This window comes from Lytechinus pictus, chromosome 2 (genome assembly GCF_037042905.1).
Source record: "Lytechinus pictus isolate F3 Inbred chromosome 2, Lp3.0, whole genome shotgun sequence".
In the NCBI taxonomy this organism is placed as follows: domain Eukaryota; kingdom Metazoa; phylum Echinodermata; class Echinoidea; order Temnopleuroida; family Toxopneustidae; genus Lytechinus; species Lytechinus pictus.
Genome location: NC_087246.1, coordinates 13413502 through 13483433, shown reverse-complemented (window position 1 = coordinate 13483433; position 69932 = coordinate 13413502). Strand labels below are relative to the sequence as shown.

The 69932-nt window shown below is 36.4% G+C and overlaps 7 protein-coding genes across 13 annotated transcripts; 1 reads left to right on the top strand and 6 right to left on the bottom strand.

Annotated features, from left to right (window-relative positions):
* Window positions 1-7060: 7060 nt before the first annotated feature.
* LOC129275232 (transcription factor Sp5-like) lies at window positions 7061-8280 on the bottom strand. The gene is made up of 2 exons (XM_054912030.2): window positions 8055-8280; window positions 7061-7837 (listed from the first exon to the last, which is right to left on the bottom strand). Exons 1-2 carry the CDS (start codon window positions 8082-8084, stop codon window positions 7190-7192), a joined length of 678 nt encoding a protein of 225 aa, XP_054768005.2. The 5' UTR covers window positions 8085-8280; the 3' UTR covers window positions 7061-7189.
* A 3387-nt stretch (window positions 8281-11667) lies between these two features.
* Window positions 11668-13020, bottom strand: LOC129275243 (uncharacterized). The gene is made up of 2 exons (XM_064095764.1): window positions 12620-13020; window positions 11668-12432 (listed from the first exon to the last, which is right to left on the bottom strand). Exons 1-2 carry the CDS (start codon window positions 12647-12649, stop codon window positions 11785-11787), a joined length of 678 nt encoding a protein of 225 aa, XP_063951834.1. The 5' UTR covers window positions 12650-13020; the 3' UTR covers window positions 11668-11784.
* Window positions 13021-24876: 11856 nt separating this feature from the next.
* On the bottom strand, window positions 24877-32622 carry LOC129284289 (transcription factor Sp5-like). 4 transcript variants are annotated; one of them, XM_064110152.1, is made up of 4 exons: window positions 30860-31872; window positions 29663-30166; window positions 25855-28477; window positions 25538-25627 (listed from the first exon to the last, which is right to left on the bottom strand). In XM_064110152.1, exons 1-3 carry the CDS (start codon window positions 31064-31066, stop codon window positions 28442-28444), a joined length of 747 nt encoding a protein of 248 aa, XP_063966222.1. In that variant the 5' UTR covers window positions 31067-31872; the 3' UTR covers window positions 25538-25627; window positions 25855-28441. The 4 variants fall into 4 exon arrangements, with proteins under 4 accessions (XP_063966233.1, XP_054775687.2, XP_063966222.1 ...); XM_064110146.1 differs by having other exon boundaries at window positions 25855-30166; XM_064110163.1 differs by lacking the exons at window positions 25855-28477; window positions 29663-30166; window positions 30860-31872 and adding an exon at window positions 32188-32622 and having other exon boundaries at window positions 24877-25627.
* Window positions 32623-37612: 4990 nt separating this feature from the next.
* On the bottom strand, window positions 37613-39031 carry LOC129254773 (uncharacterized). The gene is made up of 2 exons (XM_054893294.2): window positions 38591-39031; window positions 37613-38373 (listed from the first exon to the last, which is right to left on the bottom strand). The coding sequence occupies exons 1-2, from the start codon at window positions 38618-38620 to the stop codon at window positions 37726-37728; spliced, it is 678 nt and encodes a 225-aa protein (XP_054749269.2). The 5' UTR covers window positions 38621-39031; the 3' UTR covers window positions 37613-37725.
* Window positions 39032-42431: 3400 nt separating this feature from the next.
* Window positions 42432-44924, bottom strand: LOC129254774 (uncharacterized). The gene is made up of 2 exons (XM_054893295.2): window positions 43683-44924; window positions 42432-43191 (listed from the first exon to the last, which is right to left on the bottom strand). Exons 1-2 carry the CDS (start codon window positions 43710-43712, stop codon window positions 42544-42546), a joined length of 678 nt encoding a protein of 225 aa, XP_054749270.2. The 5' UTR covers window positions 43713-44924; the 3' UTR covers window positions 42432-42543.
* Window positions 44924-53003, top strand: LOC129254775 (uncharacterized). 4 transcript variants are annotated; one of them, XM_064110129.1, is made up of 6 exons: window positions 44924-47074; window positions 47716-47790; window positions 48368-49010; window positions 49260-49301; window positions 50768-51108; window positions 51423-53003. In XM_064110129.1, exons 3-6 carry the CDS (start codon window positions 48924-48926, stop codon window positions 51502-51504), a joined length of 552 nt encoding a protein of 183 aa, XP_063966199.1. In that variant the 5' UTR covers window positions 44924-47074; window positions 47716-47790; window positions 48368-48923; the 3' UTR covers window positions 51505-53003. The 4 variants fall into 4 exon arrangements, with proteins under 4 accessions (XP_063966199.1, XP_063966181.1, XP_063966186.1 ...); XM_064110111.1 differs by having other exon boundaries at window positions 50768-51512; XM_064110116.1 differs by lacking the exon at window positions 49260-49301 and having other exon boundaries at window positions 50768-51512.
* A 5057-nt stretch (window positions 53004-58060) lies between these two features.
* On the bottom strand, window positions 58061-69248 carry LOC129254778 (uncharacterized). Its single transcript, XM_054893299.2, has 7 exons — window positions 69074-69248; window positions 63901-63999; window positions 63420-63475; window positions 63015-63071; window positions 62105-62225; window positions 61455-61627; window positions 58061-60922 (listed from the first exon to the last, which is right to left on the bottom strand). Exons 1-7 carry the CDS (start codon window positions 69108-69110, stop codon window positions 60869-60871), a joined length of 597 nt encoding a protein of 198 aa, XP_054749274.2. The 5' UTR covers window positions 69111-69248; the 3' UTR covers window positions 58061-60868.
* Between the last annotated feature and the right edge of the window lie 684 nt (window positions 69249-69932).

Sequence of the window (69932 nt, the reverse complement as noted above, 5' to 3'; positions counted from 1 at the left end):
GCTTGGAATATTTAATTTTCATTTCTTATTGAAATGTCCAAACGTTTGAGCTTGCGATTAGCGCTCGCAACATCTCGCAGGGATAGATTAATAGTAGGGCCTAATTAGCCCCATAATTTGCAAAAAGCGAGTTTAGAACTTCAGATTTGACATTTTTTCCAAACCGCGTAAAAAAACCTAAATATAATCTTAAAATAATCATCAGAAATCACTTCAAAAAGGCTTTGCTCAACTGAAATTACTTTAAATAACACAACGACTTCATGCACATGATAATCTTATAGTGAGAATATCACCAAAATGACCTTTTTAATATATAAGTGCCCTTTTTGGGCTTCCCCCCAAACGAAAATACGTTCCGCCGCGCCTGCCTGCACATCCTCATAGCAATAATACAGCAAGGGTGTTTCTACCCCCCGCCACCACGCTTGCCCCTTCCGGTTTCCCCGACATTGCCACAGATTATTTCATTTTTCGGATTAACGAACCTTCGGAATAACGAACCTTATTTCGTTTTCAGACTAACACACCTTCGAAATAACGAGCCCTATTTTAACGACCTTCGGAAAAACGCCGCTAATGTTCGGATTAACGAATCCTTTTCAATTTCGGATCAACGAACGTCTATATAGGTATAGGCAATTTACGTGTTTCGGAATTACAAACATTCGGAATAACGAATCTTCAGAATTACGAACCTTCCGAATTACGGAGTGTAACCGTTGTCTTTGGGAAAAGGAGGGGACAGATTTATCAGTCCATTTTAAGGGGATGAATAGGGGACCCCCCCCCCCCTTGCCCACTGCTGTCTACGTCAGTGAATATATGCAATATAGTTAACAAGGCTATAATAGAAAATACTATGTTGCTGGTATCCTTCTGAATTATCCAAGGCCTTTCACAAGATCAACCTTAATATGCTTTTACATAAATTCTCTTGATATATGAATTTGTGGAAAGGCCTCGAAGTGGTTCAGATATTACCCTATTATGAGAAAAAAAACCATTGTGGCCATTGATGGCTCCAATTCTGAAATCCAACGTATTATTGTTATCTCAAGGTTACTGTTTGGCCCGTTACTATCTATTTTATACATCACAAATTCTCCAGACGCATCCTCTACTTTCATTTCTTTTTGTTTTTGCAGATGATCCGAGTTCATTTTAACACAACAATCATCAGGTCCTAAATGCTGAATTATGCTTTTGTTTGCAGCTTATTGGTTCAAGCAAATTAATAAATGAGTTTAAATAAAATAGTAATTCGCCAGGTCAAATTTTAATGATTTGTAATGTTTCAGAACTAACTCAGTGTAAACAAAAAATCTGGAAATCTTTATTGGTTGTAAATTATCCAGGAAAGTTCCTATTGACCGCTAATAATGTTGATTGCTCTTGAAGAATATTGCGCTCATTGATAAAACGTATACCTCATTTTCTCAACATATTTAAAAATCATTGTATTCTACTAATTTATTGTCACCATATATAAATAGTGGAATTTTAACTCTAGTGTTAAAAAGAGAAATTCTAATCCATGATTAAAATTCACAAGAGAACTGTGAGGACGATGTCGTTTTCAAATCCGTCATTTCATTCAACAAACCATTGAAAGTGACAGGTTTATATCATTGCTTTGCTGTTATTTTCATACATCAACTTAAAAACTCAAGAAATAAATTCTTATGCGACCATCGAGGATTATAAAATTTTCAAATTTTCCTACTTCATACCATTTTTGCCTTCCAAAGTTACATATAGATCGGTTTTGGGGGCCGGTTTAGACACCAATGGTGCAGTTCAATATCCCTCATTATGTTCTTTCAAATCATGCAAATTGGACTGAAAGTTTTTTTTTACGTTCGCTTGTTTGTACGTTAAATGCATCGTTCAAGTGGCTATCATTATAGATCTCTTTTTATGCATATTATTCTTCCTTTGCCTCATCTCTCTTTATTGATTGCGTTACTGTTTTTATGTTTTCTGGGAACCTTCGTTTTACAGACTGCTATTAATAGGTTCCTCTTTTGGGGGGATTCCCATTTTCTTTGTTTAATAAAATTTTTTATTTTGTATTTTTGTTTTTATGTTTATATTCAAGATGGGTGAATGTATATACATTACACGTATATTTTGTGGAATGTGATACAACGAAATAAAAGTATCAAAAATGAATAACTGTATGCTAATAAGATTCATTTGGGTGTTCTCAGATAACAAAGGCAGTGCTGGGCAGCTTAAGTGCAAGGATCACAGGAGCAAATTCATTTCAGGAGAGCTTTCTGCATAGAAATGGCAAATAAACCTCCAGCTCTAGAAGCAGGCAGGAGTGTGTTGAGATCGGTCGGATTTCATCAAACATGGATTTAAGTCTTACAATGGCATAAATTCCATTTTTATTGGCCCGTGAAGCTATATAGAATAATCGTGTCAATTTTTGCCGTTGATCTTTGTTTAGTTTACTGAACAATCCATTCACCGGGATATGATGACGGAACTGTGTATTAACCTACCTTTTACTCTTTATAGTATGAAATGATGTATGCATGGCATGGGTCTAATCATGGTGATACGTCTTTTGTCCTCGCTTCAGATTGCAGAGTTGTTGCCGTTTTTTTTTTAGCTGCGACCTTTAACAGGCAAAATATCATTTAGTATTTGAAGGTTTCTTCAACGATAATTATGTATCATTATTATGTCGTAACTGTCTAATTCAATAGTAAAGGATTGTACTTATTCAGAATCACTGTTGATCTGCAGTCACACAGATGAAACCGACTCCGAATCGACCGATGGATAGTAATTGGTAATAACGTAACGTAGCTTATGTCGGTCTGGAGTCGGTTTCACAAACGTGCTGTAGTATCAGACACTGCACTTAGACCACTCATACACTGTAAAAAATGAAGTGCTAATTTAGCACTTATAGTGCTTGTAGAGTGACTGCACTACGAGTGCTGATTTTCTAGTTTAAATTTGAACTAGAAAATCAGCACTCGTCGTGCAGTCACTAAACAAGCACTGTATGTGTTAAATTAGCACTTCATTTTTTACAGTGTATCATTACGTTACAAATACACTTTTAAAAAATGCTGATTCCGCTTAAATAGTAAAAATGTCTACATATTTTTGGCAATATCATGTGTTGTTATAGGTAGGATATTAGTTGTTGAAAATGGTGCGCATCCAGACGTTTTCGGTCATTTGGTCCGTAAGCTTTGCAGAGTAGTTGGTATTAATTTCATCATCATTATTGAAGTAGTCTTTTGTAACTTCGTTATAACATTTTTAATGATTCCCCATGTTTTTATAACTCTTTAAGAATAAATTATACTGTTAAGTATGTATAAGTCCCCGAAACAACGTGTGAATAACTCTTAGTCTCACCTGGGTAAGCATCACAAGACATTTCTTTGCTCTCTGCTCTCCTGAAATAGCAGATCATAGCAACCAATACCAGGTTGATTATTGTCGTCATCATTTCACGAAGTTAAGCCGCTATCATTGATCTTTTTCTTCTTCTGTGTTCAATCTTCTTTTCTTTGCAAGCCTCTGGTAGCAGCAAGAACGGACAAGACAAGTGTAGATCAGTTGCTCGTGATAGAATAATGCTTAGATAAAAGTGGGCACTTCCACCTGTTGATAAATGCACCTTGAAAATATCAGTGCGCACCGTATACCTGAATACGTGCTGTTCCGAATATGGGAAATATAATAATGATCGGCTACGGAAGATAATATATACAGTATAAATAGTCTCAATCCCAAGGAAATTGTCTAAGATGGTGGGATAAATTAGGAGTAATTAGGAGTGATATGAATAAATATATATATATATGTATATAGTAAAATGAATGAGGGCATATATAAAACAATAAAAATGATACACAGGGGGTCTTAGAAAAGGCTCATGAAGTGAATTGCTATTTAAAAGTGCTAATTTTTTTTCGTATACCCCCCACCCCTCAAGTCTTTTTGCTTTGCCCCTACTTTTTGATAATAATGATAATAATAACAATAATTATGATGATTGTAATAATAATAATAATACTAAAAACAACAATGGTAATAATGACAACAACAATAATAATAATAACAGTAATAATAATGTGACTTATAAAGCGCCAAATCTATTCTTGACAGTGCTCAGTGCGCATAGAGCTAAGAATTAAATTTCTCTATTTTGCTCTCCCTCTCTCTTTATCTCTTCTCCTTCCACTTTCTTTCTTTTTCTCTATCTCTTTCCCTCTTTCTCTTGATTTCACTCACGCTTTATCTTCTTATCCCTCCCCCCCCCCCCCCTCTCTCTCTCTCTCTCATTTCTTTTATCATCATTATGATACTGTCTCACTAAACCGACCCATGATCGATCAAAGTTAACACATTACGGCCTATTTCAAATGACACAACATTTGTCTGTCTGCAGTCGGTATCACTGTTTTAAGTGAACCATCACCCGTTTAATTATCAACTTTACGCACTCTGTCCCTCGAATGACCCTCCCTCACATACAAACACACTTGCTCTTTCATCCAAAGCACCTATATGTAGCTGGTACAAAAAATGTTAAAACGGCTGTTTTCGACTCGCCGTACGGCCGCCGTAGAACAAATGTGACCAAGGTATTACTTATAGCTCTTTATTTTTTCAATGTTTTACGGATACGATTTTCAAAAACATAATATGCAACCAATCAAATGGATCTGAAGCAATCAAACTTTTTCAAAGAATGTTGAATTCTCTTTACATATCCATGAAAAACTAAACTGTCAATCTTTTAGAATGGCGAAAACAATCGCATATTATAAATAAATGGAAGAGGTACGGGGAATAAAAACTACTTTTCTATATGCCTCATCACAACTGTCAATTCTACTTCCAAATCGAGTAACGATAGCCAATTTGCCCTTAATTAAGATGTTAAAGGCTTGAAAAGGATACGAAATGTATACGAAAAGAATACTAAATAAATTTCAAGACGTCAATGAATCAAAGAGTTTTCTGATCTTTTCCGATTTCCCGTTAGCTTAAAACCACGTTTATCAATCAAATGATTGACCAGTCAAAAGACCCTTGACCATTGTCCAGACTGGTCTACAGTGACAGGACACTGACCAATGACCTGATAGGGAATCCATTCTATAGGAAGGGTGGACCAGCTTGATGTCCGGACAACAGACCTTATGATATTGGGAAGAGTGAGCATTATTCAGATACATCAGGATATACGGGGCGATTATTTTAAGGGGCAACCTCATAGATTTTTGGGGGGAGGGGGCTTCAATAGATAAAATGTCGAAGTTTGTACAGAGGGGGAAAATATATAGAGTTTGGGGCTGTATTTTGATGCCTGTATTGAATTGATGAGGGAGGGCTTTACCGTAATTTCAAAATCTCCCCCCCCCCCTTAATAAAAGGAGTATGTACTGGGAGAGGGGAGAGAGAAAATGAGAAGAAAAAATAAAGTGGAGGGGAAGTAAAGGAAGGGGGAAGAGATGCAAATGAAGGGAAAGGAGATTATAAGAGGATATATCATTCTAAAAAGACACAAATCTTTAAGTTCACCCTAAATAAAAAAATTGTAAAATTATTGACGAAGGTTTGACGAAAAATCCATCAACGATAAAGAAATGTTCAATGTGACGTCATATACGAGGAGCTACCCTATATCTTATATAATATGAAACGCATGAATTTTAATTCAATTGTTCATGATAATTTTTTTAGGTCCTTAGAAGCGGGGTGGAAAAAATGTCAGATTTTATGTTTAACGTGCAATAAAAAAACATTTTCATCTTTTTTTATCATTTTCCTGCTAATTTTACAATTAAAAATATTGTCAGGGTGACCTTCCAACTTATGTCTTCGATTTTCCACCCGGGGAAAAGGTGGAGAAAAAAATCAAGATGAAATTACGTGCAACTTGTCTTAACCCTATATAGCCCAGGTTATTGTGAAATCGCATAGCCCGAGGGTGGGGATATTTTTTGCCAAGCCCCCTTAGATCTCAAAGTTTGAAGGAAAAAGTCATAAAACGTCGTTGTGCGATCTTTTCGTGTTTTATATTTGTTTCGAAAAACGTCGAGGGGGCGAAAGCCCCCCCCCCCCCCCTCCTCAATCGGGCTAGATATGGTTAACATTGGAATAAGTGATTACCATTCTTAACTTCATTTCAATGAAAATATCTTTTCTAATATACTTTGATTCTGTAACGTGAATCAAAGAAATTCCCTTCCTATTTTACACCCCTCACCTCTCGTATCTTGCTTTATGTTTCATCTCTAAATGTTTCTTCTTATCCTTCTCATCCTCTCATATTATACGCGCTCTCTTTCTCTCTACCTCTTTTTTAGCATCATGCTACTGTCATACAAAATAACGAAACCCTCTACATCTCTTCTCATTGGCCCTCTCCTCACACACACAAACACACTATAGGTGGTTTCAAACCGCCTCGATCACAAGAATCCCCGTTAAATTACGAGAACTTTTTTAGGCTGAAAAATACCCATTAATTATTCCTGCATTCACACCGCCCTGAAACATACCCTTCGGGATAAGTTCCTGAAGTTACGAGCATGCGCAGTATGGTCTGATAAGCAGCAAGGCGCGAAATTCAAAATCACTAGCCCAGCAGCAACCCATGCACGGCGCCGCACCCAACGACACGCTGGGCTAAAAGTTCCCGTAATTTGCTTTCAGACCGCCAAAATACCCACGACCTTGGAAAAATCCCCGCGAAAGTTCTCGTAATTTCGCCAAGTACCTACTATTTATCGGGTATTTTCTTTCGGGGATATTACGCGTAGTTTGCTTTCACACCGCCAAAATACCTGGTATTTTCTGATCGGGGTAAATTTCCCGATCAGAGAATACCTGGGACTGGCGAACTTCGAGGCGGTCTGAAACCACCTTATGTCCACCCCCTCCACTCGCCCAATATCACTCTAGCAACTATAAACACAAACAAGTAATAGCAAACCACCCATCTTAATTATTTATACAACCACAATTGCGCTCTTCTTCTAAATAGATTGAAAACAAAATCAAAGTCATTTTAAGACAAATTATGTGCACTTTCAAACATATTTATTTCACAATTGATGCAACAGGAACGCCACAAGCGACTTCAAATCTCAAATATATAATTCATGTATACAAAATCATAATAAAGTCCACACTCTTCACTTCAAAGCGATACGACGTCGATGATCTCCTCTTCCTCATCATTGATTACCACTCGGCGTGATCGTCGATTCCTTGTAGAACGAACCTTCATTGACGACATCGTAGCATGGATGGGTTGATCGTGATGAGGGTAGACCCCGAACATGGGTGGTGACGATGATGAATGAAGCGTGTGGTTGAATGTTTGTACTGGTACAACCACAGGAGTACACGATGAGTATGGAGTGGTAGCTAGATGGTAGCTCATGGATGATGGTTTTACTCTTGGTCTTGATAGAGGTGTAGAAGAGTAAGGAGAGTACCGCATAACAGGTTTATATAGAGGATAGTAGCATGGCTGATGACCAGGGATGATCGGGCTAACTGATCGGAGAGGTGACAACTCGGTAGGCTGAGGTGATACCGACAACGCTGGAGATGACGAGGTCATGTGTGGTGACGGTGGTGGAGTAGGTGGAAGATACGAACAGGATGATGGTGTAGAAACAGGCGAGGTCGTCAACAAGGGAGTGAGCTGGGGTTGTGGTGAAGGTATCCTCGGCACTCGACGAGAAGACACGCCTGGTGATGTGCCAATCTTTCGACAGGTTGCAGCTAACATGGCCAGTGGACTTGGTTTGCCAATATCACACGAGCTAGCTTCAGTGAGCTGAGAAATGAAAGAAAAGAGGGAGAAATCAAAATTAGTTCAATGAGACCGAAATATCCATACACTTCATGTCATGACTCATTATCAAACACACTACGCTTTTAATATTTATTATACAACTGTACAGTTTCATTTAGTTGAGCTTGATTGAGAAACCAAAGAAGTAAGATTTGATATTGTAAGAGAGAAACGACAATTAATGTCAATGTGTACATACCTGTAAGTACTTTGAAGTCAGGAAAGCCATGCTGCCAATATAATATTCCACTTAAATCAAGTCCAAGACAGATGCCAAGGCGTATAGTTGTAATGATATACTCTTATAACCTGAAGTACTGATGACCAATAATGATAGTGTCCAGGGTTAGTTGTAGTAGTTGTGCACTGGTGAAAGCTCAAAGCATAAATGATGTTATGTCGAGAATTTGATAGCTACTTATCCTCACTGACCAAACTCGTTCATGAATCCTTTCATCTACCACTGGATATCAATAGTCATGATGACTTAATGAACCGGTAAGATCAGAGATCCGTCTGATCTTGATCTTATGCCGCTAATCCCGGGCTTCTATCTGTCAAGTTCAACCATCACAAAGTCTGACCAATAGGAGGATCTTTGGCCATTGTCCGATGCTTATCAATGACAGGTCGTTTACCAATCACAACGGACGGGTCATCTCTCGGGTTTGAATAGTGACATGGAGACAAGAACACAATAGAAAGAATGACAATACTCGTCCAGCTGGGTGACACTTATTAATGAACAGATCTACACTGTTAACGGGTAGGACAGGAAATAAGAATCGAAATAGCTCTATGGTTTTACGCTTTTAGGGTTCTCAACCCAGGTACTACGCATTGAATTCAACTTAGTGAGATTTTCTTAGTATATATAAATTCGTACACTTCGATTAATTATTAACAAAATACCTTTTTTTTATTCGTTTATCAGAGACTAATTAGATCAAACACTCAGTGACATCTTAAAACATATTTAATCACGATGATTTTGGATTGCCTATCAAAAACACCGTATCATGGGGTATCTGTCCTCTAAAACATTATTTTTAAATCTTTCAGATTCAGATTCATTTATTGTTGATCCATGATAAAATACATATAAATTTGGCCTCCACTGGCTGTACATACAAATGATATAAAGTATATATACAAACACAAACGACATATACATTGGGCGAATATATTGACAGAAAATATACATAAACAATTCAAACATATATTCAATACAACATAGAAGGGAGATGTCAAATAATTTACCAATTAAAGACAAGGAGTGAGAAACGGCTGAGAGTTAACTAAGAGATAGGTGGAAGAGACCTTGCAAGCAAGAAGAGAAAGAATTAGTTGGATAGAAACAAAAGTGGACAAAGTAGAGAAGGAAAGTGAGTGAAGAAGATAGAGGGAAATCATAGCAGAGAGAGATAGAGAGGGAGAGAAAAAAGCTCTATTTCTATAAAAAATTACCAGATTATTGTAAAAATAAGGGATTATGCCTAATATTCAAATTGCCCCCAAAACTATTTTGTAAGAAACGATTTATTTTGATAAACCTAACGTGATAATATATCTCTTCAAACAAATTTGGTAGGCCTACCCAATTTTTTTTTATTGTTTCTTGGAAGCCCCTAAACACTAAATCATAGGTGGGGTAAGTCTACAGCTGAAAAATGATATCGAAGGATAATCTGTAATTACACATTTAAAGACTATGCAAAACTTCGTTACAGAGTTATTAATAGTCAAATATCATCAAATGATCAGAAACGAATTATTACTGTATGAACTTTTTGTCTTCGATAGTTGTTGCTAGTAACTTGATAGCTCTTTATTATTTCAATGATTTATGGATTCGATTTTCAAAAACATAATATGCAACCAATCAAATAGATCTGAAGCAATCAAACTTTTTCAAAGAATGTTGAATTCTCTTTACATATCCATGAAAAACTAAAACTGTCAATCTTTTAGAATGGCGAAAACAATCGCATATTATGAATAGATGGAAGCGGGGAATAAAAACTACTTTTCTATATGCCTCATCACAATATGTACTAACTGTCAATTCTACTTCCAAATCGAGTAACGATAGCTAATTTGCCCTTAATTAAGATATTAAAGGCTTGAAAAGGGTACTAAAGGTATATGAAAAGAATACTAAATGAATTTCAAGACGTCAATGAATCAAAGAGTTTTCTGATCTTTTCCGACTTCCCGTTAGCTTAAAACCAAGTTTATCAATCAAATGATTGACCAATCAAAAGACCCTTGACCATTGTCCAGACTGGTCTACAGTGACAGGACACTGACCAATGACCTGATAGATAATCCATTCTATAGGAAGGATGGACCATCTTGATGACCGGACAATAGACCTAATGATATTGGGAAGAGTGATCATTATTCAGATACATCAGGATATACGAGGCGATTATTTAAAGGGCAACCTCACAGATTTATCGGGGGAGGGGGCTTCAATAGATAAAATGTCGACGTTTGTACAGAGGGAAAAAATATGTAGATTTGGGGGCTGTATTTTGATGCCTGCATTGAATTGACGAGGCTTTACCGTAATTATAAACCCCCCCCCCCCCCTCTAAAAAAAAGAGTATGTACTGGGAGAGGGGAAAGAGAAAAAATGAGAAGAAAAAAAGATATTGGATGGGAAGTAAAGGAAGGGGGAAAGAGATGCAAATGATGGAAAAAGAAATAATAAGTAACATCCTTCTAAAAAAGACACAAATCTTTAAGTTCACCCTTAGTAAAAAAAAAAAAAGTAAAATTATTGACGAAGGTTTGACGAAAAATCCATCAAAGATTAAGAATTTTTCAATGTGACGTCATATATGAGGAGCTACCCTATATCTTATATAATATAAAATGCATACATTTTAATTCAATGGTTCATGTTGATTTTTTAAGTCTTTGGGAGAGGGGTGGAGAAAATGTCAGCTTTTATGTTAACGTGCAATAAAAAACATATTCATCTTTTTTCTTTTATAGAAAATAAAATTTCATTTATTTTCTTGCTGCAAGATATATCGGGAAGCTGTTTGCATGTGACGACACAATTTTTGTTTATGTGTCATTCTAATAACTTTTTAATATTGAAGAGTTTTCCTCAAGCCTTAACAATATTCTTTATCAATTTCCTGCTAATTTTACAATTAAAAATATTGTCAGGGTGAACTTCCAACTTATGTCTTCGATTTTCCAACCGGGGAAAATGTGGATAAAAAAATCAAGAAGAAATTACGTGCAACTTGTCTTAACCCTATACAGCACAGGCTATTGTAAATTCGCATAGACCGTCAATCGGGCTAGATATGGTTAACACTGGAATACGTGATTACCATTCTTAGTTTCATTTGAATGAAAATATATTTTCTAATATACTTTGATTCTGTAACGTGAATCACACAAAATCCCTTCCTATTTTACACCCTCACCTCACGTATCTTGCTTTATGTCTCATCTCTAAATGATTTTTCTTCTCCTTATCCTCTCATATCATACGCGCTCTCTCTCTCTCTCTCTCTCTCTACCTCTTTTTTTAGCATCATGCTACTGTCATACAAAATAACGAAACCCTATGAATCTCTTCTCATTGGCCCTCTCCTCACACACTCAAACATACTATCTCTACCCCCCCCCCCCCTCTCCACTCGCCCAATATCACATTTCACTCCAACAACTATAAACACAAACAAGAAAAAGCAAACCACCCATCATAATTATTTATACAACCGCAATTGCGCCCTTCTTCTAAATAGATTGAAAACAAAATCAAAGTCATTTTAAGACAAATGATGTGCACTTTCAAACAGATTTATTTCACAATTGATGCAACAGGAACGCCACAAGCGACTTCAAATATCAAATATATAATTCATGTTTACAAAATCATAATTAAGTCCACACTCTTCACTTCAAAGTGATACGACGTCGATGATCTCCTCTTCCTCATCCTTGATTACCACTCGGCGTGATCGTCGATTCCTTGTAGAACGGACCTTCATTGACGACGTCGTAGCATGGATGGGTTGATCGTGATGAGGGTAGACCCCGAACATGGGTGGTGACGATGATGAATAAAGCGTGTGGTTGAATGTTGGTACTCGTACAACCACAGGAGTACACGATGAGTATGGAGTGGTAGCTAGATGGTAGCTCATGGATGATGGTGGTACTCTTGGTCTTGATAGAGGTGTAGTAGAGTAAGGAGAGTACCGCATAACAGGTTGATATAGAGAATAGTAGCATGGCTGATGACCAGGGATGATCGGGCTAACTGATCGGAGAGGTGAAAACTCGGTAGGCTCAGGTGATACCGACAACGCTGGAGATGACGATGTCATGTGTGGTGACGGTGGTGGAGTAGGTGGAAGATACGAACAGGACGACGATGTAGAAACAGGCGAGGTCGTCGACAAGGGAGTGAGCTGGGGTTGTGGTGAAGGTATCCTCGGCACTCGACGAGAAGACACGCCTGGTGATGTGCCAATCTTTCGACAGGTAGCAGCTAACATGGCCAGTGGACTTGGTTTGCCAATATCACACGAGCTAGCATCAGGGAGCTGAAAAAATAGAGAAAAGAGGGAGAAATCAAAATTAGTTTAATGAAACCGTAATATCCATAAACTACATATTATGACTTATTATACAATTGTACAGTTTCATTTAGTTGAGCTTGTTTGAGAAACCAAAGAAGTAAGATTTGATATTGTAAGAGAGAAACGACAATTAATGTCTATGTGTACATACCTGTAAGTACTTTGAAGTCAGAGAAGCCATGCTGCCAATATAATATTCCACTTAATCAAGTCCAAGACAGATGCAAAGGTGTATAGTTGTAATGATATACTCTTATAACATGAAGTAATGCTGACCAATAATGATAGTGTTCAGGGCTAGTTGTAGTAGTTGTGCACTGGCGAAAGCTCAAAGCATAAATGATGTTATGTCGAGAATTTGATAGCTATTTATCCTAACTGACCAAACTCGTTCATGAATCCTTTCATCTACCACTGGATGACTTAATGAGCCGGTAAGATCAGAGATCCGTCTGATCTTGATCCTATGCCGCTAATCCCGGGCTTCTATCTGTCAAGTTCAACCATCACAAAGTCTGACCAATAGGAGGATCTTTGGCCATTGTCCGCTGCTTATCAATGGCAGGTCGTTCACCAGTCACAACGGACGGGTCATCTCTCGGCTTTGAATAGTGACATGGAGACAAGAACACAATAGAAAGAATGACAATACTCGTCCAGCTGGGTGACACTTATCAATGAATAGATCTACACTGTTAACAGGTAGGACGGGAAATTATAGTCAAAGTCTATTTTAGGGTACTCAATCCATCTCGATGGGATTTTCTTTAGTCTTTGCCATAAAGGTTACAGAGTGATATGGTTACTTTCGACACAAAAATTGCCATATTTCGATTAAGTAGTCACATAATACTTATTCATTTGGTTAATACATCAAAGAATATGAACGAACACATAGTAACAGCATCTTTAGTAAAGACTTATTAGGATACTTTAAAAAATGCCTGTAAAAAACGTATATGAAGTGGATTCCTCTAAATCATTATACTAGATTTTTTTCAGTGGGTCCTATGGAATTTCTATCACAAATAGATTCCTGTTGAAACAAGAAATGTCTATATTCAAGTGGCAAATATTCATCTATTTAGAAACTTTTTATTTTAGTATAACTTCTGTAACGTCCGTGATAATGTCCCTTCAAACAATTTGAATTGAATTGATTAAATGTGTTGCTTCTTGGAAGCCCCTGAACAATAAAACAGAGATGGGGGTAATTCTGCAGCTGAAAAAAATAATAACGAAGGAAAATCTGTAATTAGAGATTTAAAGCCTATGTTAAACTTTTGTACAAGGTCATTAATAGTTCAGTACAATATAATGTTACGATTTCACGAAGATGTATTGGCCTTTTTTCTTCTTTGATGACTGATACTTTCAGAAAGCTCTCTCTTTATAATGCTTATATTTTTCCTTTGATATCCCCTCCCCTTTTGACCACCTTAAACATCTTAAGGCTACATACAAAAATTATATCCCAAAATTGTCAGCCCATTCCATGCATGAAAATTGTGTTTAAAAATATCAAAATATTCAAAATTGTATTTATATCAAATAACACGCAACCTTTTTATCATATGCCGCCTCATCGTAAGTGTTTTGGGGATCCTTGGGGGCTGAAGGGGCCTGGTTCCACCCCCCCCCCCCCATAAAAGGGAGATGTAAAGGGAGAGGTGAAAGAAAAGGGAGGGGAAAGGGAGAGAAAGGGAAGAAAAAAAAAGAAATGATGAAGTAAAGGAAGAAGGAAAGAGATGCAAATGATGGAAAAGGAAATAAGAAGTCATATCCTTCTAAAATAAGACACAAATCTTAAAGCGGAAGTTCACCCTGAATAAAAAAATAGAAATATTGGGGAAGGTTTGAGGAAAAATCCATAAAAGATTACGTAAGTTTTTAGAGTTTAAATTTGTTAATTTGACTTCATATACGAGCAGCTACTCCATATTGTAATATAAAATCCATAATTTACATTTAATGGTTCATGATGACTAAAATATTTGTTTGAATGGGGGTGAAAAAAAATGTCAGCTATTATGTATAAAGTGCCAACAAAGCATTTTCATTTATTTTTTTAGAAAATGATATTTCATTCATTTTCCTACCAAAAGATATATGACGTCACAATTTGTGTTTAAGTGCCATTCTATTAACTTTGGTGGGTTTTTTCGTTATTTTGATGAATTTTCGTCAAACCTTTAATATTCTTGATCATTTTCCTGCCATTTGTACAATAAAAAAATTGTCAGGGTGAACTTCCAACTTATATCTTCGATCGGCCAACCAGTTGAAAGAAAAGGAAGGGAAAGGAGATGAGAGGAAATAAAAATACAATTCGTTATAAAGAGAGAGAGAGAGACATAAATCGGGGAAGTTCACCCTGAAAAATGTGTTTTCTTTTGTAAAAATACCTTTGAAACATGCAAAGAATATTGCTTAAAGTTTAAGTAAATCTATTAAAGATTAAAAAAATTATTAGAATTCGAATTTTCACTGTGATCTCATATATGGGCAGCTACCCATATGTTATGGAATATGAAACGCATATATTTCAATTTTAATGGTACACGAGCATGATGCCCCAAAATAATATTTCAGAAGCTGGGGAAGAAAATGTCAGCTTATGTTCTTAAGGTACAATAAAAAGCATTTTCTTTCGTTAGAAAATGACATTTAATTATTTTTTTACTACAATATATATGGGGAAGTTGCTCGCATATGGTGTCACAAATTTAAAATAAATTAATCTAATAACCTTTTTTAAAATATCAAACGCCAAGTGGCAACATCTTAAAGTATGTTTAATTACGATGCTTTTAAATTGCCTATAAAAACAACACATCATGGGGTATCTTTCCTCTAAAATATTATTCTTATATCTTTCAAAGTGGGTCTTATTGAATATCTATTAAAAATGATAATGAATTATTGTCCCAATAAGGGATTCCTACATTCAAATGGCAAACCTCTGTTTTATAAGAAACTATTTATTTAAATATAAGTTTTATTACTTACCGTGGTAATGTATCTCTTCAATCAATTTTGGTAGGCCTACCGATTGCTTTTATAGTGTTTCTTGAAAGCCCTTGAACGATGAATCAGAGGTGGGGGTATGTCTGCTGCTCAGTGAAAAATAATATAGAAAGATAATTTAAAGCCTTCGTAAAATTTTGTTACAGGGTAATTAATAGTCGAGTATCATCCAACGATCAGAAACAATTTATATTAATTCCTATCAACTTGTTGTATTATTAAAGTTGTTGTTGTTACATGATAGCTCTGGGTCTTTTTAAAGATTAAGGATTGAGTTTTCAAAACCATAATATATAAACAATCAAATGAATCCCAAGAAAGCTCCCCCCCCCCCCCCCCACAGTAAATGAGAAATTCATTATGAGCAGGTAATGCAAGGGGAGACATTAAATTTAACAAATAAACTTGTGAAATTTTAAAGAAAGCCACAATTTTTCACTTCGATATTCCGTAATTACTCTCATGCAGTATTCTCTCAAATCTACATATATACTTTTAACATTACAATAAAGTATTCTCATTAGCAATCAAACTTTTTCCAAAAAATTTTGATTTTTCTTTACAAATACAAGAAAAACTTAACTGTCAATCTTTTAGAATGACGAAAGAAATCGCATATTATTACAAAATGGAAGAGGTACGGGAAATAAAGATTATTTGTCTATATACCTCATCACAATATGTACGAACTGTCAGTTCTACTTCCAAATCGAATGACGATAGCTAAATTGCTCTTTATTAAGGTTTTTAAGATTTGAAAAGGATACTTACGGGATACTAAAAGAATACTATGACTTTCAAGACGTCAATGAATCAAAGAGTTGTCTGCGCCATGGGTTAATAAGGCACAACTTAATATACAAGAAGTAAATATACTAGACAACTTTGAGGTTACGTGTAACTGTCTTTAATAACCATGGCCAATAGACCAACACAAGGTGGCGCGCTTACACTTTGCGGTTGCAACATCGAATCATCAGTATAATACGATAACAACACACTGGCGTGACTGCCTTTTACTTTTCCCATCTTTTTAAAACAAAAACTGTATGACAAAATCATGATGATTCGTAATTAAATCACTATTACATAAAAAGGGTTAGACCTTCACTGGTGTAAGACATAAATATAGGCACCAATGTATCATAACAAGTTGAATACTAAACAGGCATACCACAACAAAGGTCACAATTTAAAAAAAACATCAAATGGCAGCACCACTTCTCATCTCTCTCCATCATATAAATTGACGAAAAACATAGGTGGGCTTACAAACGGATTGACAGCAAATCATTATCCCCGTCTAGACAGCGGATTGCAAAAATTGGACCCAAAACTACTCCAAAACACAAGGCTCAATTAAGGCTGTGCACTAATAGCCAATTCTCGACACAAATTAAACAAGCATAAACCTGCATTAAAAAAGAAAACATGCATATTGGCAAATAAAACAAAAAGCAATACAATGACCTCAGTGCAAAGTTTCCACATAGCAAAGAGATTAAATGCACAGTTGAACGGTGTCACCCTAAATAGCAAAAACATCTGTGTATGATAAAAAAGGATGGCACAAAAAAACAGGACAAAAATTACTGAATTATGAGCAGTCTCATACCATCTCAATGAGATAAGAAAATACTTGCAAAAACGGAAATGGATCAAATAGAGGAAACAGCCACTTACCCACAACATATGACTGTTTAACTACATAAAATTGACACAAGGAACTGAGTAACATTACTAGGTATAATGCATGATACACACAAGTTATACAATGTCTGAAAACAAGGCATATAAATCATTATTCAGAACAAAAGTATACTAACTAATATCAAAACAACACAAATCATCTTCTCAAATATCACTGTAGACACACATTAAAGAATCAGCAAATGTCAGATAATCATCACCTGTCCAGTATAACGTCATAAAAATACACATCCACAAAATCAACAACACTCATAACTGGCAGAATCACTCACCCAAAGCACATCACAAATTACATCATGAAACTGTTTATTGTGATCAATCAAAATAACATACTATACTGTATACAAAAAATCATTGAACCCCAAAATACCTGCAAATAATTATAATAAAATATCCTGACAGAAAATTACAAGTCATAAAATTTACATGGCACTCCTAACCTTCCTGATTGAACAGAAATATACCTGCAAATAAACATAACACAAAAGTACATATAAGACCAAGTAAGCAGGCTGTCCATATCGGCTAACAACATCAAGTGATGAAATGTATAAAAGTCCTGATAGAATGTTCTTCATAATCACATAATATGGCCAGTCCAATTATAAAAGCACAGTGTCCAAGCTCACGAAAGATGTAGAGTAATCACTGTCCATGGAAAGAAGGTATGTCTACGTAATCATAGGTCTTGAAAGCAAGGCGAGCGAACACTGTATCAAACAATAAATGTCTCTGGAGCGTTGATAGGCGAGAATCATGAAGAAAAGTCCTAGGTAGGGACCAACATCATACGGTCTATGAAACTTTACCACTGGGATAGACAGACCAGCAGGACCATACCCTGGAGTAGCATGGGGCCGGTCTGGCGGACGAGTGTGAAGACATCCTTCAGGGTTGGACAGATCAGCAGGACAATGCCCTGGTATAGCATGGGGCTGATCTGGAGGACGACAATGATGAACACCTTCAAGGACAGACAGATCAGCAGGACCAAGCTCTAGGGTAGCAAGGGGCTGATTTGGAGGGCGAGTACGAGGAGCGACACCAGTCCGGATTGAATGAACATGGCTATTAGAGACTGGGATGCTAGGTGAGTGCTTACATTCGGTAGGATACGATGCTGGCGGGATGAACGACTTACAGCTCTGCGGGATCAACCCGTTCACGAAACATTGTACCCGCGCCGGACGGATAACTTGCGTAGTAGAGCTACTGCTGCTGACGTTAGCCTGGCACGGAGGCATAGCGGTTACCCCGGTGTTTGCTCTGTGGCGGTTACTCGCGTTGAAGGGTAACACCGAATCGGCCGATGGTGTAACGGACACAGTATCAACACTACTAGAAGTGTCAAACATGTGATCAAGAGGCAGTACGGTACCTCCACGGTCAACGACAAGGTTGCTACCTATGCAGCGATCCAGTAGCATATCGAGTGATATGTTAGGCAAAACTGTCTCATCAGGCAAAGTCATGTTAGGGAAAATTGTCACATCCGGCAACGTCAAGGTAGGCGAAACTGTCACATCAGGCAAAGACAAGTTAGGCAAAACTGTTACATCAGGCAAAGTCATGTTAGGTGAAATTGTCACATCTGACAAAAAGCAAGGACCATGGTTCTGACTAGGATCCAAATCAAGGGACTCTGTAAAACTGCAGGTCACATTGGATTGGCAACAATCCCAAATTACCAAAGGCTCAAACTCATCGGCAGAAAGTGGAGAGCAACTCAATCCACTCAGAGTAGTAAAGGCAATATTACCATGCCAACAATCAATGCAATGGAGTGAAGAAGTTCTGAAATCACTCAAACGTAAAACTGGAGGAGAGCATGAACTGCTTTCATAAGTGTCTGTAACTGTACACTCTTGGAACAATGAAGGCACATTGGCATCGGTATCCTGACCAATTACATCACTAACAATAGACCCTACATTATCTTTCCTTGTTTCTTTTACATCTCTCATGTGACCAATAAGCACATCATCTCCATTAGCTTTATCAACCACATCAACATTAGCTTCATATCCAATTTCTTCATTCCATTGTTTCACATCACATTGGTCACTTTCATGAACCAGACTATCACTAGTTGCATAGTCAACCTCTTCATTCCATCCTTTCATGTCAGCACTGTTTGTTAATATTTTCACCTCACCATCACAATTCATGTATCCATCAACTGCATTACATTGTTTCACATGAACTATGTTAGAGTCATTACCTCCACCATCACTACTCTCATAACCATCATCTACATTGCATGGTGTCATTTCACCTTTGTTAGTTTCATGCACCTCACCATCACTAGTCTCATCTCTTCGGTCTTCATTCCGAGATTTACAATCATTACTTTCAGATTCATCTATCTCACTATCACTCGTCTCATATCCATCATCTTCTTTGTGTATGTTAGTGTTTACTGGTATGACTGTGGTCCTTAATGTAACATGATTATGAATTCCATGACTATCATCAATTGGACTCTCATTTTTCTCGCGTTCCTGATCATTTAGAATGAGATTCGTAACCGTATGTATGCCAGCGAGATCAACATCATACAAACACGGCGGAGCTGCTCTAGATGACACACCATAGCAGAAAGTAGCACCGTCTCCAAACATGATCAACTGCTTGGAGGGGCGAACCGAAATATCGTTCTGCTCCATGAATGGAGCCCCAGCAACAATGCTACAAGAACCTCTCAAGTAATCATCTTGGACTACCACACCATCAAACCAAAGTTCACAACCATCGTAAAATAATGTGGCCAAGAGACCAACACAAGGTGGCGCGCTTACACTTTGCGGTTGCAACATCGAATCATCAGTATAATACGATAACAACACACTGGCGCTGATCTTTTCCGATTTCCAGTTAGCTTTAAACCAAGTTTATCAATCAATGATTGACCAATCAAAAATACCCTTGACCATTGTCCAGATTTGTCTACAGTGACAGGGCACTGACCAATGACCTGATAGGGAATCCATTATCATGATTATAGGAAGGTTTGACCAGCTTGATGACCGGACAATAGACAGGGAGACGTTTGGAAGAGAGTATATTGTTGAGATGCATCAGGATATACGGGGGTGATCGTTTTAAGGGGCAAACTCGAAGATTATCGGGGGAGGGGGCTTTCATAGATTAAATTTCGAAATTTGTACAAAGCGAAAAAAATTAGTAGATATTGGCGCTAGATCTTTTTTATGCCTGCATTAATTGGATTGACGGGGATGGGACTTTTACCGTAATTTAAAGATCTGCAAAGATATCAAATTTTGGTTGACTAGATATTATATCATGTGATGCCCTTGGTGTACATAATAATCACAGAAACACGATTTTGATAGTTTTTAAATTAACCTTTAATTTAACAAAACTGGAGGAAAAGTCAGATCGAGAAAAGATCAAGAGAGGGGGTTCCTTCTGGATTTTGAAAGCAACCAATGTATCAAGTTGATCTTTCAGATTAGTGTTATTTCTTGTAAGAATCGGCAAAAAATCTGAAATCCTTTAGATATGTATTTTATTGAAATATTGGTATTGTTATGATTTAATTCAGGCGGGGACCTTTAGGGTCTGAAGGGGCCCCCCTTGAAAGGATTTTGTTCAAATATATATATCACTTAAACTTATTTCACACTGGTAAATATCTATTTTGTGCTTCGTCTTCCTCTTTACATCCCTTCTGCGCTGCCCCCCCTATTCTCTCATTTCTTTATCATTATGCTACTGTTTCACTAACTAAACCGACCCATGAATGATCATAGTTAACACATTACGGCCTACTAGTATTTCAAATGACACAACATGTCACTGTCTGGAGTCGATATCACTGTTTTAACTGAACCATCACCCGTTTAATTCTCAACTTTAATACGCACTCTGTCCTTCTATTTCCTCACATACAAACACACTTTCTCTCGCTTTCTCTCTTTCTCTTCCTCCATCTCCTTGCACTATTTCACTCCATCAACTTCGCACATACAAGCGAAAGAAACCCATCACCCATCTTAACTCTTTCGAATGTTGAACTCTCTTTACAAATCCACAAAAAATAAACGGTCAATCTTTTAGAATGACGAAAACAATCGCATATTATAAATAAATGGAAGAGGTGCGGGGAATAAAGATTACTTTTCTATATGCCTCATCACAACATGTATTAACTGTCAGTTCTACTTACAAGTCTAATAACTATAGCTAAATTGCTCTTTATTAAGGTTTTTAAGGTTTGAAAAGGATACTAAACGTATACTAAAAGAATACTTAATGACTTTCAAGACGTCTGTGAATCAAAGTGTTGTCTGATCTTTTCCGATTTCCCGTTAGCGTTAAACCTAGTTTACCAATCAAATGATTGACCAGTCAAAAGACCCTTGACCATTGTCCAGCTTTGCCTACAGTGACAGGACACTGACCAATGACCTGATAGGGAATCCATTCTATAGGAAGGTTTGACCAGCTTGATGACCGGACAATAGACCGAATGATATTGGGAAGAGCGAGCATTTTTCCAGATACATCAGGATATACGGGGCGATTATTTTAAGGGGCAACCTCACAGATTTTCGGGGGAGGGGGCTTCAATAGATAAAATGTCGAAGTTTGTACAGAGGGGAAAAATATGTAGATTATGGGGCTGTATTTTTTATGCCTGCATTGAATTGACGAGAGGGGATTTACCGTAATTTTAAAATCTCCCTCCCCTCTAAAAAGGAGCATGTACAGGGAAAGGGGAAAGAGAGAAAATGAGAAAAAAAAGTGGAGGAGAAGTAAAGGAAAGGGGAAAGAGATGCAAATGATGGAAAAGGATATAATAAGTCACATCCTTCTGAAAAAAAGACACAAATCTTTAAGTTCACCCTTAATAAAAAAAGTAAAATTATTGACGAAGGTTTGACGAAAAATCCATCAAAGATTAAGAATTTTTCAATGTGACGTCATATACGAGGAGCTACCCTATATCTTATATAATATGAAATGCATAAATTTTAATTCAATGGTTAATGGTGATTTTTTAGGTCCTTAGGAGAGGGTTGGAAAAATGTCAGCTTTTTATGTTAACGGCAATAAAAAACATATTCATCTATTTTTTATAGAAAATAAAATTTCATTTATTTTCTTGGTGCAAGATATATCGGGAAGCTGCTCGCATGTGACGTGTCAATTTTTGTTTATGTGTCATTCTAATAACTTTTTAATATTGAAGAGTTTTCCTCAAACCTTAACAAATGTATTTTACAATTAAAAATATTGTCAGGGTGAACTTCAAACTTATGTCTCCGATTTTCCAATCGGGGAAAATATGGATTAAAAAAATCAAGAAGGAATTACGTGCAACTTGTCTTAACCCTATAAAGCCCATGCTATTGTAAAATCGCATAGCCCGAGGGTGGGGCCTATTTTTTGCCAAACGCCCTCAGATCTCGAAGTTTGAAGGAAAAAGTCATGAAACGTCGTGGCGCGATCTTTTCGTGTTTTAGATTTATTGCGAAAATATGTCGAGTGGGGGAAATCGACCAATGACCTGATTAGATGGGACTCCATTCCATACTAAGGTTGGACCAGCTTGATGACTGGACAATAGACCGAGAGACATTGGTAAGAGAGTATATTGTTCAGATGCATCAGGATATACGGGATTATTATTTTAAAGGGCAAACTCGAAGAATTTTTTTTTTTAGGGGGGGGGGCTTTAATGGATTAAATGATAAACCGTAATTAAAAAATCTTCAAAGATCTCAACTTTTGGTTGACTAGATATTACATTATGTGATGTTTGGGTCCCCTCCCCCCCCCCCGGTAAAAAAAAAGAGGGAGGAAGAGGGGGAAATGAAGAGAACAAAAGGAGAGAGGAAAAGGGGGAAGGAAGAAAATAAAAAGAAAGAGAAAGAGGGGGAAAGGAAGAAAGAAAGAAAGAAAGAAAGAAGGGAAAAAGAGGGAAGGGGAGAAAGGAATGAAAAAGAAGGGGAAAGAGGATGAGAGAAAAAAAGGGGGAAAGAAATAGAGGGGGGAATAAATAATAAATGGGTGGAAGCGCCCATTTGATGTTGACCACGGGGCGCCGATATGATGTTCGAACTAGGGGGCGCCGAATTGATGTTCGAATTTGGGGGCGCCGATTTGATGTTCGAACTAGAAGGGCAAAAAACAGGTTTTGGTGTCCAATCGGGTAAAATGTAAATGAAAATATTTTTCTGCCAACTCCCACCCCCTCCCCCATTGGCGAAAGCGGGATCTGCCCCTGAGTATATGGATTTTTTTTAACTTGCACATAAGCATTGTATTTGCATTTTATCGTATTTATGTATTCTGTTCATGATAACTTAAAATAGTTAGCCCTTGCTTTGAATTCTCATCATTAGTGAGATACGTATTCTCTTAACAATTTTCCTCCATGGTAAAAAGTGCTCAAAAGGTTCCCACTTCTGGTCAGTACAATTAAATTTCACCTTGCGCTTTGGGCTCGCATTAATCATTCATTGAGATAAACAAATTGTTCTTTATCTAAAAACGTGCTTAAAAGTTCAAATTTTCTGATAGGAATAAAAAGAATATTCCAGCTCGTGCTTTGTGCTCGTATTACTTGATTCGCGAGATACACAGCTATTTGTTTATTTTAAAACATGCTAAAAGTTTCCAGTTGTCAGGTTAGAATATCAAACATTTTTAGCTCGTGCTTCGCATTCGGATCAATTGTTTAGTTATATACGCATCCTGTCCTGACAGTTTTTATGCGAATGAGAAGCGCGAGCTGAATTTTTTTTATATTCTAACCTGACAACTAAAAATGTCCTTTTTAATTTCATCATTATTGGGATAACTGATCTAGAATTTATTTGGACAGACTATTGCTAATTCAAAAGCGTATGATAAGAATTATAAGTCACGAAGATAGATTAGTTTCCACAGCTTAACTTTTTTACTTTAATATTATTTTGAAAATAAATGACTTATATCATCTTTGTCTTGGCTGTTTTATATACTAATTAAATCGCGGTGAATTGCCAACCCTTTTAAGTTTATTATTTACAAATAAAAAGATAATTTTCATGGTTATTCCACAAGACAATTACCATCATTTTACCTTCCTTTGTTGAGAATATTATTTAAATAGAAAACCATCATTTACACTGGTCCTCATTTATTCATTTCCCTGGATGAGTCTATATAGAACTCACCAAGCTTATTTACTTTCAAACTCAAACTCGAAAGAGATGCAAATGTTGGAAAAGACACAAATCTTAAAGGGGAAGTGAACACTGAATAAAAGAAAATATTTTTTTCTGCTATTTTTACAATAAAGAAATGATTTTAAAAATATGTTCCATCTGAATTCTAAACACTGAAGGAAGTGACTAGCATTCTTCTATTTATGTGAATGATTTTTTTTTCAAAATATCTTCCGCTCTTTATCAAGGATCAAACAAAATATCTTGCTGAACTACCCCCTCACTCAATGCCTCACTTATTAAACTTTTTTTCACACTAAGTAAATATTTCACAGTGCTTCGTCTTCCTCTTCTCGTCCCCTCATGCACTCTCTCTCTCTCAATATGATACTGTCTCACTAAACATACAAGCAAATGCAACCCATCGCCTATCTTAACTCTTTCGAAGTCAAACAGCTTGACTCCAAAGTTAAAGTCCTTTTAAGACAAGAAATGCATTTTCGAAAAGATTTATTTCAACATGAGTTCGCTACAAGCGACTTCAAATCTCAAATATATTATCCAAGTGTACCATATCAAAACAAAGTCCATATTCTTCAGAGCGATACGACGTCGATGATCTCCTCTTCCTCATCCTTGATTACCACTCGGCGTGATCGTCGATTCCGCGTAGAAAGAACCTTCATTGACGACATCTTAGCATGGATGGGTTGATCATGATGAGGGTAGACCCCGAACTTGGGTGGCGACGATGATGAATGAAGCGTGTGGTTGAATGTTGGTACTGGTACAACCACAGGAGTACACGATGAGTATGGAGTGGTAGCTAGATGGTAGCTCATGGATGAGGGTGGTACTCTTGGTCTTGATAGAGGTGTAGTAGAGTAAGGAGAATACCGCATAACAGGTTGATATAGAGGATAGTAGCATGGCTGATGACCAGGGATGATCGGGCTAACTGATCGGAGAGATGACAACTCGGTAGGCTGAGGTGATACCGACAACGCTGGAGATGACGAGGTCATGTGTGGTGACGGTGGTGGAGTAGGTGGAAGATACGAACAGGACGACGATGTAGAAGCAGACGAGGTCGTCGACAAGGGAGTGAGCTGTGGTTGTAGTGAAAGTATCCTCGGCACTCGACGGGAAGACACGCCTGGTGATGTGCCAATCTTTCGACAGGTTGCAGCTAACATGGCCAGGGGACTTGGTTTGCCAATATCACACGAGCTAGCTTCAGGGAGCTGAGAAATTAAAGAAAAGAGGGAGAAATCAAAATTAATTCAATGAGACCGAAATATCCATACACTTCATGTCATGACTCATTATCAAACACACTACGCTTTAAATATTTATTATACAATTGTACAGTTTCATTTAGTTGAGCTTGTTTGAGAAACCAAAGAAGTAAGATTTGATATTGTAAGAGAGAAACGACAATTAATGTCTATGTGTACATACCTGTAAGTACTTTGAAGTCAGAGAAGCCATGCTGCCAATATAATATTCCACTTAAATCAAGTCCAAGACAGATGCCAAGATGTATAGTTGTAATGATATACTCTTATAAACTGAAGTAATGATGACCAATAATGATAGTGTCCAGGGTTAGTTGTAGTAGTTGTGCACTGGCGAAAGCTCAAAGCATAAATGATGCTATGTCGAGAATTTGATAGCTATTTATCCTAACTGACCAAACTCGTTCATGAATCCTTTCATCTACCACTGGACGACTCAATGAGCCGGTAAGATCAGAGATCCATCTGATCTTGATCCTATGCCGCTAATCCCGGGCTTCTATCTGTCAAGTTCAACCATCACAAAGTCTGACCAATAGGAGGATCTTCGGGCATTGTCCGATGCTTATCAATGACAGGTCGTTCACCAGTCACAACGGACGGGTCATCTCTCGGCTTTGAATAGTGACATGGAGGTAAGAATGCAATAGAAAGAAGAATACTCCAGCTGGGTGACACTTATCAATGAATAGATCTACACTGTTAACAGGTAGGATGGGAAATTATAGTCAAAGTCTATTTTAGGGTACTCAATCCATCTCGATGGGATTTTCTTTAGTCCATAAAGGTTACAGAGTGATATGGTTACTTTCGACACAAAATTGCCATATTTCGATTAAGTAGTCACAGAATACTTATTTATTTTATTAATACATCAAAGAATATGAACGAACACATAGTAACAGCATCTTTAGTAAAGACTTATTACGATACTTTTAAAAAATGCCTGTAAAAAACGTATATGAAGTGGATTGCTCTAAATCATTATACTAGATTTTTTTCAGTGGGTCCTATAGAATTTCTATCACAAATAGATTCCTGTTGAAACAAGAAATTTCTATATTCGAGTGGCAAATATTCATCTATTTAGAAACTTTTTATTTTAGTATAACTTCTGTTACGTCCGTGATAATGTCCCTTTAAACAATTTGAAATGAATTGACTAAATGTGTTGTTTCTTGGAAGCCCCTGAACAATGAATCAGAGGTGGGGGTAATTCTGCAGCTGAAAAAAATAATAACGAAGGAAAATCTGTAATTAGAGATTTAAAGCCTATGTTAAACTTTTGTACAAGGTCATTAATAGTTCAGTACAATATAATGTTACGATTTCACGAAGATGTATTGGCCTTTTTTCTTCTTTGATGACTGATACTTTCAGAAAGCTCTCTCTTTATAATGCTTATATTTTTCCTTTGATATCCCCTCCCCTTTTGACCACCTTAAACATCTTAAGGCTACATACAAAAATTATATCCCAAAATTGTCAGCCCATTCTATGCATGAAAATTGTGTTCAAAAATATCAAAATATTCAAAATTGTATTTATATCAAATAACACGCAACCTTTTTATCATATGCCGCCTCATCGTAAGTGTTTTGGGGATCCTTGGGGGCTGAAGGGGCCTGGTTCCACCCCCCCCCCCCCCACAAAAGGGAGATGTAAAGGGAGAGGTGAAAGAAAAGGGAGGGGAAAGGGAGAGAAAGGGAAGAAAAAAAAGAAATGATGAAGTAAAGGAAGAAGGAAAGAGATGCAAATGATGGAAAAGGAAATAAGAATTCATATCCTTCTAAAATAAGACACAAATCTTAAAGCGGAAGTTCACCCTGAATAAAAAAATAGAAATATTGGGGAAGGTTTGAGGAAAAATCCATAAAAGATTACGTAAGTTTTTAGAGTTTAAATTTGTTAATTTGACTTCATATACGAGCAGCTACTCCATATTGTAATATGAAATCCATAATTTACATTTAATGGTTCATGATGACTAAAATATTTGTTTGAATGGGGGTGAACAAAAATGTCAGCTATTATGTATAAAGTGCCAACAAAGCATTTTCATTTATTTTTTTAGAAAATGATATTTCATTCATTTTCCTACCAAAAGATATATGACGTCACAATTTGTGTTTAAGTGCCATTCTATTAACTTTGGTGGGTTTTTTCGTTATTTTGATGAATTTTCGTCAAACCTTTAATATTCTTGATCATTTTCCTGCCATTTGTACAATAAAAAAATTGTCAGGGTGAACTTCCAACTTATATCTTCGATTGGCCAACCAGTTGAAAGAAAAGGAAGGGAAAGGAGATGAGAGGAAATAAAAATACAATTCGTTATAAAGAGAGAGAGAGAGACATAAATCGGGGAAGTTCACCCTGAAAAATGTGTTTTCTTTTGTAAAAATACCTTTGAAACATATATGACTTCAAATCTCAAATACATTATCCAAGTGTACCACATCAAAACAAAGTCCATATTCTTCAGAGCGATACGACGTCGATGATCTCCTCTTCCTCATCCTTGATTACCACTCGGCGTGATCGTCGATTCCTTGTAGAACGGACCTTCATTGACGACATCGTAACATGGATGGGTTGATCATGATGAGGGTAGACCCCGAACATGGGTGGTGACGATGATGAATGAAGCGCGTGGTTGAATGTTGGTACTGGTACAACCACAGGAGTACACGATGAGTATGGAGTGGTAGCTAGATGGTGGCTCATGGATGATTGTGGTGCTCTTGGTCTTGATAGAGGTTATGTATTAACCAAATTCTCAAAATGAAATGTACACTGATAAACATAAAAAAATGATCAAAACATTTTAAACAACAACAAAAAACATACCCTGTTTTCTTCTTCAGTGTTTTAAGATCAACGTTATTCTGATTAAACATGATATAACAACTTATTAAATTCGGCCTGATTTTCTTTTTCCCCCTTTTTTTTATACAAACTTTAAATAATTTTGCAAAGAAAAGATTATTTCATACTTAATTAAATGTTTTGTCTCGAATAAATTTACTGATAATGCAAGGAAGAAATCAGCGTTTAAAACAAAATATTAACAAAGGAAAATAACCAAATATGTGCATATACAAACGAAATTAAGAAAACATAAATGAAATTCTGTTTAAAGTACAAAGAATTGATTATCATCTTTTACCAGTTGTATACTAACAAAGGATAGGTTGAAAAATAAACCAATCCTAACTGACTGGAAAACATTTTTAACAGGTTATTCATAAAGTTAAACATCAGAAAATCAAAGTAATATATCAAGATAGCTCTTTTGGTTTTAGATTCAAAATTGATATTTGTCTTTTTGGCAGTTGCATACTAACAAAATCATTCTAACAAATAAATGTCTTTACAGGTTATTCAATATCAGTTAAACATCAGAAAATCAACAACAACAAAATCATTCTAACAAATAAATGTCTTTACAGGTTGTTCAATAAAGTTAAACATCAGAAAAATCAAAGTAATATTTCAAGATGGCTCTTTTGGTTTTGAACCAAAAATTAGTTAAATAAGCATCACAATATCCAAGGGGAGGGGGAGAGACAAGTAAAAAAATCAAATTTTGTAGAATTCACATTAAGTTCTCTGGACCATTACATTTCTTTCAGTTTTGCCTTTAAATGGGATTTTATATCGTTTTTTCGAAGGTCAAAATGATAGAAGCTTGACGCTTCTTCGACACACATATCTTGATCTTCTTCAAACATGCATTTTACATTGTATACGTTATCAAATTGGTTGAAAAAAATCTTTAAAATCTAACCTGGCTAACGCTGCTTCAAAATATTTATCAATCTTTTCGTTTCTTGATAACCATAAACATTCAGGGTGGTCTCGCTGCCCACCACATTCATTAATACACCATATACAGTTCTCGTAGACAACTTAGTTTACTTTATTTGTCAACGAGTTTATTGCCATTATAAGAGGGCCAGAGGGTACGTTCATTCTTACCGGAATATTCTCCGCGACATCTGTCATGTCTGAGTCCTCCGGTTCAACTATCTCCCCCTCTTCCATCCCCGAGTCATCATCAACCTCTTTCTCCTCCTCCTCTTCCTTGCCCTCTTCATCCTCCTCCATTTCGTAGTCTAATCTTCGGCGTATTGTCGGAAAAAGATTGTTGATGGTTTCGTCTACGTCACCATTTTCGTCATCCGAAATGACGACTATTTCAGGGGATGGTGGTGGTGGTTGCCTCGATGCGGCTCCTATCCTTGGCTCTTCAGTTACCACTGGCATGACTGGTCTCCCACATGGTGTAGCATGGACCATGACAGCATGTTGCCTTTGAAGACGGTGGCGGCCAGCTACCACAGGGGCTGGTGGGGGTGACGCATCGTCATCATCATTTAGGATGAACAGTTCGGGTGTTTTTGGCGATGTAGGGGCTGGTTCTACCGTTCTTGAGAGAAAGGCTGCACCATTCAGTTCCTCCTCCATCTTGTTGACCACGTTCTGGATACGGAAAAGAGGAAATGGGTTCCAGTCAGTCAGGAGTTTTTTTTTTAATTTCTTTTAATCATTATTTTTTTATATAAATTTGTATTTTCATTTTTAGAACACTTCATTTTGGGTTTTTGTTGTTGTTGTTGTTTATCAATTTTTTCTTCTTTTTTAAACTAATGTTTTAAAACAAAATTTACTGAAAAAATACATTATACATTATAAGAACCAAAGTAAGCTAGGATATTAGTGCAATCTTATTTTTTTACATTGCTCAATTCCCGGACAGATTTACTAATGTCAAATTTGGCCTGCACCAAATGCCACCAATTTTCCGCGGTCAAATTGATGCCCTTCTGCCCGGGAAGCATTCTCCTTGTTCCTTTTAATTTATAATATTCCCTAATATTAATGTAGGGGACACTCCTAAATTTCTTCACCACCGCAAAACGTCTTCCCCCCCAAGTGGAAAGGTTTTGACCCTTCCTCAAATTCGTAAGAATCGAACTCCTGGCTAAAATGGCAACCCGCCTCTTCCCGCACCGTGAACCAATTTCCGCCTTTGCTACCGTCAGATGCCTAATAAAAAAGACAGTAACAATATATAAACTTCGATTAAGCATACAGATTAAATACTTTTCTCTTGTATTTTAAACATAGAAACGTTAAAAAAATCTATAAAAAATAATAATCAGTGACACTTACCATCAATGCTTCGAATCCAGAAGGGGGAGGTATCGTGATCTTTCTCTGCTCAGGCACTCTCTCCTTAGCTACTGCTAATGGTGCTGCTGCGACTGCTTCTTCTGCTTTGGAGGTTGAATGAAGCCATGATGAAGATGAATTACTAGTATCGAAGTAACGAAGTTGATGTGATCTCAGTCTGTAGCTCAGGGCAAAAATGATAACCATCCACTATGAATTTCCCGCTATTTATGTCTTTGCTTTACTATGCGTTTGTATGCACCATACCTTTGACCAATCACAGCATTTCCTACGACGAGTTCACCAATCACGCGCTAGCACACGCCTCAATGACCACCTCACTGACCAGATACCGACTGACGTTTCAACCAATTAGCTATCACAACTCTACACATTCTTATGCACCACACCGCCGACCAATCACAGCATTTCCTTCGACGAGTTCACCAATCACGCACAGATGAGCTGCTTGGCAAACATCTATCTGCATCCAAAATATGCATCCATACTCCCCACACGCACAGATGAGTTGCTTGGCAAACATCTACCTGCATCCAAAACCACCAAGAGTGAACTTGACCAACACACATCCCTAATTCTATTGTCCCATCATCAATCCATACTCTCCACACGCACAGATGAGCTGCTTGGCAAACATCTACCTGCATCCAAAACCACCAAGAGTGAACTTGACCAACACACATCCCTAATTCTATTGTCCCATCATCAATCCATACTCTCCACACATTACAAAAAATATCCATGTCCAACTTGACCGCTTTGTCTAACATAAATTTTAAAATTAATTATGTTCATCCCCATAACGACTCTTCGCTTTTGACCTCACCGATATCAACAAACACCTAATTGATAATTAATTAATAATTAACTAATAATCAATTAATAATTAACTAATAATCAATTAATAATTAACTAATTATTAATAATTCATTAATAATTAACTATGTTAAACCCCTCTACCGGAAGTTGTCTATCCAGACTACTATATCTTCTAAGACACGCCTGATGATGTGCCAATCTTTCGACAGGTTGCAGCTAACATGGCCAGTGGACTTGGTTTGCCAATATCACACGAGCTAGCATCAGGGAGCTGAGAAATGAAAGAAAAGAGGGAGAAATCACAATTAGTTTAATGAAACCGAAATATCCATACAGTACATGTCATGTCTCATTATCAAACACACTACACTTTTAATATTTATTATACAATTGTACAGTTTCATTTAGTTGAGCTTGTTTGAGAAACCAAAGAAGTAAGATTTGATATTGTAAGAGAGAAACGACAACTAATGTCTATGTGTACATACCTGTAAGTACTTTGAAGTCAGGAAAGCCATGCTGCCAATATAATATTCCACTTAAATCAAGTCCAAGACAGATGCCAAGGTGTATAGTTGTAATGATATACTCTTATAACCTGAAGTAATGATGACCAATAATGATAGTGTTCAGGGTTAGTTGTAGTAGTTGTGCACAGGCGAAAGCTCAAAGCATAAATGATGTTATGTCGAGAATTTGATAGCTATTTATCCTAACTGACCAAACTCGTTCATGAATCCTTTCATCTACCACTGGATGACTTAATGAGCCGGTAACATCAAAGATCCGTCTGATCTTGATCCTACGCCGCTAATCCCGGGCTTCTATCTGTCAAGTTCAACCATCACAAAGTCTGACCAATGGGAGGATCTTTGGCCATTGTCCGATGCTTATCAATGACAGGTCGTTCGCCAGTCACAACGGACGGGTCATCTCTCGGGTTTGAATAGTGACATGGAGGTAAGAATACAATAGAAAGAAGAATACTCCAGCTGGGTGACACTTATCAATGAATAGATTTACACTGTTAACAGGTAGGACGGGAAATTATAGTCAAAGTCTATTTTAGGGTACTCAATCCATCTTAATGGGATTTTCTTTAGTCCATAAAGGTTACAGAGTGATATGGTTACTTTCGACACAAAAATTGCCATATTTCGATTAAGTAGTCACAGAATACTTATTCATTTGATTAATACATCAAAGAATATGAACGAACACATAGTAACAGCATCTTTAGTAAAGACTTATTACGATACTTTTAAAAAATGCCTGTAAAAAAAAGTATATGAAGTGGATTCCTCTAAATCATTATATTAGATTTTTTTCAGTGGGTCCTATGGAATTTCTATCACAAATAGATTCCTGTTGAAACAAGAAACGTCTATATTCAAGTGGCTAATATTCATCTATTTAGAAACTTTTTATTTTAGTATAACTTCTGTTACGTCCGTGATAATGTCCCTTCAAACAATTTGAAATGAATTGATTAAATGTGTTGCTTCTTGGAAGCCCCTGAACAATGAATCAGAGGTGGGGGTAATTCTGCAGCTGAAAAAAATAATAACGAAGGAAAATCTGTAATTAGAGATTTAAAGCCTATGTTAAACTTTTGTACAAGGTCATTAATAGTTCAGTACAATATAATGTTACGATTTCACGAAGATGTATTGGCCTTTTTTCTTCTTTGATGACTGATAATTTCAGAAAGCTCTCTCTTTATAATGCTTCTATTTTTCCTTTGATATCCCCTCCCCCTTTTGACCACCTTAAACATCTCAAGGCTACATACAAAAATTATATCCCAAAATTGTCAGCCCATTCCATGCATGGAAATTGTGTTTAAAAATATCCAAATATTCAAAATTGTATTTATATCAAATAAAACGCAACATTTTTATCATATGCCGCCTCATCGTAAGTGTTTTGGGGATCCTTGGGGGCTGAAGGGGCCTGCTCCCCCCCCCCCCATAAAAGGGAGAAGTAAAGGGAGAGGTGAAAGGAAAGGGAGGGGGAAGAGAGAGAAAGGGAAGGAAAAAATGAAATGATGAAGTAAAGGAAGAAGGAAAAGGATGCAAATGATGGAAAAGGAAATAGAAGTCATATCCTTCTAAAATAAGACACAAATCTTAAAGCGGAAGTTCACCCTGAATAAAAAAAATAGAAATATTGGGGAAGGTTTGAGGAAAAATCCATAAAAGATTACATTAGAGTTTGAATTTGTAAATGTGACGTCATATACGTATCGAGCAGCTACTCCATATTGTAATATGAAATCCATAATTTTCATTTAATGGTTCATGATGACTAAAATATTTTTTGGAACGGGGGTGAAAAAAAATGTCATCTATTATGTTTAAAGTGCCAACAAAGCATTTTCATTTATTTTTTTAGAAAATGATATTTCATTCATTTTCTTACCAAAAGATATATGACGTCACAATTTGTGTTTAAGTGCCATTCTATTAACTTTGGTGGGTTTTTTTCGTTATTTTGATGAATTTTCCTCAAACCTTTAATATTCTTGATCATTTTCCTGCCATTTGTACAATAAAAAAATTGTCAGGGTAAACTGCCAACTTATATCTTCGATTGGCCAACCAGTGGAAAGAAAAGGAAGGGGAAGGGAGAAACAGAAGCAACCGAAGGGAAAGGAGATGAGAGGAAATAAAAAGTCAATTCGTTATAAAAAGAGAGAGCGGGGCATAAATCGGGGAATTTCACCCTGAAAAATGTGTTTTCTTTTGTAAAAATACCTTTGAAACATGCAAAGAATATTGCTTTAAAGTTTAAGTAAATCTATCAAAGATTAAAAAATTTATTAGAATTCGAATTTTCACTGTGATCTCATATACATGTATGGGCAGCTACCCCATATGTTATGGAATATAAAACGCATATATTTCAATTTTAATGGTGCATGAGCATGATGCCCCAAAATAATATTCCAGAAGCTGGGGAAAAAATGGCAGCTTATGTTTTTAAGGTACAATAAAAAGCATTTTCGTTAGTTAGAAAATGACATTTAATTATTTTTTACTACAAGATATATGGGGAAGTTGCTCGCATATGGTGTCACAAATTTAAAATAAATTAATCTAATAACGTTTTTAAATATCAAACACCAAGTGGCAACATCTTAAAGTATGTTTAATTACGATGCTTTTAAATTGCCTATAAAAACACCACATCATGGGGTATCTTTCCTCTAAAATATTATTCTTATATCTTTCAAAGTGGGTCTTATTGAATATCTATTAAAAATGATAATGGATTATTGTCCTAATAAGGGATTCCTACATTCAAATGGCAAACCTCTATTTTATAAGAAACTATTTATTTTAATATAAGTTTTATTACTTACCGTGGAAATGTATCTCATCAATCAATTTTGGAAGGCCTACTGATTGTTTTTAAAGTAATTCTGGGAAGCCCTTGAACGATGAATCAGAGATGGGGTATGTCTCTAGCTGAAAAATTATATCGAAGGATAATCTGTAATGAGACATTTAAAGCCTTCGTAAAATTTTGTTACAGGGTAGTTAATAGTCGAGTATCATCCAACGATCAGAAACAATTTATATTAACTCCTATCAACTTGTTGTATTATTAAAGTTGTTGTTACATGATAGCTCTGGGTCTTTTTAAAGATTAAGGATTGAGTTTTCAAAACCATAATATGCAAACAATCAAATTAATCCCAAGAAAGCCCCCCCCCCACAGTAAATGAGAAATTCATTATGAGCAGGTAATGCAAGGGGAGGCATTGAATTTAACAAATAGACTTATCGAATTTTAAAGAAAGCCACAATTTTTCACTTCGATGTTCCTTGTTTACTGTCATCCTGTATTCTCTCAAATCTACATATATACTTTTTAACTTAGCAATAAATCATACTTCATACTTCACTGTCAATCTTTTGGAATGACGAAAGCAGTCGCATATTATTACAAAATGGAAGAGGTACGGGGAATAAAAATTACTTTTTTATATACCTCATCATAACATGTACTAACTGTCAGTTCTACTTCCAATTCGAATAACGATAGCTAAATTGCTCTTTATTAAGGTTTTTAAGATTTGAAAAGGATACTAAAGGTATACTAAATGACTTTCAAGACGTCAATGAATCAAAGACTTGTCTGATCTTTTCCGATTTCCCGTTAGCTTAAAACCATGTTTATTAATCAATGATTGACCAATCAAAAGACCCTTGACCATTGTCCAGACTGGTCTACAGTGACAGGACACTGACCAATGACCTGATAGGGAATCAATTCTATAGGAAGGGTGGACCAGCTTGATGACTGGACAATAGATCTAATGATATTGGGAAAAGTGAGCATTATTCAGATACATCAGGATACACGGGGCGATTATTTTAAGGGGCAACCTCACAGATTTTCGGGGGAGGGGGCTTCAATAGATAAAATGTCGAAGTTTGTACAGAGGGGAAAAATATGTAGATATTGGGGCTGTATTTTGATGCCTGCATTGAATTGACGAGGGGGGGGGGGGGCTTTACCCTAATTTCCAAATCTTCCCCACCCCCCTCTAAAAAAAAGAGTATGTACTGGGAGAGGGGAAAGAGAGAAAATGAGAAGAAAAAAGAAAGTGGAGGGGAAGTAAACGAAGGGGTGAAGAGATGCAAATGAAGGGAAATGAAATTAAAATAGGATATATCATTCTAAAAAGATAAAAAGACACAAATCTTTAAGTTCACCCTGATTAAAAAATTGTAAAATTATTGACGAAGGTTTGACGAAAAATCCATCAAAGATTAAGAATTTTTCAATATGACATCATATGCGAGGAGCTACCCTATATCTTATATAATATGAAATGCATAAATTTTAATTCAATGGTTCATAATGATTTTTTTTTAAGTCCCTAGGATCGGGGTGGAAAAATGTCAGCTTATATGTTTAACGTGCATTAAAAAACATTTTTCATCTTTTCAACAAATAAAATTTCATTTATTTTCTTTGCTACAAGATATGTAGGGAAGCTGCTCGCATGTGACGTCACCATTTTTGTTTATGTGTCATTCTAATAACTTTTTTTAATATTGAAGAATTTTCAACCTTAACAATATTCTTTATCAATTTCCTGCTAATTTTACAATTAAAAATATTGTCAGGGTGAACTTCCAACTTATGTCTTCGATTTTCCAACCGGGGAAAATGTGGATAAAAAAATCAAGAAGAAATTACGTGCAACTTGTCTTAACCCTATACAGCACAGGCTATTGTAAATTCGCATAGACCGAGGATGGGGGCTATTTTTTTTCCAAACGCCTTCAGTTCTCGAAGTTTGAAGGGAAAAGTCATGAAACGTCGTTTCGCGATCATTTCGTGTTTCAGATTTATTGCGAAAAATGTCGAGAGGGCGAGAGGCCCCCCCCCCCTCAACCTGGCTAGATATGGTTAACATTGGAATAAGTGATTACCATTCTTAGTTTCATTTGAATGAAAATATCTTTTCGAATATACCTTGATTCTGTAACGTGAATCAAACGAATTCCCTTCATATTTTACACCCCTCACCTCTCGTATATTGCTTTATGTTTCATCTCTAAATATTTCTTCTTCTCCTTCTCATCCTCTCATATCATACGCGCTCTCTCTCTCTCTCTACCTCATGTTAGCATTATGCTACTGTCATACAAAATAACGAAACCCTATACATGTCTTCTCATTGGCCTTCTCCTCACACACACGAGCACACTATCTCTACCCCCCCCCCCCCCCCACCTCCTCTCCACTCGCCCAATATCACAATTTCACTCCAACAACTATAAACACAAACAAGCAATAGCAAACCACCCATCTTAATTATTTATACAACCACAATTGCTCTCTTCTTCTAAATAGGTTGAAAACAAAATCAAAGTACTTTTAAGACAAATGATGTGCACTTTCAAACTGATTTATTTCACAATTGATGCAACAGGAACGCCACAAGCGACTTCAAATCTCAAATATATAATAATTACAAAATCATATTTAAGTCCACACTCTTCACTTCAAAGCGATACGACGTCGATGATCTCTTCTTCCTCATCCTTGATTACCACTCGGCGTGATCGTCGATTCCGCGTAGAACGAACCTTCATTGACGACATCGTAGCATGGACGGGTTGATCATGATGAGGGTAGACCCCGAACATGGGTGGTGACGAAGATGTATGAAACGTGTGGTTGAATGTTGGTACTGGTACAACCACAGGAGTACACGATGAGTATGGAGTGGTAGCTAGATGGTAGCTCGTGGATGATGGTTGTGCTCTTGGTCTTGATAGAGGTTTAGTAGAGTAAGGAGAGTACCGCATAACAGGTTGATATAGAGGATAGTAGCATGGCTGATGACCAGGGATGATCGGGCTAACTGATCGGAGAGCTGACAACTCGGTAGGCTCAGGTGATACCGACAACGCTGTAGAGGACGATGTCATGTGTGGTGACGGTGGTGGAGTAGGTGGAAGGTACGAACAGGATGATGATGTAGAAACAGGCGAGGTCGTCGACAAGGGAGTGAGCTGTGGTTGTGGTGAAGGTATCCTCGGCACTCGACGAGAAGACACGCCTGTTGATGTGCCAATCTTTCGACAGGTAGCAGCTAACATGGCCAGTGGACTTGGTTTGCCAATATCACACGAGCTAGCTTCAGGTAGCTGAGAAATAAAAGAAAAGAGGGAGAAATCAAAATTAGTTTAATGAAACCGAAATATCCATACACTACATGTCATGACTCATTATCAAACACACTACACTTTTAATATTTATTATACAATTGTACAGTTTCATTTAGTTGAGCTTGATTGAGAAACCAAAGAAGCAAGATTTGATATTGTAAGAGAGAAACGACAATTAATGTCAATGTGTACATACCTGTAAGTACTTTGAAGTCAGAGAAGCCATGCTGCCAATATAATATTCCACTTAAATCAAGTCCAAGACAGATACCAAGGTGTAAAGTTGTAATGATATACTCTTATAACCTGAAGTAATGATGACCAATAATGATAGTGTTCAGGGTTAGTTGTAGTAGTTGTGCACTGGCGAAAGCTCAAAGCATAAATGATGTTATGTCGAGAATTTGATAGCTATTTATCCTAACTGACCAAACTCGTTCATGAATCCTTTCATCTCCCACTGGATGACTTAATGAGCCGGTAACATCAAAGATCCGTCTGATCTTGATCCTACGCCGCTAATCCCGGGCTTCTATCTGTCAAGTTCAACCATCACAAAGTCTGACCAATGGGAGGATCTTTGGCCATTGTCCGATGCTTATCAATGACAGGTCGTTCGCCAGTCACAACGGACGGGTCATCTCTCGGGTTTGAATAGTGACATGGAGGCAAGAACACAAAAGATAGAAGGATACTCGTCCAGCTGGGTGACACTTATCAATGAATAGGTCTATACTTTCAACAGAAAGGACAGGAAATGAGAGTCAAACTTTAGGGTACTCAACCCATCTCGATTGGATTTTCTTTAGTCTTTAATTGCCATATAGGTTCAGAATGATATGGTTACTTTCGACACATAAATTGGTACACTTCCATTAAGTAGTCACAGAATACTGATTAATTTGATTAAGATATCAAAGAATATGAACGAACACATAACATATTCAGTAAGGTCTTATTACGATACTTTTAAATTACCTGTTACCTGTACCGTGATAATGTGTCCCTTCAAACAGTTTGAATTCGATTGATTAAATGTGTTGCTTCTTGGAAGCCCCTGAACAATAAAGCAGAGATGGGGGTAATTCTGCAGCTGAAGAAAAAAATAATAACGAAGGAAAATCTGTAATTAGATATTTAAAGCCTATGTTAAACTTTTGTACAAGGTCATTAATAGTTCAGTATCATATCATGTTATTATATCACGAAGATGTATTGGCCTTTCTATTTTTTTCAATGACTGATACTTTAAGAAAGTTCTCTCTCGATAATGCTTCTATTTTTCCTTTGATATCCCATCCCCGTTTTGACCACCTTAGACATCTGAAGGCTACATACAAAAATTACATCCCAAAATTTTCAGCCCATTCCATGCATGAAAATTGTGTTTGAAAATATTCAAAATTGTATTTATATCAAATAAAACGAATCCTTTTTATTATGTGCCTCCTCATCGTGAGTGTTTTGGGTATGCTTGGGGGCTGAAGGGGCCTGCCCCCCCCCCCATAAAAGGGAGAATGTAAAGGGAGAGTGGAAAGAAAAGGGAGGGAAAGAGAATGAAAGGGAAAGGGAAGAAAAGAAAGAAGGGTGAAGTAAAGGAAGGGGGAAGAGAGAGCAAGAGATGCAAATGATGGGAAAGGAACGAGAAGTCATATCCTTATAAAAAAGACACAAATTGGAAAGCGGAAGTTCACTCTAAATGAAAAAAATATACTGGGAAAGGTTTGAGGAAAAATCCATAAAATATCAAAAGAGTTATTAGAGTTTGAATTTGTAAATGTGACGTCATATACGTATCGAGCAGCTACCACATATTGTAATATGAAATCCATAATTTTTATTTAATGGTTCATGATGACTAAAGTATCTTTTTCGAGCGGGGGTGAAAAAAAATGTCAGCTAATATGTTTAAGGTGCTAAAAAAGCATTTTCATTTTTTTAAATTATATTTTCTTACCACAAGATATATGATGTCACAATTTGTGTTTAAGTGCCATTCTAATAACTCTCAAAGCTACGGATATGTTTTTAACTTTACAATAAAGTAGACTTCATTGGTAATCAAATCTTTTCAAAGAATATGAATTTTCTTTACAAATCCACGAAAATATAAACTGTCAATCTTTTAGAATGACGAAAACAATCGCATATTATAAATAAATGGAAGAGGTGCGGGGAATAAAAACTACTTTTCTATATGCCTCATCACAATATGTACAAACTGTCAATTCTACTTCCAAATCAAGTAACGATAGCTAATTTGCCCTTAATTATGATATTAAAGGCTTGAAAGGGTACTAAAGGTATACGAAAAGAATACTAAATGAATTTCAAGACGTCAATGAATCAAAGAGTTTTCTGATCTTTTCCGATTTCCCGTTAACTTAAAACCAAGTTTATCAATCAAATGATTGACCAATCAAAGACCCTTGACCATTGTCCAGACTGGTCTACAGTGACAGGACACTGACCAATGACCTGATAGGTAATCCATTCTATAGGAAGGTTTGACCAGCTTGATGACCGGACAATAGACAGGGAGACGTTTGGAAGAGAGTGTATTGTTCAGTTGCATTAAACGGGGGTGACCATTTTAAGGGGCAAACTCGAAAATTATCGGGGGAGGTGGCTTTGATAGATTAAATTCGAAGTTCGTACAGAGTACAAAATATGTAGATATTGCCGCTGTATGTTTGATGCCTGATGGGATTGACGGGGGAGGGGGCTTTACCGTAATTTAAAAATCTTGAAAGATATCAACTTTTGGTTGACTAGATATTATATTGTGAGATGCACTTCATACTAATCGCAGAAACACGATTATATTAGTTTACAAAATTAATTTAAGAAAACTGGAGGAAAAGTCAGATCGAGAAAAAAATCAAGAGAGGGGGTTCCTTCTGGGTTTTGAAAGCAACCAATGCATCAAGTTGATCTTTCAGATTAGTTTAACTTCTTGTAAGAATCGGCTAAAAAAATGAAATCGTTTAGATATTCACTCTAAAAAAATGAAGAGCTGATTTAGCTATTAAAGAGCGTGTATAGTGACTGCACTTCGGAGTGCTGATTTGTCTAGTTCAAATTTGAACGAGAAAAATCAGCACTCCGAAGTGCAGTCACTATACACGCTCTTTAAGAGCTAAATTAGCTCCTCGTATCTCTTCGATTTTTAGAGTGTGTATTTTTATTGAAATATTGGTATTGTTATGATTTAATTCAGGTGGGGACCTTTAGGGGCTGAAGGGGCCTCGCCCCCCCCCCCCCAAAAAAAAAAAAGATAGTGTAAAGGGAGAGGGGAAAGAAAGGGAGTGGAAATAGAGAAAAAGAGAAGGAAAATATCAAGGGGGAAGTAAAGGAAGGGGGAAAGAGATGCAAATGATTGGAAAGGAAAAAAAAAAGAGCGACGCAAAAGTTAACCCTGAATGAAAGAAAATAATGTTCCTGCTATTTTAACAATAAATTAAATGATAATATAAAACGAAAAATCGTGTTCTACATGTATCTGAACTCTAAACACTGGAATAAGTGACTCGCATTATTATATTTATTTGAAGGATTTTGTTCAAATATATATCACTTAAACTTATTTCACGCCTGTAAATATTTATTAGCGTTTCGTCTTCTTCTTCTCATCCCCTTCTGCACTGCCCCCCCCCCCCCCTCTCTCTCTCTCTCTCTCTCTCAATAACTAAACCGACCCAGGATCGATCAAAGTTAACACATTACGGCCTATTTCTGATGATACAACATTTGTCTGTCTGAAGTCGGTATCACTGTTTGAAGTGAACCATCACCCATTTAATTCTCAACTTTACGCACTCTGTCCCTCGATTGGCCCTCCCTCACATACACACACACTTGCCCTCGATTGCTTTCCCTCTCCCTCCTCCTCCTCCACCTCCTTGCACTATTTTACTCCATCAACTTCGCACATACAAGCAAATGCAACCCATCTTAACTCTTTCGAAGTCAAGTTCCAGTATATGCCCCTGCTAAATAGCTTGACGCCAAAGTTAAAGACCTTTTAAGACAAGATATGCATTTTCGAATAGATTTATTTCACAACTAAAGACATGAGGTCGCTACAAGCGACTTCAAATCTCAAATATATTATTTACGTATACCATATCAAAACAAAGTCTATATTCTTCAGAGCGATACGACATCGATGATCTCCTCTTCCTCATCCTTGATTACCACTCGGCGTGATCTTTGATTCCTCGTAGGGCGGACCTTCATTGACGACGTCGTAGCATGGATGGGTTGGTCATGATGAGGGTAGACCCCGAACATGGGTGGTGACGATGATGAATGAAGCGTGTGGTTGAATGTTGGTACTGGTACAACCACAGGAGTACACGATGAGTATGGAGTGGTAGCTAGATGGTAGCTCATGGATGATGGTTGTACTCTTGGTCTTGATAGAGGTGTAGTAGAGTAAGGAGAGTACCGCATAACAGGTTGATAAAGAGGATAGTAGCATGGCTGATGACCAGGGATGATCGGGCTAACTGATCGGAGAGCTGACAACTCGGTAGGCTCAGGTGATACCGACAACGCTGGATATGACGATGTCATGTGTGGTGACGGTGGTGGAGTAGGTGGAAGGTACGAACAGGATGATGATGTAGAAACAGGCGAGGTCGTCGACAACGGAGTGAGCTGGGGTTGTGGTGAAGGTATCCTCGGCACTCGACGAGAAGACACGCCTGGTGATGTGCCGATCTTTCGACAGGTTGCAGCTAACATGGCAAGTGGACTTGGTTTGCCAATATCACACGAGTTAGCATCTGGAAGCTGACAAATGAAAGAAATAGAAAAAGAAGTCACAATTAGTTTAATGAAACCAAAATATGCATACGACTACAGGCCATGAATCAGTATCAAATATAATCTCTTTCAAACACACTGCGCTTTAATATCTATATTCAATTGTACAGTTTCTTTACACTCTAAAAATATTGGGTAAAAATGATCCATAAGGGTATTTATGTGTCCAACCAACATTGGGAATTTCTTTTGGGCATTTTTATTCATCCAGTGGGATGAAAATTTTGCCCATTCTAAAGTAATTGCTGCTTATTTATTAACCTTACTGGACAATATATATGCTTCCCGCCTTGTGTAAAATACTGACCCAAATTGGTTGGACACATAATTACCCTAGTGCTGTTTAAAATTTTACCCAATCATTTTTACAGTGTAGTTGAGCCAATTTGAAAAACCAAAAGGAAGAAGTAACATTTGTTATTATAGAGAAACGACCATTAATATCAATATGTACATACCTGTAAGTACTTTGAAGTCAGAGAAGTCATGATGCTAATATATTATTCCACTTTAATCCTGTCCAATTAAAATAGATAGAGTTGGCTAGGTGTATAGTTGGGAACCTGAAAGCTGATGTAATGATAGTGTTTAGAGTTAGTTGTCGTAGTTGTGCACTGGTGAATGCTCAAAGCAGAAGTGATGTTATGTCGAGAATTTGAAAGCTCTTTATTCTGTCCAAACTTGTCCACGAAGCCTTCCATCTATCACTGGATATCAATAATCATGATGACTTAATGAGCCGGTAAGATCAGAGATCCGTCTGATCTTGATCCTACGCCGCTAATCCCGGGCTTCTAGCTGTCAAGTTCAACCATCACAAAGTCTGGCCAATGGGAGGATCTTCGGCCATTGTCCGATGCTTATCCATGACAGGTCGTTCGCCAGTCACCACCATTTATCCCTCCATGGTCCTCGGCTCTCTCATTGAACGTGAGTTGACAACAATACACTTTAGACAATAGAATGGTATAATAGCTACCATAGCATGTACATGATGTACGGTCCACGGCATTACCTGCAAACATAGCTGAACACCACTTCAAGAATTCAATCCTACATGAGCAGTACTGATACATACATACATTGCTTTGAAATACAATTCAATACAATTCAATATGGGATGGAATTCAAATTGAGATTATTTGCCTGAAAAATGGCGATTAAGATAAGATATCATAATGAAATTTAAAGATGTCATAAGTGTGGTACAAAAATAAATGTTTTCTCCCATATATGTATTCGGAAAATAATATCATATTTCACCCCTATCTTTTCATTTTCATGATTTTCCTCCTTATCCTTTTCCTATGTCGTGGGGTTCCAAGCCCTCGTACCCCTCCCCAGTTGAAACACCGGTGAATTAATAATTGTACAGAATTTAATTTTGAATAAAGTACTTTACGTACTTGTAACCGGTGGAACTCTTTCAGATCAGGTACAATGGAACTTAATTTTTATCTACGATAAATGGCATTTACTCGACAAAAAAGAAAACGTACATTACACATCTTATTTGTAATGAGCAAAAAATGGGGAGGTCAGACATGGCGTATAGACCTAGGGCAAAGCGAGCGAGCGACCAAAAATGTTGATCCTTTTGATAAAAACAACACATTTTCTGATATTTGTAAAATAAAATGATACATTTGATAATTTTTACTCTCATTTTTTTTCCTTTACCTTTTTTTTTTTTGGTCGTGGTGCTTTTTTTGTCCATGCCTCCCAAGTAAAACCAGTGATACTGTAATATATTTTCTGAAATTATAATATTATTTCCCAGCAGATCAAGTGCAAAAATTACACACAAATATATAATAAAGACATTGATTAACAGGTCTGTTAATAAGAATCAAGCAAAAAAGCATTCCACTTGATGTAGTTCAGATATATAGTTTCTTCACATGCCGGATAAAGCCTTAATGGGGATGTGTGGTTTGAAGTTACTAATCAAATGAAGTTATATAAAGGATAATATTCTGATTTGCTAACCAGATCATAAGTTTTTCCAATACGAGAATTGTGACTAATTAATTAAAATAAATTTCTGACTCACGTCCATTAAATCGGATCGCGTGTTCGATCAAGTTAAATTAATTCTCCACGAAAGGGACTTCTTAACATCCACATTGACAAATTTAGAGTCAAAATCTTAAATGAATACACTCAACATTGCAAATTGCAATTAAACCACATAATATTAATGGGGAGCAAATTCAGATTTGAGGGATATAAATATGATCCATGTGCCCTACCTTCTCTGAGGGATTATTTTTTGGTTCATCAAAATCATCATGTGATCAAACTAGTCATATAGACGAGCCGTTATTGGTTCGCGACCTGTCACTATCTACCGGTCCTTTCTCGCCGAACAATAGCTCGAGGCTCGCTGATTGGACAACAAGTTGACTGAGTAATTAGACAGTGTTGAACGGCCGACTATGCGAGTGATGACCGGCTAAGATCACATAACTCTTTGATGAAATCGAATTCAATGGTCTATTGAATTGAAGGGCACTGGAATTTAATCGCTTTTGAAATGGAGTACAAGATCGCCATTTTGCTATACATGTACTTAATTGGATCCTGGTCACGCTTTTGTCATTGGTCAAAGTCATTCATGAAATTGTTTATCGGGATATGAATCACCAAAACCAATTGAATATACCGAAGGAATGATTCACGAAAATTCTATATATTACATTGACAATATACCAAATACAACTTACAAGATCCCGATTACTATGAACAATCTCAGAAATGAATCACGTGAACGATTGATAATTCAAAATCTATAATGGAACTTAACGAGATATATATTCCGGCAAGTATGTCCCAGAATATTAACATTTCTTCCTTGATACTAGCTTGGCACGAGTGTTAAACCGGCATTCAACATGATTCAAGAATTATTGTTTGTACTATATGTTAATAATCTTTTAACTACCATTCAAAAGAAGAGTACAGAGTGAAATCAAATCGATTTTCAAAATAACACTGCATCCAATAGGCCCTATGTGATTAGAAAATTACAATTTCCATATAATGATACAAACGCATGGAACGCCATGATGACCAACAGTTGTCATGTATTCATTTTACAAAACGGACAAATACAATGTTCACTGTATACATACGACGACATAATGATATAAGATTCATTCATATTTGCTGGTATTATTCCAACCAAAATTTCATATTAATATAGATTGTTATCAATATTTACCTATCCAATTATCATTGGGGGAATGCTATATACTCCGTATAAAAATGAGGGTTTATTTTTAGTGGAAATACAGAAAGTACATGAAGCAATTTCAGAACATAGATATGATAAAGAATAATCTTGATCGCAGCCTGCTACTAACCAAGGGACACAAAACAGCTGCTACTATGGTAACAAAGGTGCATGGAAACGCGTTATGAGGACATTTGGTAAAGAACTTATACAGGGATTGGTCGAGATACAATAGATATAATTAAAAAAACACTAAAAACAAAAAAAATTGTGAAAACAAAATATTGTAAGGGTAAAAGGATTATACGCTTTAATCAAAATAAAGGCGTTGGCCCAGGTCAACGTGTAACATGTAAACAAAGTGTTTCATGGCAACAACATGTTTTGAGGTAACAATTGAGAAGGGGGACATGCTGGTAAGTGGAATAGGAGTGGAGGTACACACCTGTGTTGGGGCAGACCATGGGCATTTCTTCGTCCAATCTCAGGGAGTCAGCAATTCGTGATGCAGCAGTACAGTGCAGTGGTATATTGCTCCTTCCCATATCACCTCTAAAGTGACGATCAATCCACAGCTCGTCTGTCTATCATAACTGAGCAAAAACTGCTTTCCAGGTAAATTTTGAATTGATTATCACTGTTTTAGTCCAAATTGTTAATATATTTCTCGTTGCGTGCATGGAGCTGTGAGTATCAAAATATGATTCTTTATGAGTTTTTAATTTCCTTTTCTCAAAGAAAAATGTTTGCGACCGAACCACTTTTCATTCTAATTAGAATCAAATGAACAAGCAATTCATGATCGATTAATCATACTTTGGTGGAAAAATATTTAAAAAATTGAAAATCTAGTTAGGTGTGAAGGGGGGGAGGGTCTCATACAATTATGACAAGAGAGACAAGTTACAGAAAGCCATACGTGAATTTCTAGGGGAAACTCGCAGACTAATGTGTGGCGAACGGAATATTATTCATAACTGTGACGAATGACGATTGAAGAGAATCTAGGAAGAAAGTGTATCACAAATTTTTTTAATTGTTTGAATGATTTGAAATGTTGAATGAAGTTTACTAGATGGTGCTCTATCCAGGAAAGGCAGTAACACCATTATGTGGTATCAAAAAGGTGCCCACACCCCAGCTCCGGCAAGAAATCTTCTAGCCCATTTTCACGAGATGAAATGTACAGAATCACAAACAGTCAACCGGCAGCAATTTCAGTACTGACATGTATTCTCTCTTTAAAAAAATATTAGATCTCTTGGATCAGACCAAAGATAGAAGAAGGGAAATGACGAGCATGACATGTGGGCAGCAATAAGTAATTTCAGGTAAGACACTTTCGCCGTAGTTTTGAATATCTTTTATTTAATGTGAATGTGATGTTAAAGGATTTTCTTGTTTTAGAGTAAAGTGAATGCAATGTCTTCTTGGAACTTAATAGCTATCTAAGGATAATTTGGATTTCGTCTCCATGTTAACGATTTTCATCGTAACATTGAACAAAGGATCGTAAAAAAAGTGCCATTCGAATTGGGGAGGTTTTTTTTCTGTGGTGGATTTTGTTAATATCATGAATATGGATAAGTTTAACAAGAAAAAAGGAGGGTAATTAATATGACATCGGAAGACCGGATGGTTTTATTGAAAGCTTCAGGACATGTGGCAAAACCTCCCCATGAAGTTAAAAAGTGCAAAGCACAATCAACCCCAAAAGCAAGCCAAAAAGTAAAGAAGCGTCGAGAAAATTAGAATTGATGGTTTTCTTTAAAGTTATGAATTCGAAACTGAATTTTACACGACCTTTTATGCCTCTTTTTATATATAAAATTCAAATATATTATACATCAATTAAACGGTGGCTGATATTGCATGAGTATTACATATTGGTTCTCTGAATTCATATAGGATGCCTGCAGAATGGGAGCAGAGAATTCACCCAAACCTTCGGAGGATTTGTTGGATACACCAACATCAAAGGTGTCTTGACCTATCTATGATCGTTTTGCGGTGGTGAAAACACTTCGAGGGGAAACCCTATGCCAATATTCAGGAATATTACCAGCAAAAGAGGAGAGAGAAACTGTGTCTCTGTACCATGTTTTTCATGCGGAAGAGGACCGAAGAAGAATTGGAGATACCAGGAACCCCACCATCCTCGTCACCTGCATCCTTAGAAACCACACCTATGATGACAGTGTCGCCGGGAGCAACGAATGCAGTCCATTTCTATCTGCAGGATGGACCCCGAACATGCAAGTGCTCTTGTTCATAGCATGTGTAGTAGGTTCATGTTCATATAGGAACGTGTAAACGATGGACGGTGCTCGAAATACAGACAACGAAGAGGAGGGGATGAATGAGAACATAACAGACATCATCATCTAGAGGAAGAGGGGGAGGAGGAGGAACGGAGTAATACCGATTCAGACCAGTCTTCTGTCCATACCAAGTCAAGATCAGAATGGCACCCATCATCGAAAACCGTGATTCCCATGCTGAGGACAATGTTCACCAGTCTGCTGACAATTTGATCAACGGTTTTATTCAGGTGAGTTTATTCTCATTAATATATTGCTCAACTGACAGTAGTAATAGAAGACAGAGTCGTGAAGATTTGTGTAAATGTACAATGGGAGTTCCTTATTTTGTGTAGGATTTAAAACAAATTATAATTGAATAAATGTGAAAATCATGCAGAGCAAAACAGAAATGATGGCTGATTGAAAAAAGATCATGACAAAGACTGATGTTGTGTAATTAATTAATTCATTTATTTATTTATTTTATCATTATATAGGGACCTTCTGTTAGCGAGTGCAATACCTCAGAGCAACCAACTGTAAGCCATAGTGGGAAACATCCATTCATAAAACCATATATATAGGTATATAGGGGGAGGGGTGTGGGTTAATCCATACAGTGTATTATAGGAGGAAATATATGAAGGACTCAGATCACAAGGAAGCCACACCCCCCTGGGCAAGGGGGGGGGGTTGGGTTAGTCCATGTATACAGTGTTGCTGTTAGATGGCCATCATGAACATGCCAGGAGGAAATACATAGAGTTGGCATGTGCAGTAGGTGGACGAATGATAGAACAGAGCATAGGAGGAAAAAGTTTGTAAGTTCAAACTTGCTGACATGATAAAACAAAGTATAACATAAAGTAAATGAGTTTGGGATCACTGTTATTATTCTCATTATTTCATGACAATGAGGAAGTAGTTTCCAAGTTCAAACTTGCTGACATGATAAAACAATGTATAACATAAAACAAAAGAGTTTGAGATCCCAATCTAACATAAAGACAATGAGGAAGGAGTGCAGAGCACCAAGTACTGACCATATTTTGGAAGAAGAATCACACATTTATTGTGACCAGAGCCAGAGCAAACGTCTCAAAACGATCCAGTCAAGTCTTCCGTCAAAGAATACATTTCGATAAAGAATGGCACCCATCAACGAAATCCGCGATGTTTATGCTGAGGACAATGTCCAGGAGATAGCCAACAATTTGGTTAATGGTGTTATGCAGGTGAGTTTATTTATTATTATATTGTTCAATTAACAGTTAGCAATAGAAGACAGCCTCGTGAAGATTTATGTACATGTATAATGGGAGTTATTGTGGATTTGTTTGAAGTTTTAATGGAATAAATGTGAAAATCAGAAGTAAAACAGAAATGATGGTTGATTGAAATAGATTGACAAAGAGTGATGTTTAATTAATTAATTCATTTATTTTGTCATTATAGGGACCTTCTGGTAGCAAGTGCAATAGCACAAAGCAACCAACTGATAGCCATAGTGGGAAACAGCCATTTATTAAGCCATATGTATTTGAGGATGGTACAAAAGGGGCGTATGAGTTGGGAAAAGACCGGTTTGTGGTGGTAGAGACGTTTCGTGGTAAACCATACGTCAATATTAGGGAATATTACCAGAAAAGGGGGGAGGGAGGGAAAATGTTTGCGGAAAAAGGGGTATAAATTTAACGTCGGAAGATTGGAGAGCTTTATTAAAAGCTGCGGGGAGGGTGACTAAGGCCCTCCGTGAATGTGAAAATCCAGAAAAGAAGTAGTTAGTTTTACAACCGTGCAAAAATCCATCCAACAATTTGAATTATATTTTATACGTTTTTTCGCTCTTTCTCTTTTGTTAAAACAAGGAATTAATATGTGTCTTTAAAAATTGTAATGCTCCACAAAATAGTAAAAATTAATGTTTAAATTTTTTTTTGAATGGCTGTGGAAAGCTAGCGCTAAAAAGTTGGTTCTTTGTCATTTTGTCACTGTGCCTCTGTAGCAAGTTTTTAATATGGAAGAGCAGGAGGAAGGCGAGATCCCACCATCTCCAACACCATCAGTTCTCGAAACGCCCCAGTTGATCAACGTGTCGCCGGGTCTATACGACGACGCCAGTCCATTTCTCCCTGTAGGATTTGCCCCTGAAAGAACGAGCACCCCTGTTCCTAGGAGACGAGCTTCGTTGGACGGGATCAGGGCAAGGCTGTTTGCAGACGGTGACGAAGAGGAGCAGGAGAGATCAAACAGCGTCATACTGGTAGAAGAGAAGTACAGTGGAGACGACGACGACGACGACGAAGCACCGATGCAGGAGGCTAGGGAAACACCTTCGGCGAATGGGTTCGTCCATTTAACAGTTAATATTCTAATTTTAATGCGTGTTGCATTAACCAGGAGAATACATACCCTTACTCAAGAAAGTTGCGAGGGGTGTCAAAATGACTGTCTGGCGCAAAAATACCACTACGAATGTTTATGGTTAGACTGGGGGAAAAGGTTGAAAGATTTTTTATGGACGCTGTTTTGTCAACCAACGAGAAGGATTTTTTGAAGTATCAAAAGAAATTTTAATGTTAAATTTTTTTTTTATATGGCTGTGGAAAGCTAGCGCTAAAAAGTTGGTTCTTTGTCATTTTGTCACTGTGCCTCTGTAGCAAGTCTTTAATATGGAAGTACAGGAGGAAGGCGAGATCCCACCATCTCCAACACCATCAGTTCTCGAAACGCCCCAGTTGATCAACGTGTCGCCGGGTCTATACGACGACGCCAGTCCATTTCTACCTGTAGGATTTGCCCCTGAAAGAACGAGCACCCCTGTTCCTAGGAGACGAGCTTCGTTGGACGGGATCAGGGCAAGGCTGTTTGCAGACGGTGACGAAGAGGAGCAGGAGAGATCAGACAGCGTCATACTGGTAGAAGAGAAGTACAGTGGAGACGACGACGACGACGACGAAGCACCGATGCAGGAGGCTAGGGAAACACCTTCGGCGAATGGGTTCGTCCATTTAACAGTTAATATTCTAATTTTAATGCGTGTTGCATTAACCAGGAGAATACATACCCTTACTCAAGAAAGTTGCGAGGGGTGTCAAAATGACTGTCTGGCGCAAAAATACCACTACGAATGTTTATGGTTAGACTGGGGGAAAAGGTTGAAAGATTTTTTTTGGACGCTGTTTTGTCAACCAACGAGAAGGATTTTTTTGAAGTGTTATAAGAAATTTTTAATTGGGATTTGTTGTATGATTGCGACAAAGAATTACTCACTACATAGATGGTGGAATTTGTATTTTTCCATTATATGAAAGAAGACATTTTAAATGAAATCAAAAATATGCTATTTATCAATTTGATTTTATTAAGAGAGGGGATGGTGGGATATGTAGAAAGTATCTTAGTGAGATATATTTATATTAAATTGGATGGATTTTAACGTGACTGAATAGTAAACTGCATTTATGTATCTAAATTAATTAGGTAGAGGGGTTGAAACCCATTTTTTATAGTCTAAGTTTGTTGTTATATATATATATATATATATTAACTTATATTAACTTTGAGTTTTGGATATGTTATGTTGATACAATACAATGATAGGGGTTAACCTATTCGAACATTCTTGTACCTTTAGATGAAAGAAATAAAAGAAAATAATATATAAAGAAAGAAAATAAAGAAATAAAGAAAATAAAGAAAGAAATAAACAAGGTCAAACATCAACAATGCAAAAATACATTAGGCAAAATTCATAAAAGTTTTCGGGTGGTTGAGGATTGTATACATTATGTTGATTTTCATTGTTGTTAATTTAGTTCACTTAGTTTGTTGTTATATATCCTGGTTTTTGAAATAACGATGACCAGTAGATTAAAAAGACAAAAGTAGAGTTAGGAAATTTACAAGCACAAAGAAGAAAAATAAACCCTCACAAGAGCCAATAGTATAAAAATGAATGTATAGCTACGTTGAATTTTATTCATTGATTATTTAATTTACATACTGTTTGTTGTTTATGTGTTGTAATTTTCTTAAAACTTTACATTGATACAATTCAAGGGTAATTTTTTTCTTGTGACAAACATTCAAGAAATAATCAGGAAAAAAGGTTGAGTAGTTTAATATATATTTTTTTTACAGAGCATAATACAATGATATAGATATTTATGTTGACTTTTATTTATGTCAGTTGAATATTAAGTTAAGTTTTTTTAAAGTGTTATTCAGTATATAACCAAGCAATGTATCTGAAGATGTAGCGAAATATGTTGAATGAAAAGACAAACGAAAGATGTTGTTTTTTTAATAAAAACGAACCAATTAAGTTTATTGTTAAAACGAAAAAAATATTTGCCAACGTATTATGTTGCTTGTTAAAAATGTAGTTGTAGCGATTGTTGTTGTTGATGATGATGATGATGTTGTTGATGATGATGTTGTTGATGATGATGATAATGATGATGATGATAATTGGGTTTATTTGGACAATGCAAATGCGAATGAGATATAGAGTAAAATAACAAAAGAGTAACAGTGTGGGGAGAGGGGTAGTGGCGATATTGAGATAGGGAACGAGAGATAGAAAGAAATAACAAATATATATTTAAAGAAAAAAACTAGCGACCCAGAAGGACAATGATTATAAAGAGAATAAAACAGAGAGAGAGAATAATGAAAGCTCATTTCTTTAAAAAAAAACATTGAGTGAGCATACGTCATGGATGAATATTTGCGACAGATGTATTTTGACCCGGGTCATGAAGCAAGTTTTGGAGGGGTAGATAGATTATATAAATTTGTTAAATCAGATGGTGTGCATAATCTTTCTAGAAAACAAATAAAAAATGGTTGATGGGGGTGGATACGTATACACTGCACAAACCAATAAGACACAAATTTCCAAAGAGTCGCGTATTTGTAACGGGTATTGATGAACAATGGCAAATGGATTTGGTAGATGTTTCTCCATTAGCATGATTAGCTCGATACAATGCGGGACATAGATATCTGTTAACGATTATCGATATCCTTTCAAAATATGCATGGATTGTACCACTGAAGAATAAAACGGGGGTTGCTTTGGTAAAAACCATAAAAAAAGGTTTTTAGAGAGGGGCGGCAACCCTTACGAATTCAAACGGATAAAGGAACAGAATTTACCAATCGTCAAGTGCAGTCGTTTTTCAAAAAAAAGGGGGATAGAATTTTTCACCACAGAAAACGAAGCAAAAGCAAGCGTGGTAGAAAGACTAAATCGCACGATCAAAGAAAGGCTTTATAAGTATTTTACGCATAAAAACACCCGCAAGTACATGTCTATTCTTCCCAAAATAGTGACGAGTAATAACAAGAGTTATCATAGATCAATTAAAACAAAACCTAGTCTTGTTAATAAGAGGAATGAAGGCAAAGTTTGGAGAACGTTGTACAAAGACGCCCCTAAAGTAACGAAGGGTCCACGAGAAAAATTATCAAAGGGGGACCGTGTCCGCATTAGCAAGGCAAAGAAAACATTTGAAAAGGGCTATTTACCCAATTGGACGGATGAAATTTTTAACGTTAAACGCCGGAAATACAGAGACATGCCTGTATACGAATTGGAAGATGATAAAGGGGAAGCAATCAAGGGGTCGTTTTATGAACCGGAGGTGCAAAAAGTAAACAGGCCAAAAGAGGGCATTTATCGTATTGAAAAAGTGTTAAAAAAACGAAAAAGGGGAAAGAAAATGCAATATTTTGTTAAATTTGTCGGATATCCCTCTGCGTTCAATCAGTGGGTGGATGAACTGAATAAAACGCATTATAATTGAAAAAAAGAAATCATTTGTAACTTCAAACACCATGGATATCGAAGATCAGTTTTACGTGACACTGCCGTCAAATAATTCTATGAATTATTTTCCGAGTAATGTTGTTTCGAGTTTTAAAACAAAATTAGCCACGCCATTGACATTAAATGGCTTTTGGGAGGTATCGATCGTGGATTTAATTTACCCTTTTTCGTGGTTTAATGTCAACAGTAAAAACAATAACTTCAGGTTTTACCAAGAAAATCAAGAAGTATTTTCAGGGTTTATACCCTCTGGGTATTATCGTGATATAGATCATGTTTGCAATGCTATCAAAACAACTCTACCCGAAAATTTGCGCAATAGGGTTGACTTTATGAGAAATGATAATACCGGCAGAGTTGATATGTCACTGGACCCCTTTAGCAGTTTATGCTTGAGCGAGGGGTTAGGGCAATTGATTGGGTTTGGTAGTGAAATGATAACTGAGGAGTAATTGTAGCAATTGTTGTTGTTGATGATAATGAGGGAGGAGTGCAGAGCATCAAGGGTATAAGTACTGAACATAATTTGGAAAAATAATCACACATTCATTGTGACCAGAGCCAGAGCAAACGTCTCACAACGATTCAAAGACACCCCTAAAATAACGAAGGTTCCACAAGAAAAGGGTGATCGCGTCCGCATAAGCAAGACAAAGAAAACATTTGAAATATTTTACCCTTCAAACACATAAAAGTGCAAAACAAATCAATAATCTTTATTATAACTTTTTCTGAAGAAAAAAAATCTTCAGCAGACGTTTTATGTGGTTGTTACAACTGACAGTGGTTATCGCAGGTACAAAACCGATTCTAGTTACCAATATAAATGAAGGTACGTGGTTTGGAAAACGGGAGGTAACTTGAGGTAGATGTGGGAAGATGGAAATGGTGATCGTCCTCATATGTAAAGATATGAAAGAAAATTGGTATTAAGTATGGACATGCCCATAAACGGGTTATGGTAAACCGACTGAAAAGGGTGGTTACCGTATTGGGGGAAAATGTCATTACAAGCGAAAAAGAGGAAAAGATAATCCTTCTACGTTCAATCAACGAACATGACGAATAGATGAACTGGATATAGGCCATAGACATCATAATCAATAAAATGTGTCGATTTCGTGTTCGAATGACTAATCATGTTATGCGGAAACGATACAAAAATCTCTACCCGTTACTTTCTTTGGATTGGGAGTCGAAGGAACTATATAGCCCTACACCCCGTTATATCATCACAACGAATAGACATTCTAAATAACGTTTTGCAAACCAGACAAGCTTTACTGGAGGTGGAAAGGTGTACCAATAGGCTATATTACAAAATGATTTACAATCATGACTTGCTTCGCTCTCTCGCACTGAATTTAGTTAAGTATGTTCAAAACAACGAGGGAATAAGTAAATTTGAATAAACTCGATGAAAATGATTTTTTCCCCGGAAAGTTAACACTTTATGACTTAATGTATTATGTAGTCCTGAAAAAAAGAACTGTTCGAAAAAAATGCCTAAAACCTACCATTCTCACGATAAATCACATTTTACTGACAACTCCATGCACGAGAAATACAGTTACTAAAGCCAGGCGCTAAAACAGTGATGATGAATACAAATCTTACCTGAAGTCAGAATCTTATTTATCAATTTGTTAGAGCTGATGATGAATTTAGGATTGATCGGCACAATCGAAAGGGTGGAAAGTTTATCAGTCCACTGCTGCACATTTCTCCAGGAAATGCTGGTAACATGAGAATAGAAACGAATAGGTCAAAGAAATGCTCAAGGGCTGCTCCATATTGAATATGAGATAGATGTGTGTCCATTCGTCAAATGAACCAACTATTTATACCCCTTGCATCCCAAACATTTACAGCCCACTCACAACTAATATCCCAATGTTAATCATTTTCCGTCATACCTCTCTTATCACTTGGTACACATTCATTCTAATCATTGTCAATGCGTGGGTATAATACTCCTCGACTCAAGCTACCTGCATTTTTACCAGGTATATTCCTGCTAACTGCCCTAATCTCTTGTACGAACTTCCGTCTGATCCGGATTTTATTACGCACACTGTGATTTCCTTGAGTCTCCTCAAAGGAGACTGGCGTATCAATAATTATTCTTTCTCTAAACTTCTCTTTCCTATGCTATGTAGTTTCATAGGTAAAATTACAAAGAACATTGATCATACTTTATGTGGTGTTAAGTTCTCAGAGAGCTTAATGATATTTTAATAATTGATGCACACACAAAGGCATGAATCTGAACCCTTTTCTTCGGGGAGTGATAACCATTAACAACACAGAGCCTGAGTTAACACACAAACATTAAAGGAGAATGAAACCCTTGAAACCAGCTGAATCCATATCAAAGAGAAAAATCAAAGAAACATATTGTTGAAAGTTTGAGGAAGATTGAATGAATAATAAGAAAGTTAGGAGCATTCGAATATTGAGATCACTAGTGCCATGTAGATCCTCCCAACGGCAATGCGACCAAGATCTGTGATATCACACACGTACAACTCCCTCATTACTTTAGTACTTATTTCACTTATATTCTCACTTTTATAGAGTCTATCACAAGGTGAGGTGTTTTCTTTATGAGATGACAAGTACAGAGGTTTCACAACATTATATCATTGATGAATCGTTTGTCATATGATTAGAATGAGCAAAAAGAGATGTTTTGGGGTATATTTTCAGTGTCCAAATGGGAGAGTTGTACGTGTGTGACATCACAGATCTTGGTCGCATTGCCAATGGGAGGATCTCCATAGCATTAGTGATCTCGACATTCAAATGCTCATAACTCTTTTATTACTAGTCCTATTTTACTCAAAGTTTTGTTGATCTTATTCTTTGATTTTTCTGCTTTCACAAAAGCTAACTTGCTCCAAGAGTTTCATTCTCCTTTAAACGATCTTAGGAATGGTTAATCAGGCACCGATCGGGAAGGGGGAGGGTTGATAATTTTCAATTTTTGTCTTGTTTGGGGTTTTTTCTTGTCAAAATTTCTTTTTGATCGTCACTAAGGTGATGGAGACCTTTTACTTTTTCAGTATTAAATGCTGCATCCACCCCTGGTTACCATTAAAGTGTTTCTCCCTGAGGTAATGGGAATTGGGAAGGGGTAGCGATTTCAATTCAATAAATAAGATCAATGAAATGTTAATTTGTAATGATTTACAGAAACAAACAGTGTTAAAGACATTAAAACACATTTGCATATTTCCTCAAAGGGCTCATAATACTCCCTTTAATGAGACCAAGAGACTTCATTACATCAACCACATAACTTTGATACTACTAAGTTGACTCCAAGGCGGGGGGAGGGGCTGGGTTATTGTAATAAGTCACAAAAGGATACACATCGTACATTTAACATTCACACAGTTCACACAAAATAATAAATAGTTTAGATAAATCGCTCAAGGATGCAACAAATCTTTCAGGCAATTTCAATCTGTTCATGTATCTATTTATTCAAAGCAACGGACAATAGCGAGCAGAGGGTAGCATTAATTGATTTATGGTGATGGATAATGATTCATACATCCCGAACTTACCAATGAAGAAATATTTCATGAAAGGTTAAATACTTCCAAATCTCACATTTTGACTTCCTGCATAAAGACTGGATAAGGAAGCTCTCTTATACATGTAATAGCAATTCAGTGTACTATAATTTTGTATGTTTCCTTTATGCAGTGAACATGTCTTTTCATGGAGCAACAATTATCTTGGTACCTACTGTCAACCAACCCAAGTTATTTTGTATCAATGGCAAATATAGGATTTCCTGGCAAAAGTCGGGAGTTTATAAATATCATTCAGATTAATCTGTGTCTCTTATTCAAATTTGTTGGTATTTGTACTCTCTGGGATATTTCAATTCAGTATTTCCTTTTTCTTGTTTTTAAATAGATGGAGTTTAAACTAGAATATATCGGTACTTCATTTGAATTAATTAAGTGTGTTTTTAAACCTTATTTTTATTCTATTTCAAATAGCAGGATTGTCTGACTGCTTTAACCTTTTAATTCACATAGCAATCACATATCCTAATGCAATATATTAAAAAAAATCGGGAAGCAAAATCTTTGAATTAAGCGGGGCAGAAGATTGTAAGGATTACTTCAGGTATCAAAACAAATGCTAACAAATGAACTATGTTTGTAAACGAAATATTTCAGTTTACAATTAATCCTAAACTTGTTAAAGAAAATAAAAATCTCCTGGCATTAATCAGCTTTAAACTGAGACGAAATCAATATACATGAACATTATTTTTTTAATGTATCAGAGACAGGGGAATATGCAATTGGGTTTATGGACAATTTTCCTCCTATTAGAGTCTACAAAGATAGCCATCGTGTGTAATAAAAACTGTAATTAGAATGAACAGAAGCATGAAGAAAAAAAACCCTAAATAGAGAAGATAAATAAGAAGGGTCATAAGAACAGAAAAAATGACCCCCCCCCCCCCGGGAAAAAAAATGAATGAATAAATAAATTTAATTCATGGATGAGTTACAGAGATTGTGAGAATATATTACGATCATTACCATTTTCAAACATTGCCTCAGAATTTCATGGCTAAAATACAAATAATGAAGTATAATACTTTCAACATTTTAATGTTGTAATTTTTTTTTATCTAATAAAGAAATCAAAACAACTAATGCAAAAACCAAACATAAGATTTTTTTTTTCATTTTAAAAATACTGTTACTACTCCCTGTTGAGACTTTCAGATTGCTATTTTATGCCAACTCATATCTGAAATTGTCAACCAATCACTTTAAGTACTTAACATGTGTACATAAAAACCTAAAGAAAAATAATTAGGCACTTAATTTGATACAAAAAAAAATGGAATGATTTATACACTCAGAGAGTATAAACAAAAAAATAAAAGTAAACAATACACTCTGAAAGAATAAACAAACACAATGGATGAATTATAAATATTCTTCATATTAGAATGAGTTTAACAGAACAATAAACAAATTATGATAGAATGAATTACACAATATAGTATCAGCATATTAGAATGTATATCAAAATCACACACAAATACATTTCTTCAAGTTTTTAGATATTTCACAGCTGTCTGAGATTGCAACAAGATGTATTCTCAACATTTCTCTTAAAAGTCTAATTTTAGCACACAAATTATTTAAAAGGAGAGAAAGTTTTGTTTCACAATTCATATAATATACCATCGTCTTAGAATCTGTGAGATCATGCTTTACATTTACAAATAATTTCAGTCAAAATATGAATTAAATTTAAGACTTATAGTCTTAAACCCTGTCTGAACCGTTGCAGGTTGATTTAAATGCATATACTTACATGTACACCATGGTCAAAATATCTCCACAAACAGACTTTACAAGTTCATTATGCACCAATCACACACATGCAAATTTACCACTCCCTCTGGAATACTTCAGTCAGACACCACATTGCTGTCTACTATGCTTAATGAAATACATTTGAGTTTTTGCATCCACCAAGATTTTATCTCACATCTGGGTGGCGGGTGGCAAAGAAATTCATAAAGGGATTTCAAATAGGTCTAATGCACACATCGCATGTCATACATTACAACATACATGAATCTATGGTTGGCAATCCTGAGAAACCTCAATCTTTGTGCATAATATTTCATGGCTTTTAAGAAACAGCTGTTTAATTGAATTGGTCCATATGGAAAATTACTCTTTGAATTACCTAATCATGATCAGAAATTTGTATTGTTATCTAAAACATAATAGTCTTCAGAACTTATGATCATCATCATTAACATGATTATAATACAGATTTTCTATGACTTTAAATCTTGATTTTTTACTATATATATTTCATTTTTCATATACATTTCATATATTTGATAAAGATGATATGACGTGAAAATTATGAACTTGATTGAATAAAAGCTATCGCAAAATGAATGCCAGTTTGGACGTTGTACTTCCTTTATATTCATTTCTTAATATACATAATGTGTACATAAATATATATATTTGAAAAAAAAGGCAGTTTCATTTTTTGTGCATAAGTTCAGATCATGGGCATCAGACAAATAGTGCATATCAGTTCAAATTACCTTTCAGTACTTGCCATTTTCTTGTGAGGATTCTCATGCAGTCCAAAATGGCATGTCCTCCACTTTGTTACCCCCGTATAAGAGGAAGCTCATTCTGTGAGCTTGAGCTATCCATTGTTTATAAGTAATATCCATGGTCATTCTTGGATGTGCTACTTGTCTTCATCCCTCGTCAAGTACAGTATGTGGGAATAGACAAAGTGGGACTGAAAAAGCAAATTTGAGAGGAGAACAAATCATATAATGCTAATAAAGATGGAACCATATCCTAAAAATAAATATCCCTATATCAATGTTCTTTTGATGGCTCCCACTGATACACAGTGGTTTTGTAAAACAATTTCTCAGCTTCTTCAACATGATCTTTGAAGGTTTGCCTGGTGGTCTCCCACTCACACACATCATCTTTTTATGGCCCATAATCAAGAAAGAATATTCTACTCTCTGTCTCTAATCATTTTCTTACCTCTTAACTTCAATTATCTTTCATTTTATTCTAACAAACCCTTTTTAGGAGTAATAACATGGTGAATCACAAACCGCATCAACATTCTTTAAAGTAAGTCAATCCTTTACAATAATAAAAATGTGTAGAACCAATTGCCTTTCTCTTTTGGTATATAAAGTGCATAGCTGAATCTTTATTAATCTTTATGAAGATAAACAGGAAATTACTTAAAGTTGTTGTCCCAAGCAATATGGAAAATGAATACATCCAGGTGCTGAGCACCGATTTACCTCAACTGCAAAAGCAAACGCCCTGCCAGTACTGAGGAACGCAATACCAGCATACTGTACAGAGATGGGTACTCTTAACGTCTTGCCAAGGACACCCGTATAGTGTGCATAGAGCCAAAGAGGTAGAACAAATAGACCTAGAATAGTGAATGTCCCAAGTGGTGTCTTGAAATCTAGGTAGATGATATGAAATGTGAATAAATTAAGTGATAAATATAACATAATTAATATCATCATCATCTTGTTGATCATTGGTGATGACATCATCAGAATCATCATTACCTCAACTCATCATCAATAGCACACTACCTCTGCCATCATCATAGTCATCGGGATCTGCAATTGTCATCCGTCATTTTCACCACTTTCATATCAGCAACATCATCACCATCATTAAGATTAGATAATGATGTTGATGCTGTCAATGCTGCTGCTGCCGATGATTATGATCAGACTGATGATGGCAGCCATGATGATGATGAGGAAGCATAAGAATAGGAATGCATTACATATACTGCGTATCTCTGTTTAGCCCTAAAATTGACCTTCAGGGCAATGTACATTTCAATGATGGAATCACCCAGACTAAAGCTGTCTATTGCATTGAATCCATTTCAAAATCCTCTGATCCCCTTAAGTGTTTGACTTACTTTTTTCCATAACTTTGCTAACAATCCATGGTGCTTGAACTTTAGTTGTTTTCCACTGAGCACCCAGACTATGTGTACAGACAAACACTAACCACTCCATGGCTGCTATGAAGTAACCCCACTGAAAAAAAAGACATGAGAAGAAAAAGAAAAATGATTAAAATAACATGAAAGATTAAGGATACATATCATTATTGTTTTCATGAACCATCCCAAGATACAAAGATGAAAATGAAATCTTAAAATGTTGGCTCTTGATCTTTGGCCATTTTAGTGGGGGAATAGAATAGTGAATAGTGATTTAATAACTGTCAATACTATGATAGCTTAGGCATTTAGTGAGACCATTAAAGGCAAAAAACGTTGTGTGAATAAATTTGACAGACTATTTCAAAATTATCAAAACATTTTTTTTTTTTCATTTTTATTTTGGCCTTTTGGGTGTGAAATCGTGCATAGGCCTAGTGTTTAGGACATTTAGCGATTATTTCAGGATTGTAATTTATGGATTCTATTAAAAGGCATTGTAGTATTCTAAGACCATTTTCATCATTTTGTTCAATGGTAATATTGTGTATCTGAATTTTGTGAAATTCATTGTGTAGTATTTTGCTTCAATGACAAGATGGTTTATCAAGTGATCTTCTGCCGAGTCTAGACTCTTTACCTTGAAAAGGTTAAGCTACTGCACCATGTCAAAAGGGAAGACTATTAAACTGAATATACTAAAGTGACAGAACAGCCACATTTTTCACTCTCCTAATTAACACTTTTTTGTTCCAGACATGCAGTTTTGTCTACTGAGCAGCAATACATTTATAATATGAAGAATAATTGCATTTTCCAAAATAAACAAAACACTGAAATATAAACCATGCTTGCACTATTAAGAGAAGTGAAAAAAACATACCTTGAATAATCTGCACCATAGCATACCCCGCCCTAGATTGTCGATAACAACGTCAAACTAAGTGGAAAAGACAGCGAAAAACAACAAACAAAAAAATTGAGATAAAAATAGAATTTAGTTATGAAAATAAAGGCTCAAAATTATACATTTTCATTAATTCATACATCTTGTGCTTCTTAAAATCGATAACCAAATTCTTTTACTGGAAAATAAGATAAAAAATAAAGCTTCCTTGTACACATTATAATGTGACCAAAAATGTTCTGCCTTCATCATCTATTGTACACTAAAAGCCAAATGGTAGTGATTTCTTTTTTCATTCAACAAAATAGTACCACTATGAAATAAAGTATGGTGACTGAATAAAGAATATGGTGTCAAAATACTAAAGGAATATACTCATACCCAGGCACCAAATGCTGAGGTCTGTTTAAGCTTTCTTGCCAGTGCACCATCAAGTCCTGAAAATAGAGAGATAAATAAAAATTTCACTTGATCTGCTCATTCAAAATCTCATGCAGCAAATGAAAAGCATCAAATGGCAGACTGTAAAATAGTATTAATTTAAACTTGAAGGGCCTGTGCACCAGCAATGACTCCAGTTCCAACCCATTAATATCTGGGTAATGACTTTTTTGTCTAGAACCAACGCTTGACAGTGACAAAACTTTCATTTCAATACCTAGTCTATGCATCGTAAATGAACTAATGGTAGACGTCTAGCGAAGTCACTGGTGGACAAGCAAAACAGGTCCATGTATTTGACAGGATAAAATGGTTCCAGGCTTATTTTTAAGCTTATTTCTGAATACAGATTGAAAATGCAACTTTGGAATGTATAATTTGCAAAACTATAAAGAGGTCTTTTGAGAAACCAATAACTCACCATCAAGTATTGACTGAGCAAGGTAAAGGCTAATGAAGACTACAGCATTTGTAGAGTAGAAGAAACAGCTACTGAAGATCAAGGCCAGACGGATGTACCCTGTAAATTATCATGAAAATTGTTCCCTGCATGGTTACATGAATAGGCCTAGAAGGCTACAAATATATATTATGGTAAGAGTTCTATACCCCCACTTAAATTGATTTCAAACAATATGGAGAAGATTTAGAATAATTATATTTAGCCCTAATCTAGAACATTTAAGATGGAAAAGTAAAATAAATGGCTCTATTCCATCAAAATTTCATACAGGATTGAGCATGCGTGATTGACCAGAGCCATCAACTTATTAAGTCAGAAAAAATAAAATTCCTATCATTTCCTATCATTTCATAATCTCTCAAAACACTTCTGCTATCAGCGTTTTCTCACAGGCATAGTGTTCAGAGATCTTAACTGCAGTACCATTAAGGTGAGTTCGAATCCCAACCGGGGCAAGTTACAGAAAAAAAAAGATTTTCAGAGTGAAACCGAAAGTACACCAGAAGTCTCAACCTCACTTTTTTTTTGGTGAGGGGTACATATGGAACTCTTTCTTATATATACTCATATTGTTGTTTTATTGTCCAACTTGGTGGAAATTCATCTTGTTTGCATGCATGAATACAAAGTATCACAAATAAAGAATATATACTGTATACATAAATGGTAAATTGCCAATTCGTCCACTCACCACATGGTCTACTTTCATTTAGTCTAATGCTATTCCATCTAACAACCACTTGGTCCAATCATCACTTCATCAAATCATCATTTGTCTATGACTATTTCGTCTGATAACCAGTTGGTCTAATATCCATTTCATATTCATTCATTTTCAAAATTTACACTTAGTCCAATTAGACCAAATGGTATATTAACCAAATGACTATTGGACCAACTGGTTATCAGACGAAATGGTGAGTGGACGAATTGGACTTTAGACCATGTGAATAGTGGTCGAACTGATGGTAGACCAAACGATAGTAGACAAATTAAATTTGCCTTAAGGCGACCGCACACCTTACGACTGGTCTCCGACCCGATTCTAGAATAAAATGTAGTAGAATTTGATGATAATATTGAGACTTGGAATATCTTACTGTGTAATATTCTAAATCATCGTACGAATACCTATGATCAAATTTGTGACTGTGCTATCATCCTTCTTAGAATAAAAGCGAATTTAATATCTAGTCGTAATGACGTCATAGCAGTCGTACGATTGGCTACGATTTGAAAATAATTTGGACTTTACTCCGAAATAAGGGCTTGCAATCTTTCAAAATGGTTATAATATTATCATTTCAATTAATTTTAACCTCAAATAAAATGATATGTTCCATTCACATCTTCAGAAAATGAGCAAAATGCGATTTGTTCCAAAATCGGGTCGCAGACCAGTCGTAAGGTGTGCGGTCGCCTTTAGACAAATTGGAAATAAACCTACATAAATCAATGTGCAACAAATACAAATTGTTGACACCTAGTTACAAATTCTTTGCCGGGATATTTACAAATCCATCCTTAATTTATAAATGAATTAATTACAAGAGTATCAGAGAATATATTAGTATTCAGTATTATGATTAAATTTTTTAATCAATTCGAAACTGCTATTTAAATAATAGAATTATCATTCATCAGGTCATTGAAATTCATTTCAAGCATAATCTCAGACCGATATAGGTCTATTTCTGTCAGAGATATGCTCCGCTGAGAATTTGTCTGGCTCCATGGTATCCCCTCCATCAATAGTCCGACAACGGCCATTGGGCTTTCAATAATAGCAGGGCCCGCTGGGAGAACAGTTTTCGGAACTGAAGCGGCTTCCCTGGGTAAATATACCTGTATTATTATTATATTATTATTATAATGGTGGAGGTTCAACCGCACTTATCTACAGCGTCTATGGGGAAAGGTGCGCTAGCCCACCCTCCTCGATTACTGCTTAATTCCAACTTTCGATGGGCAAGAAGAGTGCAATAAAAAGAAAATAATAGTGAATATAATCAGCTTACCAGTCCCTTCCGAAATATGCTAGAAAATACCGAATTTGTATGACTAACATTCAGGATCAGGTTCTTCTTCGATCATTCGCCGTCATGTTTGTAATGCAGTGCCAGCCAATCACGTTCATGTTACCATTTTCCGTTCATGAACTGACAATGGAAACGTGAATGTGATTGGCTGGCGCATTCATACGCTCGGCTGTATTACAAACATGACGGCAAACAATCGAAGAAGAACCTGGCTGATCCTGCATTTTTGTCATAAAAATTCATTATTTTTCAGCACATGACTGTTTCGGAAAGGTGGTAAGCTGATTATACATTATAAATATTATTTGCTCTTTATAACTGCACCCCTTTTTGCCCATCGAAAGGGAGAATTAAGCAGTAATCGAGGAGGGTGATCGAGCTCACCCTTTTACGCTGTAGTTAAGCAGCGGTTGAAGATCCACCACTACGAGCCCAATGGCCGACATCAGTCTGTGTAGGACAAAAAATTAGAAAATGTTTTAAAAGAACAGCGGATATATCAGTCTAGCAAAATCTCTACTTTGGCATATTCACATTAATCCTTATATTATTGTTGTTTTTTGTAATGATATTGTCACTATCATTATTATTCATCATTATCATCATCATGATCCAGGGTGCTACATAACTTTTTAGAAGCACTTTCCCGGTTGGGCAAGTAAATTTTTAAATAGTTGGAATATACTTGCCCAAAAATCTATTTCACTTGCCCGAAAAAATCCTTGAAAAAAAAAGTTTTAACTCTTCAAAAGAAAGTATTGTGGTTTTATAAACCATTGAACTTTTTTTCTCTCTTTTGACATGAACTGATGAACCTTGTTATTGTATGACTTTTTCCAAAGTGATTTTATCTTGCCCACTATGACCAAAATTAGGGTCGATATTCACTGGCGTAAATCCGTGTTGATGGGTGGGGGGGATGACTGAAATATTTTGGCATTTTTTTGCAATCATGTTTTTAGATATGCAAGGAATTGTCATTGATATGTCCACAGTGGCGACCGTGGGTCACGGCATGGGGGGGGGGGCACCAGCAAAATTTTTGAATGACTGAGTGAGTGACCTAATAGAGACATTTTAAGGACAATGTCATTAAACGGATATGTATCTCACTGATCAAATAATGCGAGCGCGAAGCGCGAGCTGAAATTTTTTTATATTCACACTTAAAAAGGGACATTATAATCATGATAGGTACCTGTCTCGCTTAACAATGCGAGCACGAAGCGCGTGCTGAAAACTTAGATAATTCAGACCTGAAGTGGGGCATTCTAAGGTTTCTTTGTAGGAATTAAATAGGACCAAATGATGCAAGCGCGAAGCGCGAGCTGAAAATTTTTGATATTCAGATCAGAAGAAGGGACATTTTAAGGACTGATTTTAGGAATTCATGAAGAGCAGACATATCTCACCAATCCACTAATGCAAACGTAATCACGGACAGGAAATGTTTCATATATATGAAGACCTTAACATGGGGCAATCACTTTTGAGTCATGAAAAAGAAGCATATGTCACTACATAAAACAATGATAACTCAAGTGCTAGGAAATATATTTGGTTTATATTGACTTGAAAACGGGATGTTTTAGTACAACAGGATTATATATCTCTTTAAACAAACAATGCGAGCACCAGGAACAATGAAGACGTAGGCCCTGGGCAAATTATGTTTCATAAAGTTATGATAAAAATGTTTCTTATGTAATGTAACTTAACATAGTTATAATATAACATTCTAATGAATAATATTTTCTTCTTTCCCACTACGTTTCTCTTCCTTTCTCCCTCTTTTTTTTCCCTTTCCCCGTTTTTTTTTTTGGTCAGCCGATGGGGGGGGGGATGTGCCCCCCATGTCCCCCGTAGTTACGCCACTGTATGTCCATATGGCAAATACCTCTCCAATATTATTATCTTTTTTACCCCATGATGGTTTAATGGTTTTATTAGAGATTACATTCAACAAATTTTTGACATTCCATCTTAATCCCTTCCCAAAGACCCCAACATTGATGAATTGGAAGAAACGGGGGTTTCTCTTCAATGTTATAATAATGACATAAGTATTTCGTTTGGAAATGGTGAACTGGCTCTTTATTTGCATTTTATGATTCAATAATATTATTTTATTTGTTAAGCTGTATTTTTGGAAGAATTTTCACCAATAAAACAATTATCTCTTGTGATTTTTTCCCCATTTCTTTCGTAAAAAGTGGGGGGGGGGGATGTTTGTACAGGCCATCCCCCTCTCCTCGAACAGTGGGGGGGATATATCCCCCCCATCCCCCCCGGGATTTACGCCAGTGTCGATATTATATAAAAAATATCGACCCTAAGTTTGGTCATTCCACTGTGAGAATATTGCTTTCTCAATTCGGGCAAGTAGTTTTGGTCTTTATTTCAAAACACTTGCCCGACTATAACTTTCAAATTAGTTCAAATCCAGACTTGAAACATTTTGGCACAACCATCCTCTGAAGTACAGACCTTACCAAACTCCAGACCAAAGATAGGAAACTCAACGAGGGGCACATAAGCATATTGCTTTACATCTCAACATTTAAGTAAGTAAGTAACTTTTACCTGCCCTGGCCAATAGGGCAAGTGCTTATGTAGCGCCCTTTCATCAACATCGTTGTTTATTGTCAGACTCTCACTCAGTCTCACTGTCTCTGTCTGGGTCTGACTCTTAGTCTTACTTAGAGTTAGACTTCAGGAAATTAGGACTCAGGAGGTCATGTTTGTTACAACAATATTTCAAAAACAAAACAATTTTAATTGTATGTTGTGTGTTAAATAGATCCAACATAGATCGATAAGGTTGTTGACGTTGCACTGCAAATGAAAGTCTGCAATGCAGCAACAGCACAACTACCCAACCAATATATCGTGCCAAAATCATGAGTACGAGGCTTTAGTTTAAGAGCGTCTACGCCAGAGCTGTCGGGGAGGCAAGCGAATCCTACTCGGTCAAAACACGGCATATGATATGACAGACAGGGCTGAACTAAATAAAAACTGTTTTCCCTATCAGATTACATAAAATATATCTTTTGAAATGGACACAAAACTAAATTGTTTCATAAACATACCAATAATGTTGGGGACATACAAGAAAACGGAAGTCATAATGTAGAATTCTAGCAATAAAAAGTCTGCGAACGAACCGTCAACTCTCTACGTTCTTAGTTAGAGTTAGACATCACATCCCGGCTCCAAGACCGGCATGAAGTTGGTTTGATATTCGATATTCGATATTCAAACTGTGAAGTTGGTTTGATATTCAGGTTCGATATTCAAACGCATGTGAAGTTGGCCCAATATTCGATATTCGATTTTCAAAAACTAGGGGGTTTGAAAGCTAATTAGGGGATCTAACAGGTGCAGCACGTCTCGCTCGGGCAACCATAAAAATAATGGCTTGCCTGCCCTCCCCTGCCCTAGTACGAGAACATTGAGGGGACAAACGTCAGTGAAATAAAGGGCATGAAACTTTTAATTTTTGACTTTTTTTTTCGAGGGCACCCAGGGATATCCCGACGGCTTAGCCGCGGGGCAATCAATTATCCTAACTTGTAGAACTCGACTCGGGCAACAACATAAACACTTGCTTGACCAGGCGCATGCAAATTTAGGGGGCTCAAATTAACAAAATTAAAGGAACAAAGGGCTATTTATCATATTTCTTAATTTAAAAAAATATTTTTTTAAAGGGCCCCCAGGGACATCCCGACGGCCTAGTCGGGGTAACCAGGCATCCTAACTTGTATAACTCGATTCGGGCAACTAGATAAACACTAGTTTGACCCGGCGCATGCACATTTAGGGGGCTCAAATTAACAAAATTAAAGAGAATAAAGGGCTATTTAGAGCATTATTTTAATTTAAAACAAGTATTTTTTTCAAGGAGCCCCCAGGGATATCCCGACGGCCTAGCCAGGTAAACCACGT

Coding starts and splice junctions, on each gene's coding strand:
- LOC129254773 (XM_054893294.2), bottom strand. CDS start 38,620: ATGGCTTCTCTGACTTCAAAGTACTTACAG. Junction 38,374..38,590: donor TGACTTCAAAGTACTTACAG/GTATGTACACAT, acceptor TTTATTTCTCAG/CTACCTGAAGCTAGCTCGTG.
- LOC129275232 (XM_054912030.2), bottom strand. CDS start 8,084: ATGGCTTTCCTGACTTCAAAGTACTTACAG. Junction 7,838..8,054: donor TGACTTCAAAGTACTTACAG/GTATGTACACAT, acceptor TTCATTTCTCAG/CTCACTGAAGCTAGCTCGTG.
- LOC129254775 (XM_064110111.1), top strand. CDS start 48,924: ATGGCACCCATCATCGAAAACCGTGATTCCCATGCTGAGGACAATGTT. Junction 49,011..49,259: donor TGATCAACGGTTTTATTCAG/GTGAGTTTATTC, acceptor ATCATTATATAG/GGACCTTCTGTTAGCGAGTG. Junction 49,302..50,767: donor ATACCTCAGAGCAACCAACT/GTAAGCCATAGT, acceptor GTGCCTCTGTAG/CAAGTTTTTAATATGGAAGA.
- LOC129254774 (XM_054893295.2), bottom strand. CDS start 43,712: ATGACTTCTCTGACTTCAAAGTACTTACAG. Junction 43,192..43,682: donor TGACTTCAAAGTACTTACAG/GTATGTACATAT, acceptor TTCATTTGTCAG/CTTCCAGATGCTAACTCGTG.
- LOC129284289 (XM_064110146.1), bottom strand. CDS start 31,066: ATGGTTATCATTTTTGCCCTGAGCTACAGACTGAGATCACATCAACTT. Junction 30,167..30,859: donor CTGGATTCGAAGCATTGATG/GTAAGTGTCACT, acceptor TTCCGTATCCAG/AACGTGGTCAACAAGATGGA.
- LOC129275243 (XM_064095764.1), bottom strand. CDS start 12,649: ATGGCTTCTCTGACTTCAAAGTACTTACAG. Junction 12,433..12,619: donor TGACTTCAAAGTACTTACAG/GTATGTACACAT, acceptor CTATTTTTTCAG/CTCCCTGATGCTAGCTCGTG.
- LOC129254778 (XM_054893299.2), bottom strand. CDS start 69,110: ATGACTTCCGTTTTCTTGTATGTCCCCAACATTATTG. Junction 62,226..63,014: donor TATGGTGCAGATTATTCAAG/GTATGTTTTTTT, acceptor CTTTTTTTTCAG/TGGGGTTACTTCATAGCAGC. Junction 61,628..62,104: donor TAGCAAAGTTATGGAAAAAA/GTAAGTCAAACA, acceptor TCATCTACCTAG/ATTTCAAGACACCACTTGGG.